At 41.2% G+C, this 71,675-nt stretch overlaps 3 protein-coding genes and 1 long non-coding RNA gene across 8 annotated transcripts in view; 1 reads left to right on the forward strand and 3 right to left on the reverse strand.

The window, feature by feature from the left end:
- The window catches only part of LOC126925667 (uncharacterized), a 2,351-nt gene extending 554 nt beyond the window's left edge, over positions 1–1,797 (forward strand). The window contains exons 2-3 of the long non-coding RNA XR_007714052.1: positions 451–603; positions 1,535–1,797. This is a non-coding gene — a long non-coding RNA (uncharacterized LOC126925667). The remainder of the gene's footprint in view (positions 1–450; positions 604–1,534) is intronic.
- A 3,243-nt stretch (positions 1,798–5,040) lies between these two features.
- On the reverse strand, positions 5,041–8,035 carry LOC126925909 (uncharacterized). The gene is made up of 2 exons (XM_050741915.1): positions 5,932–8,035; positions 5,041–5,792 (listed from the first exon to the last, which is right to left on the reverse strand). The coding sequence occupies exons 1-2, from the start codon at positions 8,033–8,035 to the stop codon at positions 5,041–5,043; spliced, it is 2,856 nt and encodes a 951-aa protein (XP_050597872.1).
- Positions 8,036–15,073: 7,038 nt separating this feature from the next.
- LOC126925659 (uncharacterized) lies at positions 15,074–45,138 on the reverse strand. 2 transcript variants are annotated; one of them, XM_050741454.1, is made up of 3 exons: positions 45,047–45,138; positions 38,524–38,700; positions 15,074–16,483 (listed from the first exon to the last, which is right to left on the reverse strand). In XM_050741454.1, the coding sequence occupies exons 2-3, from the start codon at positions 38,626–38,628 to the stop codon at positions 15,641–15,643; spliced, it is 948 nt and encodes a 315-aa protein (XP_050597411.1). In that variant the 5' UTR covers positions 38,629–38,700; positions 45,047–45,138; the 3' UTR covers positions 15,074–15,640. The 2 variants fall into 2 exon arrangements, with proteins under 2 accessions (XP_050597411.1, XP_050597410.1); XM_050741453.1 differs by lacking the exon at positions 45,047–45,138 and having other exon boundaries at positions 38,524–38,718.
- Positions 30,617–35,609, reverse strand: LOC126925654 (uncharacterized). Of its 4 annotated transcripts, none has more exons than XM_050741437.1 (4): positions 35,549–35,609; positions 34,784–34,854; positions 31,479–34,666; positions 30,617–31,276 (listed from the first exon to the last, which is right to left on the reverse strand). In XM_050741437.1, exons 1-3 carry the CDS (start codon positions 35,604–35,606, stop codon positions 33,308–33,310), a joined length of 1,488 nt encoding a protein of 495 aa, XP_050597394.1. In that variant the 5' UTR covers positions 35,607–35,609; the 3' UTR covers positions 30,617–31,276; positions 31,479–33,307. The 4 variants fall into 4 exon arrangements, with proteins under 4 accessions (XP_050597394.1, XP_050597392.1, XP_050597391.1 ...); XM_050741435.1 differs by having other exon boundaries at positions 31,479–31,753; positions 31,825–34,854; XM_050741434.1 differs by having other exon boundaries at positions 31,479–34,854.
- Positions 45,139–71,675: the final 26,537 nt, after the last annotated feature.

Genomic DNA, 71,675 nt, shown 5'->3' on the forward strand with positions numbered 1-71,675 from the left:
GGTAGGTTCGTACTTTTCTATCTAATATTAATACACGACTACCTAGGAATATGTACAGAATCGAAGAAAATTAAGGAATAAAATACCTATTTGCGATTATTGGTATGAGCCTACATGACGATCGATAACGATTAACTTTCCAATTTTCATAGTTGAGTTTGCGATGTGATATACGAAATTTGTTTAATTTCTATATTATTTCATCATATTATATAACAACAATAAAATTTCTTGTCTATAAAAAAATGAAAAGACATCCCAATGTAAATATATTAGCATGAAATATGTTCAAACAATGCTCAAAGCCATAAAGCGGTATGGACTAGATTTCAGGAGTACATGAAAATTGTATATATTTGCAAATATGTACATATATGTTTATATGATCTTATATCATGGTCTTGTAAAGTTTTGCAATAAAATTACAATATCAATTTGTTTATGTTGCAGAATAAATAAAGGTAGCACCCATGTATAGATGTATATATAGATTCTTATGGAATCGAAAGATTGAACTGCCACGATTGTTTCAAATGTATTCCAGCAAGAGTTAATTATATCCATATTGCTCATATGTCACTGTTACATTTCATAAATTAAATTGTAAGTATAGATATAAAATTGTATTAGATATGAAGTAACAGGCAGAAAACCACTAATATTGATATATAGATTTTAAAGCTTATAGTTACTTATATATACAAATGATAGTTTTTCAATGCATTAATATATGTTAAAACTTATCTTTCTTTGTATTGACATTAATATATGATAAGCAAGTATTGAAGTATTGAACCTCTGTGTGCTTTTTTACTTTTGGTCATAACTCATATGTATACTTATTGTTATTATTAAATGTACAATAATGTACACTTTCATTAATTTTAAAAACTTTTGACCCGCCAAGAATTGTATCAAGTGAAATTATATTTTAATAATCCAAAATATGTGAAGCGTTGATGGTTTATTCTGTTTAAACATGTCAACATTTTTTTTATAAATGTAAAAATATCACAACATTGCAATGTTAAACTCGAGAATGTTCTTTCTTTATATAGATCAGATCGCTTTAAAATTATTTTTTTCTACATATTGTGAGACATTGATTATGGAATTCGTTAAGATTCTCAAAACAGGACCAATTTGATTGATCAATGATTAACTGAAGAGTTTGCTTTAATCATGTATGTTAGATAACAATCCATTAAAAAGTTTTAGCAAGTGAAAGAAGATATATCCTGAGAATATTTTGCGAAAGTCTGAATATTATAGCTATAGATTCATTTATAACTTATCAATAAATTACGCTATAAAGATAATACAATTTTTTACTTTAACGCTGTAAGTTACTTGTTTTTATCAAAATTTTCTTATTTAAAAGCATTTGATGAAATTTAAACAAATAATGACAAAATATTGTAACATTTTAACTTAATTGTGTGCATTAAATATATAATTCAATACGATACTCTTATAACATAATCATGTTTCAATTTTAGTTTTTGCATTTATCTAACTTGCTTTAATTTTTTAGGGTGCTCAAAGTCTTTGGATCTCCAGAACCTTGTGCATGGATTTCGTGTTATTCAACTAAAACTATTCTCCTGTAAGGTACATCGTTATAAATCTTCTCTTATCTTGGTATGGTGAGTCTTTTTATTTTCTTTATTACGAAATGTATGCAATCATGCGTTCTCCTTTTTATTATGACGGATTTAAATGATGTACTGCATGCCTTTACCAATAAATGTTTATAAATATAATTAAAAATGTAATTAAAAACATCGGACCAGCGGAGTGAGATCTCTATTTATAACGCGCTGCCTGCGTATAGAGAAGAGTAAAAATTACTGTGGCCTTGTCGCAGCTGGCGGTCAAACTCAGATTTGAAATTGTTTGTGTCGTGCATCCCAATTGTTAACGCCAATCGTCGCAATCTTGGGTTCGCAGGTTGATCGCGCCATTTCGTTTAGCGAATGTTTTCCTTTTTTTCCTTCGGGTAACTAATTAGTTACGCGATTTTATTTATTTGTTTTTTTAATTCTTTTTTTTAATTCTTCTTCTTTATATAGTTTACATAAACATAACGTATTCCTAAAAAACGTTCTCTTTGTTCAACGAACTCTCGATTCCTATACAATCTCTCCTGGTTATCTGGCGCACGCGTAACATTCACGTACCGTTACATGCGTTGCCATTCCACACTATTCGTATCCTTCTTTTTATACCATTACTTGAGTATAGAATTATAGAAAACGTTTAAAAATATAAAAATACAGAAATATAAAAAATAAAAAATATAAAAATAAAAAAATACAAAACTATCTAAATTATAGAAACTCTGATTAAACATTAGTACTTATATTCTACACTTGTTTTGTATTACATATACATTTTTCATATTATATACATGAACCAAAATAGAATGTATAAAGTATATTTTATATAACATGTTTCATATCTCACTCTTTTCTTAATCATCACATTTGATCACAGACATTTTCTTTTCACAATTTCTACAGACCTTTCTTCCGAACCTTTACACAGCTGCATATCATTTTTTATTTTCCTCTTTTTCTTTTCTTCCCCTCATACGAGGCGTGATCAAAAATATCGTTGAATTTTTTCATTCTGGAGAATAACAAATAATCGCAAGGGAACGATCAGGTGAATATGGTGACTGTAAATGTTATTTTTTGCGAGAAACTCCCGAGTCAGAAGTGACGCATGAGCTGATGTGGTATAGTAGTGCAATTTCTACAAGTTATCGTTTCACAAATCCTTCGAATTGCTTCGCGCAATTGAAACGCTCAAATAGTATTCTCTGTGGATCGTAACATATTGTGATAAAAATTTATGAAACACAATACCACGGTAATAGAAAAAAAAGCTATGAGGAGGACTTGAACGTTTGATCTCACTGCCATGCTTCTCTCGGTCGTGGTTAACTTGAAAATTTCCATTGTGATATTTATGATTTTCATACAATAATGATAAGAGAATGCAATAGAAATAAAAAGAATTCGAAATGCTTACAAAAATATATTTACTTATTTCTTATACTAATATTATAATAAACTGTTGCATCCTATGTTGGATTAATAGAAAAATTAACATTGAAAAGTATGAATATTCATATTATTTAATAAAATAATAAAAAATTAACAGTAACATTTTTTTAATTCACGTCTTTCGGAAATTCAGTTGATATTTATAAATTGCGAATTTTATAATCTGAGCCAAGTGAGTGCTTGGTGGTCGGTTCGAATAATGAATCGTCTTCCTAACAGGTATTGCCTGAGTCTTTCAACTGCCCATACGAAAACTAATAATTCCTTTTCTATGTTAGAATAATTTTTCTCTGGGGGATTGAGTGTCCGTGATATGTAACAGCAAGGATGTCCGTCTTGTGATAAGATTGCGCCTATTCCTTCATTGGAAGCGTCTGTGGTGAGTATGAATGTTTTCGTGTAGTCTGGATATGCTAAAGCTGAGGCTGAGCATAGCTTTTCTTTTAGTGTGTCAAAGCTTGTCTGTTGCGTTTCTGTCCATCTAAAAGGATTGTCTTTCTTTGTGTGTTACGACCGTTCGCAGAGAGACGCGGTCGCTAAGAAAACGTGTCAGCGAGAGGCGTAACTTCTCGCTACGATTCTGTTAATCGACGCCGCGAAATAGTCGTTCCCCTGTTTCGGTTGAGATAACAGAGGTGGTCCAACTGAATGTAACACTGTATTAACAGGTTAATGTAAAATAGTATATTTAACAATAATGTGGTGAATATAGTACAGAAAATTGACTCAATGCTTTACGAGATTATTCGATGTAATCGGTTTGAATTTGATCGTCAGACCTTTCGATGCGTAACGTTCGATTCGTCAGAAGGAACTGTTCGTCTTTCGATGATTCATTTGTCTCATTTTAAAGACGTCCCGCACTATGCTCGGGTCACGCCACCGTTCGCGCCTATGATCACGTATTTCCTTTCTTGCGTGGGAAACGTAACGGACAAAATTCGACGTTTCGAGAGCTCGCTGCTTGGCGACAACTATGCGCTCGTCGATACATTGTATATGATCCGGCGGTCAGATAAGACGATCTGCCTGCGACACTGTAGGGCCGCGAGCGACGGTTAGAAAATACAGCCTGTGGTAAGCCTCGTGGCGTAACAAAATTCTTCAGGACAAAGGGATTGACTGAAGACGCATGTTAATACAATACAGTGAAAGTGAAAGGCTATATTGGGTCCTTAGGTTTATTGAGGGTCGGAATGACGTTACGCAAGCCGTTGGCTGTCCGGTCGCGAGGGCTGGAATGCAGATGTTTTAGGCGACGTAACATCCTCCCCCCGTTGAAAGGGCACCGATCAAAATTCTGGCTGCGTCGTTGGCGAATCTCCTTCGCTCCGTGTGGATAGTCGGAATCGTCTGGATCTGGGTGAATGGGTAAGGGGACCAGTCTTTTGATGCCACGATCCAGGGTATTTGTTGCCGTCTGCACGGTAGCGGTCCGTATGATTCCGTCGACTCCTGGATGGACCTTGATCACGCGACCCAAAGGCCATTGCATGGATGGTACGTTATCCTCCCTGAGGATTACTACGGTGCCTTCTCGGATGTCGTGTTTGCCCTTATCCCATTCGTTGCGGCGGATCAGCTCGTTGAGGTACTCTCGATACCATCTGCTCCACAAATACTGTTTAATTTGGTGGATGCGCTGCCAATTTGATAACCGGCCTGATGGAACTATCCTGAAATCACGCTCCCGTAAACTTGTTAGTGTGTCACCGATTAGAAAATGACCGGGAGTGAGGACAGGGGGATCTTTCGGATCGGATAATATGGGAGTCAGTGGGCGTGAATTACGAATGGCTTCAATTTCAACCACAAAAGTATGAAGGTGCTCAAAGATCAAGAACTCCGTGCCGACGACGCGGATGAGATGGCGTTTGAAAGATTTCACTGCGGCTTCCCATAAACCGCTAAAGTGTGGTGAGTTTGGAGGATTGAAACGCCATTGTATCTGTCGGTCGGCAAGAAAATTCTATACCCTCTCCTTGTGGTCGTCAGACTGCAATAGGGTCCGGAGTTCTTGCAGCTCCCGGTTGGCCCCGACGAAATTGGTGCCATTGTCGGTAAGGATGGTTGCGCAGTGTCCTCGCCGCGAGATGAGTCGGCGCAGAGCGGCTAGGAAAGCGTCGGTGGTTAGATCGCTGACTAGCTCTATGTGGACAGCCTTTGTTGCTAGACAGACGAATATGGCAGCGTATATTTTGATTTTACGTCGGTTGCGATCCCTCCTCTCCTTGATGTAGAATAGGCCACAGTAGTCGATTCCGACGTTCGTGAACGGACGCCATTCGGGAATACGCGCCTCTGGCAAATCACCCATCAAGTATTCTACTGGTGGCGGGTTGGCTCTGCAGCAGCGGACGCACCTTTTGATGGTGCGCCACACTTGGCTACGACCGTCGATCGGCCAATAGCGCAGTCTTACCGCGTACAGGATAGCTTGTGTTCCTGTGTGATGGTTATTCCGGTGTTCCTGGTTTATAATGAGCTCTATAACAGGTGCTTTCGGTAAAATAATTGGGTGTTTTTGACTGAAGGGTATAGTTGAGTTGGTTAGTCGTCCTCCGACTCGTAATATCCCGTCTTCGTCGAGGAAGGGATTTAATGGCTGTAGTTTTCCTCCAACGTCCCTGCTTCGATTTTTCTGTAGTGTCCGAATTTCCGTCGCGAAATGACTGGATTGTATGATCTTGATTACCTTGTTGTTGGCCCTAGTTAATTCGTCTGTTGTTAGATGGGCAGATGGGTTTTGTTTGTGTCTTCATCGAAGACACCAAGCGACGACTCTGATTAGTCTTGATTAGTCTTGTTCAGGACGAGTATCGGTGGAGGAGGGGGTTATCGCTGTTATTCATCGTTAGACAGATCTTTTTTTGTTCCGGGATTTCCCCCAATGGTGTAGGGATCCAGATCGGCCAGTTCTCCTGTTGTTGCTTGACCCATTCGGGTCCGTGTTTCCAGATGGTCGGAAGCAGGAATTCCTTGGGAGTCTGCCCTCGGAAGATTAAATCCGCTGGATTGTCGTCAGTGGGCACATGCCGCCAATCGGCGATGTTGGTTTTCATTTGGATCTCGGCCACGCGGTTCGCTACGAAGGTTTTTAACGTATGTGGCGAGAACTTGATCCACTGGAACACTATAGTAGAATCTGTCCAATATACGATCCGAGAAATGTCTATAGTGAGTGAATTCTTTACCACGGACATTAGCGAGGTGAGGAGCAATGCTCCGCTTAATTCGAGTCTTGGGATTGTCAGAGACTTTAGCGGCGCGACTTTTGATCGCGCGGAGAGTAACTGGGTTTCGATATGTCCATCCGAGCTGATACTGCGCAGATATATACATGCCCCGTATGCCTTTTCACTGGCGTCGCAAAAACCGTGTAATTCTATCTGATTAGCTGCTTTGACTACCGTTTTGCGAGGGAACCGAATATCATTAAGCAAGGGTAGTTGGATATAGTATCGGTCCCATTCTGTATGCAACTCGGATGGCAGGGATACATCCCAATCTAGTTTTAATGCCCAGACGCGTTGAAGTAATATTTTTGCTCTGACAATCACTGGCGCGAGCAATCCTAGTGGATCATAAATTCGGGCTATCACCGAACTCATTGATCGCTTTGTGACACGGGCGATGGTCGCTGTGGGTTCAACTGAGTAGAGGATTGCGTCGTCCTGGGAATCCCAATAGATATCTAGAGTTTTCAATGTTTGTGACTTATCCAATTGTAGTCTTCGATTTGTATCTCTCTCGGATAATCTACGCAGTATGTCCTTATCGTTAGATGCCCATTCACGGATGTTTAAGCCGGCCGATCTGAGAAGGTCCGTGATTTCGTGTCGTACCGATATTAATTCTTCCTTTATATCGGCCCCGGTGAGGGCGTCGTCGACATAGAAATCACGCTGTACAACCGATGACGCTCGCGGGAATCGATGTCCTTCGTCTTCTGCTAACTGTTTCAGGCATCGAAGTGCTAAGTATGGGGCAGTTGATAGTCCGAATGTCACGGTGTTGAGCTGATAAGTTTCGACTTCCCCGTTGGAATTACGCCATAGAATCAGTTGATATTTACGATCTTCTGGGCGTACGAGTATTTGTCGATACATCTTCTCAATGTCATCCGTTAGGACATATTGATGTGATCGGAATCTCAATAGAATTTCAACCAGATTTTTTTGGAGTTTGGGTCCTGTATGTAGAGTATCGTTGAGGGAAACTCCGGTGGTGCTGATTGCTGATCCATCGAACACTACCTGGAGTTTAATGGTGTTGCTCGATTCCTTTATCACGCCGTGATGCGGCAAATAATAACAATTGTTTGAGGGACGGTTGTCGGTAATGTTCGTCATGCGACCCAAGTCTAAATACTCTTGGATCACCGTGCTATACGCGGCTTCGAATTGCTTATCGCGTTGAAACCGGCGAGGAAGAGAGGCGAGTCTACTCATTGCAACGGACTTTGACGTCCCAAGCGTGGGAAGCTTCTCGTTGAAGGACAGGGTGACGATATATCGCCCTTCCTTGTTGCGTTGGACATGGTTACGGAAATGCTCTTCACACTGCAATTCCGATTCCGATAAATGTATGGTGGATGGCCCCTCATCGAGTTCCCAAAATCGTGCGAGATCCGTTTGTAGATCGGCTGTGGTAGTGTGAAACGAATGTTTACCCGATTGAGCGGGTGGGCTCCCCCCGATAACCCAACCGAATCGAGTTTTTTGCAAACATAACTCGGTATCGATGGATTGTGGTATTTTAATCTGCCCAACACATAATGATGCTAAAGTTGGTCCCGAACTTAATAATATTTCGATCGGGCTGGGTATGTGTAATGTTGGGTCGGCTAATTTTAAATTTTTGGGTATCTGGAGGGCGGACCGATCGATTGGGTGGTCTGGGACTACCGACGATATTGTTGGGATTACTAATAACGTTGCTGTGCGTTCATATTTGCCATCCATAGAAACAATGGTTGCCGTTAGCTGGCTCCTTGCGATTGTGGTCAAGTCGTCGAGGGACCGAACATCTCCTTCGTTTCATACCGAGGGAGTTTTCGAATTTCTTAGTCATGAAATTCATACTAGAGCCAGTGTCTAGCAAAGCTCTGGCTCGGATTGGTGATGCCCTTTTGTCTAGCACATCGATCTGTGCTGTAACCAGCAGATCATGATGCAGTGTAACGTCTGGAGATATATGTGTCACTTCAGTCCCTCCTTTTGCGGTCCGTTTGTTTAGTCAGTTTTGCTCTGGTTGGGATTTGGGCGAGGAATTTTGGACGGTACCCTTGGTCCGTGATGCGCGTGACTCATATGAAGCATGAACTTTCGTATCTCTTGGAGCCAAAGGTGTATGTTTCTGTGAAGATTTGGAGGTTTGTCTCGAATTGTGGACCGAACGCGACTTCGATGATCCAGATGGCGATTGTCCATAAGAGGATCGTTTGTGCGATGAACGACTTCCCGACGACCGACCGCTCGATGAACGACTGCCCGACGACCGAGAATTTTCCTGTGTTTGTTCTCGGTGTAGGTACGTATGATGTCGTTGCTCGCAGATATGACACGAACGCGCGGTGCACTGTGTTATCGAATGTCCGCTGCCTAGACAGTTTGTACACAGCGATGCCATTTTTACGAGTTGAAAGCGTTCTATGGCTGATTTGGCTTTGAAAACCTTACAATATCTGACTTCGTGGGGTCCGTCGCAGGTCGGACACACCAGCGTCCTGCTGGTTGTGGTATAGTTTCGTCCGTGCGGTAGGTTTTGTCGGTGACGATGATGTTTGGGGGTTGACCCTTTTGTTTCCTTTGCTTTAGAGAGGAGCTGATTCGCGTTGGCCCGTGTTTTTAGGAATTCCATCAGCCGATGATAAGAAGGTACTTCCTGATTTAGCAACATACGTTGCCGTTTACGCATACTGGACGAAGGTAATTTCGACACGAGCAACTCGATAAGTACTACATCTGATGTTACAGGCTATCCTAATTTTTCGAGCGCTTTGAGATTTACGCTGGTGGTTTCCAGCAAATCCTCAATGGCTTCTAGAGTTTCCCTTTTAATTTCGGGATAACTGCGCATCAATTCCCAATGACGCATACAGATCCTGAGAGGGCAATTAAATTTCTCCTTCAATGTGGTGAGCGCGATGGGGTAATTGGCCTGTGTGAGTTCCAATGATTGGATGCTCCGTGCTCCCCATCGAGTGATAGATGAGCGTAGATATTGGAATTTCTGGACCTGTGTTAAATTTTCATTGCGATCCACAGTGGATGAGAACGTGTCATAGAAATAGGTCCAATTCTCGAGGGACCGTCGAACTGAGGCGCGCGGTCCTCTGGTAAGGTGATTTGTGTCGGCTCTGGTTTCACGCATGAATCGCGTGTTTTCGTTGGCGAGGGGGTTGTTGCGGGTAGTTTATCAAAGAGATCTAGGAGCCGTATGTCAATCTGCAGCTTATGCAATAAAGAGGCGGCATGAGCAACTTCCCCTTCATCTAACACTTCTAACTCGTCTTTAACGGCGCTTAACTTCTTCCAACCCTCGTCGAACGATTGATGGCAAGCTACTAAGTAGCTTTTGTTTACTTGCCCAGACTCTTCATATTCATCGAGTTGACGCTTCGTGATTGCAAATCGGCTGGCTAGGGCGCTTCGTTTCTGCCGCAATGTGCTGATCGAGTCAGCTTGAGCCATATTTGATTTTAATAGTAGGAACGATCTTACCTTAATCAAATGGGCGTTGATCTGAGAATCGGTTGCTATTCGCTACAGTGCGGCGTGGGCTCGTGTAGAATATGAACGAAGGAGGTGTCCCTCTGGTGGTGGTTCCTTTGGTCAGTTGACTAAGGTGTTGGAATGTGGATTTCACGTGACACTGTATAATCACTGATCAGTATACTCTTTTAATGGCACGTCATCCGGCTCGAAGGACCATATATTTTCGAGCTATCGCGGGGAGACGCGATCGCGAGAATACGCGTCAACGGGAGTCATAAATTCCCGTTACGATTGCAATAATCGACACCACGAATAGTTCGATCCCCTGATTTCGGTTAGGATAATAGGAGTGATTCAGTTGGTATAACACTGTGGTTCACAGAGTTAAAGTATATATTTGCAACACTTAGTCTACACGATTAAATAGATATAAATAATTAACAACTTATCGCACGAAAATAATATAGATGTGTACAATATAGAGCAAGGCTCTTACAATTAAATTTAGTCTATTAGTGGACGTAGCACTGTAGGATACTTAGTAGAATAAGTGAATGTTCGACAATGTCGCGGACCGACTTGGATTACGTTCCGTTGGCGTTATATTTAGAGTTAGAAGTTAGGCGTTAGATTTTTGACTCAATGCTTTACGATATCTCTCGATGTAATCGATTTGAATTTGCTCCTCAGACCTCTCGATGTGTAACGTTTGACTCGTCAGAAGGAACTGCTCGTCTTTCGATGATTCCTTTGTCTCATTTTGAAGACGATCCCCACTATGCTCGGGTTACGCCACCGTTCGCGCCTATGATCACGTGTGTCCTTTCTTGTGTGGAAAACGTAACGGACAAAATTCGACGTTTCGAGAGCTCGCTGCTTGGCGACAACTATGCGCTCGTCGATACATTGTATATGATCCGGCGGTCAGATAAGACGATCTGCTTGCGACACTGTAGGGCCGCGAGCGACGGTTAGAAAATACAGCCTGTGGTAAGCCTCATGGCGTAACAAAATTCTTCAGGACAAAGGGATTGACTGAAGACGCATGTTAATACAATATAGTGAAAGTAAAAGGCTATATTGGGTCCTTAGGTTTATTGAAGGTCGGAATGATGTTACGCAGGCCGTTGGCTGTCCGGTCGCGAGGGCTGGAATGCAGATGTTTTAGGCGACGTAACAATGGACTTTGGGAGGTCGGTACGATTTGGTATTGACGATTTTGTTTTCGCGTAGGGTGATAGTGTGTTTTGTTAGGTTGGTACAAGGTAGGGTATCGGATTCTAGATCAAATACGTCTATATAATGTAGGAGGATCTTTTCGATAGGAATACGAAGTTTGTCTTCAATATGGTCTAGTCTAATTATTTGTTTCATTTTAGCAATTTTATCGAGATCGTGTTCATAAGAAAGATCATTAGTGATTATAGTTGGTTGCTCACCAGTATTGCAGAAATATACTCTCGTCGGAACTTTATCCAGATAAATTGTTTCGATTTTGGTTTGCCCTGGGAGAATGGTTTTCGGCGCCTGGAAAAATATTTCGTTCCCGTTTAATTGTATTGATTCGTTGTTAATTCGATATGAGTAGTTAGAGAGCATAGGTAAACCAATTATTCCGTCTTCTATTAAAGGAAAATCGTCTGGCACAACGTGAAATGTGTTCATGATGTTAAAGAATTGAAAGTCTACTGTTTCGTCAGTTTGGTATTTGTCATTGCCCATGTAAAATGTTTTAGCTACTGTCATTTTAGGTTTAAATATGGCACTTGATCTTTTAACTAAATTTATTCCTGCACCGGTATCGATTAAATATCGTTTGATTTCTGTTCCCGATCGAACTCCAATGGATAGAAGTTTTCCTGTTGTTGCGTGTACTCGTACGACGTCTCTCGAGGTTCTGGTAATGCTGTTTCCTCTTCTCGTCCCGCATTCTCCATTTTTATATTGTAGCTGCGCGGTGGCGGAAGATTTCGCTGGCTGGCCGGTTGAAAATTTCGGCAGTAATTTGCGGTATGTCCTGTTTGGTTGCACTTAAAACACTTCATTCTCCCTCCGTTGTTTATTTGAGTGCTTGTCGGCAGGCGATTGAGCGTAGTCATCGGACCGCTCCTAAGTGGGGGTTTGCGTTGTGACGATACATTCCCTTGTCACGTAAAATAAAAAGCAGGAGGCTCGAACGAAAAGAAAAAATTAAGATAACAAAAAAAACGAGAGAATTTATTTCTGAATTTACACTGACTGCGATTTTGTTCTGAGCTCCAGCCGTGACTTTCCAAGACTGCCGCTCTTACAATTTTACTCTTGGTGGCATCTGTTTCTTCTTTGTTTGTCATCCCTCAATATCCCCACTACCCTGTAGGCGTACGTGACCGTTGTCACACTTCTAGGACATTCGGTGGAAGGACCGTTGGGATACAGATGACACATTAGGCACTTCGGCGATATACATTGTCGCCAAGGCCGCCACATCTCTATTTCCATCATCGGTCCATCGGATTTGAAGTATGCCGGTCGTGACATACCCCCCAGTTTAGATTGACCTTGGTCCTCTAAGATCGTAGTAGAATTGGTTGGATTTGTTTATAAATCGTAATTCCTATCCTGTGAATTTAAGACAACTAACCAAGGGTATTGTTACTAGTGCTAGGGTCAGCATTATTCTGGAAAAAATACGTTTTCAATCGGTTACCATGTATCTTTTTCTTAATATTGTCGATAGATATAATGTAGTAAGGAGTTTTCACATCATTGATTCTATAGGGTCCTAACCATTCAATGTCCAACTTATCTCTTTTATGGTCATTGTGAATTAAAACAAAGTCTCCTTTCCTAAACACGGTCTGAGTTTTAACAATCTTTCTTTCTTGGTCTCGCTTGTAGCGTTGCTTATTTTGAATAAGTGTTTTGTGAGCTGTTTCCCAATATTTATTTAACTGTTTTTGCCAAAGTGAGTACATATCGTCATAGGTAAATGTGGGGAATTTGGATATTGCGGAAGGTAGGTTCGCTTTTCGCCCAAAAGTCAATTCGAAGGGGGAGAATTCTGTTCCTTCGTGTTTTGCAGTGTTGTATCCTAAACAAATGAAATTAAGTACTTCGTCCCATTCTTTGTCATTGTCGTGTAACGCAGTACGAATTAAATCTTTAACCGAGGCATGTGTTCTTTCGAGGGATCCGTTACTCTGTGGGTGAAATGAAGTTGTTTTGACGTGTTTAATTTTAAAGGCCTCTTCAAATTTCGTCATTAAATCGCTAACAAAATTTTGTCCTTGATCTGTCAGAATCGTCTTTGGTGCCGAAAATATGTAAATATAGTGCTCAATGAGCGCGTTAATTATAGATTCAGTTCGTTGCGTTTTAAGGGGAACAAGGATCAGATATTTCGTAAGTTCGTCGTGAATTGAAAGTATATATTGATTTCCGCGTTTGGTTTTCGTCATCGGTCCTATGATGTCCATAGCGATTTTGTCGTTCGGGTGAAGTGGTGTGTCTGAGATCTGTGGGGACTCTTTGGGTCTGATACGTGTTAGTTTCTCCTTTTGACATGTGTCGCATGTCTTCACGAAGTTTTCTACTCTTTCAAAAAGGCCGGGGATTTTGAACTTATCCTTAATCCGTTGATACGTTTTCTGTATCCCTAAATGTCCTACGGTGTCGTTATGGTTTTCCTTTATTGCTTGTAGTATTTCGCTTTCGTCTAGTTTTAAGATGGGGTTGGGCGCATAAGTAATTTCCTTGTATGTGTCGTTGAAATATATTAGCATGAGTTTAATCTGTGTTTTCTCTAATTCAGTGAAATCGTTATTTCCTATGCCGATTTTTGTTGTATTTTTAAGAATTTTGTAAAGTTTTCTGATCCAAAGTGTCTCGTCGTATTCTCCTAAATCGTTTCGAGTTAATTGGTAAAATGTTTGATCATTCGGTTTAATTTCTAAGAGTTTCGGGTTTTCGTTGTTGTTTTTCCATTCGTTGAATGAATTAGTGTGGTCAATTAATAGGTCGAGATTAACTATTTCGTCGCGAGTTACCGCGTGAACCCTAGATAAGGCGTCTGCAGCTGTATTATCCTTACCCTTTGTGTATTCGATTTCATAGTTGTATTCTTCGAGTCTAAGTCTCCAACGAATCAGTCGACTAGAGGGGTCTTTGCAATTGTGTAGCCACTTAAGGGCTTGGTGGTCGGTTCGAATAATGAAGCGTCGTCCTAACAAGTATTGCCTAAGTCTTTTCACGGCCCATACGATGGCCAAGAGTTCCTTTTCTGTCGTGGTATAGTTTCGTTCGGGTGGGTTTAGTGTCCTTGAAATGTAACAGCAAGGATGACCGTCTTGTGACAGTATTGCTCCTAGTCCTTCGTTACTTGCGTCGGTGGTTAGGGTAAAGGTTTTGTTAAAGTCCGGATAAGCTAGTATTGGGGAATTACAAAGTTTGTCCTTTAAAGTATCAAAGCTAGTCTGGTGTTTGTCAGTCCAATGGAATGGTGTGTCCTTTTTTGTTAAGTCTGTAAGGCTTTTCGCGATTTTAGAAAAATTCCGAATAAATTTGCGGTAATAACCTGCTAAACCTAAGAATGATTTAACGTCCGTGGCATTGCGGGGTAATCGAAAGTTTTTTACAGCGTCTAATTTCTTGGAGTTTGGTTTAACTCCTTCGGCTGAAACTACGTGACCTAAGTATTCTAGTTCCGGTTTTACGAATTCGCACTTATCCGGTTGCAATTTAAGTCCTAATTCTCTGAGTCTCTGAAATACTATCGCGAGGTTTTCATTATGTTCTTGAATCGTTTTTCCGAATATCACTATGTCGTCCAAATAAACAAGGCAATATTTTCCTACAAGTCCAGTTAAGGCTCTGTCCATTAATCTTTGAAAAGTAGCGGGTGCGTTTTTAAGACCGAATGGCATTCGATTGAAATGAAAGTGGCCTTGCGGTGTCGAAAAAGCGGTATATTTTTTGGATTTCTCGTTCATTGGAATTTGATGAAATCCTGAGGATAAATCAAGCGCCGAAAAGAATTTCGCGTTTCCTAGTTGTGTCAAAATGTCGTCTATGTCAGGTAAAGGATAAGCGTCTTGTTCCGTGAGTTCATTTAGTTTCCTAAAATCAACGACTATCCTCCATTTCTGTTTTCCTGAGGCGTCTAATTTTTTCGGAACTACCCAACCGGAGAGTTATAAGGGGAATCTGATTCTTTTATAATATTTTTCTTTAACATGTCTCCTATTTGTCGCGAAATTTCGTCTCGATGACATTCCGGTGGTCTATACGATCATGTATTAATGATTTTATCTTTGGTTAATGAAATTGTGTGCTGGGTTAAATTAGTACAGGGCAAAAGGTCGGTTTCTAAATTAAAGATGTCAACGTAGTGGAGAATAATCTTTTCTATGGATTCGCGGATTGGCTTTTCAATGTGATCTGTTCTCACTAGGCTTTTTAGTTTTGATACGTTGGAAACATCATGGAAATTTTGAATATTATTAGAAATTTCAATGTTTTGCTCACCAGTGTTGATAAAACATACTTTAGTTGGTTTGCCTTCCAGATAGATTGTTTGAACTCTGTTTTCTCCAGGAGTTAATTGTATTGGTTTCTGAAATAAAATGGTTTTGTCATTTAGTCGGATTCTGTCATTGGATATTGAATAGTTATACTTCTCTAAACATGGTAGCCCAATGATTCCGTCTTCGATGATTGGGAAGTTGTCCGGTACTATGTGAAAGATGTGGTCTTGTCCAAAAATTCGTTTCGTTACGTATTCGTTCGTTTCGTATTTGTCACGTCCCATAGAAAATTTTTGTCTAGGCCCTATTTGTATCGCGTTGACAGTTTTGTTACGTTTCACTAGGTTTATCCCTGCTCCTGTGTCGACCAGAAATACTCGCTCTGTGGTTCGGGTTGACAAAGGTATTGTGAGTAATCTTCCTGTGGTGATGTTGACTCGTATGTTTCGCGCGGTTCGTCTATACTCTGGTTCGATGTTACTTCTCGTGTTTCGTCCCTTTCTTGGACTGCTTGAATTCTTGCGGGTGGTCGGTCGTATTGGCTCGGTTGTAGAAAATTTTGGCATTTGTTGGCCATGTGTCCCAGCTTTCCGCATTTGAAACACTTCATTTGCGCGCGTTCAGCGGGTGGCCTATTCTCTACTCGGTCAAATGTGGTAGGTTTCTGAGCTACTAGTGCGTTAGGCGATCTAGATAGTGTATTAGATCGTCTTACCTGCATTGATTGATTGTTGAGGCGATTACTAGCGGAAGGCAAGCGACTACTTGACCAATTGGCTTGCCGTTCTTCTCGTGAATAGCGTTCTAAGTCGGCTGCTTTCTTTTCAGCTTCTTCAAGATTCACGGGTTCAATGATTAATAATGTTCGGCCTATGTCGCACCTGAGTCCCTTTAGGTACACACGGACAATCTTCTTTGTAGTTTCTTCGATCATTAGCTTGCGTAGAAGTGGTTGTGGGTACTCGTTGGTTACTGCGTACAGTAAACGGTTGAGTATTCTTCTGAACCGAATATTAAAACTCTGCACTGATTCTTCTCGTCCCTGTCTCAACTCTTTTAATTGTTCCCGATATTCTTCCGAAGTCACTTGAGCTGCCACATTGTTCCTCAGTGCGTTGTACAGATCACTGTAGCACTCAATGGGGATGTTGCGGATACTTTGAGCTGCTTTTCCTACTATTTTTTCTACCTTTATTGCTTTTAGCAATAAATCTTGCTCCATGCAACGATCTTTCATACTGCTCACTTCTTTGATAAATTCTTCCACACCTACATCATCGTCTCCGTTGAGCATTGGAATACAACGTATTGCATCCTTAACTCGCAGAGTGGAAGGAGCGGGTGGAAAATAGCCTCTTTCTTCAACCTCGGGTTGTTCGGTGTCAATGTGCGCAGGTGGGATGCCTGGAATCGTTAACCCGGTCGGTTCGCGTGCCCTAACCGTACTCCCGGTGCGATTAATCGCCGTCGATTTACTTTCGTTGCTTTCGGTAATGATGGAACCAGAATCATCGGTCGCAAGGGATCCGAACCCAGTCCGTAGCTCTGCGACGGTTCTCCCAAGACTTCCGAATTCTGTTACCCAGTATCTATTTGTTTCGTCACTTTGCATAGAGAAACGTAATATATCCTCTTGTAAACGGGCAATACTCTCTTGCTGTTTTTGAATGCTATCCAATATTGTTCGCAACGTTGGATCCGTTGAGGTAGAAGTTTGAGATTCGTTTGTCTTAGACATCTTCCTGCTTTCGGGCGAAGATGAGTCTTGGCTACTGAAGCTAGATTTTCTTTCACGGTAACGTACGAAGGAATCCAGTTTACCTTCCTTTGTCACTTCACTCGGTTCGTGATAGTTACTTCGTTGTTGCGGATGACCGTAGTCCCAAATAATTCTATCTTCCGTAGATGATGAATGTCTTTTGGTTTCCGAACAAACACTTTTCACTATCCTGGCAGGATCGCCAAAAATGTCACGTAAAATAAAAAGCAGGAGGCTCGAACGAAAAGAAAAAATTAAGATAACAAAAAAAACGAGAGAATTTATTTCTGAATTTACACTGACTGCGATTTTGTTCTGAGCTCCAGCCGTGACTTTCCAAGACTGCCGCTCTTACAATTTGACTTTCGGTAACATCTGTTTCTTCTTTGTTTGTCATCCCTTAATATCCCCACTACCCTGTAGGCGTACGTGACCGTTGTCACACTTCTAGGACGTTCGGTGGAAGGACCGTTAGGATACAGATGACTCATTAGGCACTTCGGCGATATACATTGTCGCCAAGGCCGCCACATCTCTATCTCCATCATCGGTCCATCGGATTTGAAGTATGCCGGTCGTGACACCCTCGTGCGAATGAGTGAGCTCTTATTTGCTGCCTGCACTGATTTTCGCGGTTTCGCTCAATTTCTCCGATTAATAGTTCTGCTTCGAACGCGGCATCTTGTGCTTCTTGTAAGGTGCGCGGTTTCATGCTTGATGTTCTGATTTCTATCTCGGGTTTTAAATTTAGTATGAACGTTTTGGTTGCGCGTTCGTTCTCTAGGTCTATCGCGACTGCTCGTCGAATAGGATCGCGAATTTCGTGTTGCAATGCGTATATAAGTTCATTAAGACCTTGTCGAAATCTTTTGACGTATCCGTGTACTGATTCGTTAAAACTTTGCCGAGTTCTTTGTAATTCATCGCGTGCACCGTTTGAAGTTACGCTAATCGATACGAACTTAATCAGATTTTCGAATAAGGCGCCGTACGTCTCGATAACCGAATGTCTAATGCCACTTTCGGCTTCGCCGACAATGCGTTTGGTTAGAATTAATTTCAATAAAGCACGCTTTTCCTTACATTTCGATCTAGCTTCGCTTACCCGCTTGATGAATCCCTCCACTCCAATGTCATCTTGACCGTTGAGGACTGGGATGAACTCGATGCTGGTTTTCGCGTCGAACATATGTCGTTCGTACGAGGCTGATTCTTCTTCCTCGTCCTCGGAGTTCGCTGGGTCGGAGGTTTCTGGAGTTTCTTTGATCCGAACGCGTTCTTCCGGAGATTTCACTATGCGGGTGTCCCGAGTAGTGCTTCTGCTGGCAGAACTAGTATCGTCTGTCATAATTGAGTTGAACTCAGACGTATCTACGGAGGATTGTACTCCTAGCTTGAGTTTGGCCACAGTCTTCCCTATTAGTTCTATTTCCTTGATCCGTTGAGTGCTTTCATCGCGGATTAGTTTATACAAATCATTTATAGCTGCCTTATGTTCTTCGTGCTGGCGCTGCATCATATCCAAAATTGCCCGCAGGTTTCTTATCGTCCTTTTTGTCCATTTCAGAGTAATAGATCGTCGGAGTCTGACGTTATCGAATGCAATCGATCGATCCTTTTAGAGGAAATGGTTCTACTTACTAATAAAACCGTTTTTCGTAGTCCAGGTTGCTTGATACACCTTTGGTCGGATGTCCCGTAGGCCAAAACCGTAATCTTGTTTTATCCAACGTTGATGTATCCTGGCAGGATCGCCAAAATGTCTTCTTCTTTGTATAGATGAAATAACGGACCGAAATCGATGTTTATGGAACTCGCTGCTTGATGACAACTATGCTCTCGTCGATACATTGTATATATTCCGTCGGGCAGATAAGGCGATCTGTCTGCGACACTATAGGACCGCGAGCGACGGTTAGAAATACGACCTATACTAAGCCTCGTGGCGAAACAGTTTGGAAGTGCTAGTTTGGTACGCGAACCTTTCTTAAATATTTCTGACTAATAGCATGTTTCAATAACTATAAAACTAAAAATGTAACTAAAATAACTGTAATCCAACAACAATAACTAAAGAGAAACTAAAAAAGAAAAGTATATTGGATCATCATGACGTGCGAGAAACTATTCTTGTATATAGAGAATGGCCCATTTTAATCTATAAAGCCAATTATATTCTCGAATTATTTATTGACTCAAAAATGTTTCAAATAGGATTTGTTTGGTTGAGAGTAATGCTGGATATTATGGAATAAAGTTTCGGAGAGTTGTAATAAAAAGCAGGAACGAATTATTTGTTATTTGGACAAGTCTAAAGACAATATTTAATATAATGAGATTAATTGTTATTTACAAATACAATTTTATTTTTTGTTTATTACCTTTATTTGTTATTTATCGATGGTTGAGGGAATTTATTTTTACATAAATATAACGTTTCAATTAGAAAGATCGTTGTAAATTACAACTTGTAATTTTTAATAATATTAGCTAAGAATAATATGAACTGTGATCTGTCTATTGAAAAATAACCATATTAATTATACGATTTTTTCATTGTACAAAATGAAACAGATAAAACAAAAACAAAACATATTTATATATTACATTTGTTGTCGGATTTAATCCATATAGAAAATAAAATTTCATTTACAACTAAGAAATAATAAATAAATTATTTTCAGTATCGTCTAAACGATTATTATTTAAATAAGAAATTTAATTCTTATTCAGAATTAAAATGCTATTTTAATTTGTTATTTGTTAATTAATAGACAAATCAAATTTTGGTCAACTGTGTTTGTAAGAAAATATAAACTTAATATATGTAATTAACCATAACAAACCATCTTTTTTACATTGTTATTTTTTTACATATGGTGATGTAGTTCCGTTTTTATCTGGAATTATGTATTTTTTTGGCATCATTTGGTATCAATTCTCATTAACCTTTTTTTCAATTAATTTTCGAGATATTGTGTGATAAATTCATTGATTTTTGCGGGAAAGCATTCCTCCAGTGGGTCAAAAGCGTGGCTGGTGGTCTTGTTCGCGTCTGAAGTGCCACGTATCAAATATTGCATCTTGTGAAATAGGCATTATCGAATTATACGAAGAAAAATATATAGATCCATTGAATTTTATCTTGAACTTTACATTGAATTTGAACTTTACCTCCATATCTTGGGGAATAATGATGTAAATAAGTTAGTCTTTGTTAAAAGTGTGCCCTAATTGTACCATACAATCGCCATGTAACAATTTTTGGTATCTGCAATACGTCAGGCAATAAAGTTACCGAGGATAACCCATGTATTAAAAAGGTATCTTTGGTATATGTTGAAATAATTTGATATATGTATATAAAAAAAGATTCCATGTATATATTAAAAAGATAAGATATTTATCTCTAAGGTAATATTATCTATTATTCTTTCATAATGTATGTATACAGTAGTACACACACACACACACATATACTACTGCCATACGTAATATACTGGTGGAAATCCTAACACTATGTACTTATATTATAAATTAATATTAATACATAGTAATAGACATTAATACCGATACTAATACTATACGATATTTAACATCGTTCTAATAATTTTACTTTTGACAAATAAATAATTAGTTTCGAGGTCAGGGATTTCCACCTTTTGCACTCTGCGCAGGCGTTCCTGCTTAGTTACTTTTGAAAGATTCAATGTTTGTCCAGGCAAGCCATTGACGAAACGTTTCAATGAAAGCCCAAGAATATGGATATAGTAAGCGGCATTAATATTCGGTAATGTATTATGGCAGATATCATATTAGTGTATCTACAGATACAATTTTGATGGGACAAATTGAGATTATATTACTGTATCTACAGATACTTGTTCTACCAAAGTTGTCCACTTGGAACATCATTGTTATTCCAAATAATAAAGGAAATTATTACTTGCGGAAGTTGTAAGATATAACGAATTTACAACTCGATTTATGTAACAGACGAAATTGCAATATATACTATCCAGTACCGCTACTCACCGATGAATCAAGAGAAGATACGGTATCAATTTGAAGCTCTGTTGTTTGAAGAAATAATTAGACCGTCCGTTTCACCGTATAACTCCGCTTTATGGATCGTATCGAAAATATCGGAAGCCGATGACACTGAATATTTCGTGCACTGAACGAAAAAAACAAAGCGACAAGAATCCACTATCTCAAATTACCGAAACTCTGGACCAACTGAGAGGTGAAAAGTATTTCTTTATCTTCGATCTGACAAATAAATTTCAACATTTAATATACCAAGTATTAATTCAATGAATATGAATTCAAAATTATTTGAATGATATAGTAGTCTACTCTTCATCTTTATAGGAAGTCAAAATTTATATATTGTTGAATCATCTCAAAAATCGCGGATTTACTCTCCCAACCAACATAAGTGAATTGATGCGTAAAGAAATTACATACTTAAGGCATAATTTCTGCCGACAGTCTCAAACCAGGTCCAAGGAAACTTCATGCGGTAGAAAATTTTCTTACTCCAAAGTCAGAATCCAACAATCCAGAATCCAAGGACATCTAATAATTCTTACGATTGACAAGGATCACATATTATCGTAGTTATCAGAGACTATTTTGTTAACGCAAAAGAAATCCGTTTGAAGTGGACCGATGAACAATAGAAGCACTTTGAAAATCTGCAATATGGAGCCTGCATAAAACTAATACCACATTATCCAGATTTCAACCATGCAATCATTATCATTAAAGATGCTTTAGATCATACAAATATTGAGTGCAGTATCGACCCAAGATGAAATTGGTCCCGATTTACCGGTTCCATATGGTTCTCGCAAGTTATACCCAGTCGGAAAGAATTACTCAGCAACTGGGAAGAAATGCCTGGCTATGATGTATGCTACGCAATATTTCCGACCTTTTGTGTTCGTGAATTTGCATTCATCACCCACTATCGACCCTTAGTCTAACTATACTCAGTCAAAGATCCCATTTCAAGATTGGTTAAATGGAAATTAATGTTGCTAGAGTACAAATGCAATATCGTACTCAAACCTCGAAAACGAAACAAGAACGCAATCGTGCTGTCTCGTAATTCAGTGGTCTTCTTTTAATGGCTCGCAAAGATAAGGAATTTGAATCGCACTTATCCAAGATAAACCGGTTATTGTATTTAAGGAATGAAACGAAATCAAGGAAGGTTTACATAGAGCGTACCTCCTAGTAATTCGAATGCAGGACCAATTACAGCGCCATATCTATCCGTAGAAAGAGGAAAAGTTCACCAGGAAGCAACCAATACAACAACGAAAGACGTTGGCGCATCGTTCCTCAAAACCACATGGAAGGCGATATAAATTCATGCGATTCATTTACTCTAATAGCACACTCAACACTAACCAACAATTATATCACGTTAAGTCTGAACAATAAATGAAATACTAATAATTCACAAAGGGATCTAATAACGTTGGTCGAAGGAGAAACCGAAGAACCTACTTCACTTGAAAATCCCAACCCATTGAGTGAAATAGAGAAATCACGTGATCAAAGCCTGCAATCTCGTCTATCTCCTCAGCCTGTAGGAATATAGACCCCACACATTCTGGAAAGCGCTTGAACGCAGTTAAGAAATATTATTCCCGATTATTAAGAATATGACACAGATACATCACTCTCCGAAGATTCACAACCCGAGGAAGAAGATGGCAATCACGAGCCCTGTATAATAAAAATATCCGAAGAAATATTAAATGTACATATTAAATGTAAACAGTTTCCCTTTATAGCGATAAATATTTCTCTGGAGTCACCTACCAAGGAGAATCTTTAGGAAGGACAAATAATCATCACTACCATTCAGCCGTTCAGAATTTTTTCTATAAATCTAAAATAAATTTGTCATAAAATATATCTTTGAAGAACTGAAGGACGAAAATATCGTCACAGTACTATGAGACTTGACAACTATATTCAAGGAAACGAGAACAACAACCGTTATATTGTCATTGGGAAAGAACCAGAATCAATCCATCATCCAGAAATACTAAACTCTCATTTGAAAAATACTCGAAAACATCAATGTCGAAATTACTATTATATGGAAACAAGTATAGCGCCTACACAGGATACTTGAAAAGAGTTCATAAAAGAAACACATAGGAGCATACAAACGAATGACCAAAACTTACAGACATTTCAGGGTAAGATATTCATGGCGAGGAATGAAAAACGATATAAAAGTATTCATTAGAAAATGCAAAAGCTGCGAGAAACAAAAATTGGAAAGAGCGAAAATTCCACAACTGATGTTTATTACAGACAATTTATAGTGGAACCTGCTACATACCGACAATACAAGACAACTTAGTCAAAAACTACATAGCTGTTGCGATAGTGAACACCGGAGCCACAACAATAGCAGATGCCTCTGCAACGATTTTAATCTTTGGAACGATCTTTGGAACATCACGCGCAATCTTCATAGACAAAGGAACAAACTTTTCAGTTCAATTCAGAATCAGTCTTTTATTCGATTCAGTAACAGTTATATTTTGTGGGAAGTCAAATATTTTATTACGGTGAAGTTTTGAATGGTACTGTGGCGGCACTCGACAACAAACACCGCCACTTGACACTAGCAACGGACAACACATACCACCTTAAATTGGTGACCCCTACGTGATCGACAGCGAAAAGAGGTGTGGCCGTGATAGCGCTACGAACTATCCATCATCGCGAATCTAAGACTGTGGCAATCTGGACCTGCCGCTGCGACGAACACGGACGGTCCTTACTTCTTCAGCAAAACTCGACGCCTCACCGCCGACTCACTCATGCAGGTGACTGGATATGAGTAGACTAAAAGGAGGAACAGAGGCCTACGACTGTACGCGGAATGCGCCCGCACCGTACCGACAAGTATCCATGGCCATATCGAAGACTTCGCGCAATATCGGCACGGGCTTAACAACAATCGGCTGACGCTTTACCACACTAAGATTATAACGTTATCTCTGGCAAGGGGGTACTGTGGCAGCACTCGACAACAAATACCGCCATTCGACACTAACTAGTAACGGACACGGTAGCGCAGTTGTTAGCGCCTTACGTTTCGAACGTTCGGGACCCGGGTTCGATTCCCGGCGCCCGTAATTTGATTTTTCTTCCACGCATCAAAAATAGAAGAATAATTAGCAGTACCTCAGCAGCGACATCTACAGCTGACAACGGCAATTATCACGGACAACACATATCATCACAGTACAAAATCAAAACTGGTAATGGCGGTAATATATCACGGTTCCACGGCGGCAAATGGGACATAATAAATTTTGGTATCGATCAAGCGGAAAGGGCGCGTGGATCTCGCGATTGACGCACACCAACGCAGAATATTATTCCACGTGAGAATCGCAGGACCGTGTTTTCAAATTATGAACAAATCACGGAATTGACTTTTATGAGTTAGACGTGATCAACAGTCGCGCAAGATGCGGCGAGTATCCAACGACGAAACGTTACCATGAATTGAAACAAACTTTACATAATGTGCCGGTATTAGTTTCTAGTGCGTTTTAATTAAATGTATTGCGCCCGTAAAAATACACACAACAATACGACACAAATAATAGTAAATTCCAGACTAAATTTGAAAAGTAGTATTTGCAACGTCGTTACTATTTCGCACTTTTCCATGTATGGAATTGACCGATATGTCTTTTAGCGAATTCGTATCATTGTCTTATATTATTATTATTATGTACATAACGTGTGACTATATTTACCCTTTTACTATTAGTTTACTATTATCCTATTAGATTGCGTTAGAAGAAGAGGATGGTAACCAGAATCCTGGTAATCTGTCGAATAATCAATAAAGAACTAATTATAATATTATTTTTGAAAACAGATCTGAATTAATGTCAAGTCTCATGGATATTTCTCATCGAGTCATGAATATTTGAAACACTTGCATTCTCGGTTCTCACACAGTCTGACAGGACGAAAGAAGGAAATCTAACAGGAAAGAAGGAAATTAGTGTATGAATGCGCGGTTCACGCACGATCGATCAAGGTGACAGTCAGAATAATAGGCTCGGTGAATTGTAAGTGTGCCGCGTTTTCATGTCAAAAACAATACACGTAGTAAAAGGGTAAGTAGAGAAACGACCTTATAAATGATTTTTTGTCGATTACGCTTTTGTCAGGTTTGTTTACGAGCAAGACTATAGTAAGTGCTATTTTAGCAGAATGCAAGAAAATTATGGGCGTCTATGTGGGTGTCACGCTTAACCGCAGTTTCATAAAAAAATCTGAAGTTCAGAGCAGGAACGTTATTGTGGAAGTAATGATAAGTAGAGTGCAGATGTTTGTACAAATTCATATTTCCATAAATTGAAAAAATGAAATCTGAGTAGACGATTGTTTTACTATAAATGTTATAACATTATAACGAGTACTACTATATCTTGTATGTTTCATATTTCGTTCAATCTAATACTTCATATATAAAACCTATAGTACTCATTGGTATGTATATTTATTTAATTAATATTTATAATAAAACAATTGTCTATATACGAAGCATAAAAGATTCAGCATTATGTTAGGCATTATTTTACATTAGTCTTTGATTCTCGCTTTCTCGTTTGCGCGAAGGAGAAGGATCAGACTCTTACTTCGTTGGAGTTGAAACTTAAATAAGTTTGAAATTAACTGAATTGAATGAAACTGAAATTATTAAACTTGTGACTTAGAGAGTACACGTAGATACCCCGACCATCACACTAAACAATTGTACGTCCCTGTTTATAAAATATGTACGTTGTCATTTACTATATAACATTTTGTTCAATCGTAATATCCAGCCGAGCAATCTCACACCCACAATGAGATATACCTTTGCCACTCTAGGTTTACCGATCAATCGAACGTTATCAGTTTGCTAATATTTTCTGCTTTCTGTTCATTAGCCATAAGCCCGCGTCAATTTGTTTCCGCGCCTTGGCCTTTCCTGTAGCTCCCGGCTATACGTCGCATCGATTCGTACACGATAACCAAAATTCTCGAGCTCCCTTCACCGTAAATTGATTCGTCTTCGCATCTATTTCCTCAGCAGTCAGTGCAATTAACAACACTGGATTTGTCTGCTTGGCAACTCCATAACCTAAGAATTAGCCCGGCTACATAGTCGCCTCCTGTAGCTCGTAACCATCTTCTATATTTTGTATTATGTTTAAATTTTTATTTACTTAGTCGTGCATGTAACTGAAACAATAATTATCTTTGCTGGAAAGATATAATAACTATAAAAGGGGAAAAATTAAGTAACAATAGATAGTAGAATGTTCCATAGCATGAAACTTTTTATTTATATATGTCGGGTTCGCGTTAAGATTAGGGTTAGGGTTAGGGACGTGAAACGAATCCCCATTTGGATTAGACTTTATCGTTATGCAATAGAGGAGATATTTGCTAGTGCAAATATGATTATTACAAAATTTGACAAATAATTGCGGTAATTAGATACTCGAGAAGCTAATGACAATGATCCTAGGTTCAATAACGAATTCGCTGTCAACGGGATGATAGATGTACGTTCTCACAAAGTCCCAGTCTGACTCTTTGTTAACAAAACGTGAAATATTCACTGATCGTAAAGACGTTACTCTTTTCGTCGATGAGATCGCACGAGAGAATGACTCTCCGTCCCGATGATGCTGTCACGTAAAATAAAAAGCAGGAGGCTCGAACGAAAAGAAAAAAATTAAGGTAACAAAAAAAAACAAGAGAATTTATTTCTTGTATTCTGAATTTACACTGACTGCGATTTTGTTCTGAGCTCCAGCCGTGACTTTCCAAGACTGAAGCTCTTACAATTTTACTCTTGGTGGCATCTGTTTCTTCTTTGTTTGTCATCCCTCAATATCCCCACTACCCTGTAGGCGTACGTGACCGTTGTCACACTTCTAGGACATTCGGTGGAAGGACCGTTGGGATACAGATGACACATTAGGCACTTCGGCGATATACATTGTCGCCAAGGCCGCCACATCTCTATTTCCATCATCGGTCCATCGGATTTGAAGTATGCCGGTCGTGACATACCCCCCAGTTTAGATTGACCTTGGTCCTCTAAGATCGTAGTAGAATTGGTTGGATTTGTTTATAAATCGTAATTCCTATCCTGTGAATTTAAGACAACTAACCAAGGGTATTGTTACTAGTGCTAGGGTCAGCATTATTCTGGAAAAAATACGTTTTCAATCGGTTACCATGTATCTTTTTCTTAATATTGTCGATAGATATAATGTAGTAAGGAGTTTTCACATCATTGATTCTATAGGGTCCTAACCATTCAATGTCCAACTTATCTCTTTTATGGTCATTGTGAATTAAAACAAAGTCTCCTTTCCTAAACACGGTCTGAGTTTTAACAATCTTTCTTTCTTGGTCTCGCTTGTAGCGTTGCTTATTTTGAATAAGTGTTTTGTGAGCTGTTTCCCAATATTTATTTAACTGTTTTTGCCAAAGTGAGTACATATCGTCATAGGTAAATGTGGGGAATTTGGATATTGCGGAAGGTAGGTTCGCTTTTCGCCCAAAAGTCAATTCGAAGGGGGAGAATCCTGTTCCTTCGTGTTTTGCAGTGTTGTATCCTAAACAAATGAAATTAAGTACTTCGTCCCATTCTTTGTCATTGTCGTGTAACGCAGTACGAATTAAATCTTTAACCGAGGCATGTGTTCTTTCGAGGGATCCGTTACTCTGTGGGTGAAATGAAGTTGTTTTGACGTGTTTAATTTTAAAGGCCTCTTCGAATTTCGTCATTAAATCGCTAACAAAATTTTGTCCTTGGTCTGTCAGAATCGTCTTTGGTGCCGAAAATATGTAAATATAGTGCTCAATGAGCGCGTTAATTATAGATTCAGTTCGTTGCGTTTTGAGGGGAACAAGGATCAGATATTTCGTAAGTTCGTCGTGAATTGAAAGTATATATTGATTTCCGCGTTTGGTTTTCGTCATCGGTCCTATGATGTCCATAGCGATTTTGTCGTTCGGGTGAAGTGGTGTGTCTGAGATCTGTGGGGACTCTTTGGGTCTGATACGTGTTAGTTTCTCCTTTTGACATGTGTCGCATGTCTTCACGAAATTTTCTACTCTTTCAAAAAGGCCGGGGATTTTGAACTTATCCTTAATCCGTTGATACGTTTTCTGTATCCCTAAATGTCCTACGGTGTCGTTATGGTTTTCCTTTATTGCTTGTAGTATTTCGCTTTCGTCTAGTTTTAAGATGGGGTTGGGCGCATAAGTAATTTCCTTGTATGTGTCGTTAAAATATATTAGCACGAGTTTAATCTGTGTTTTCTCTAATTCAGTGAAATCGTTATTTCCTATGCCGATTTTTGTTGTATTTTTAAGAATTTTGTAAAGTTTTCTGATCCAAAGTGTCTCGTCGTATTCCCCTAAATCGTTTCGAGTTAATTGGTAGAATGTTTGATCATTTGGTTTAATTTCTAAGAGTTTCGGGTTTTCGTTGTTGTTTTTCCATTCGTTGAATGAATTAGCGTGGTCAATTAATAGGTCGAGATTAACTATTTCGTTGCGAGTTACCGCGTGAACCCTAGATAAGGCGTCTGCAGCTGTATTATCTTTACCCTTTGTGTATTCGATTTCATAGTTGTATTCTTCGAGTCTAAGTCTCCAACGAATCAGTCGACTAGAGGGGTCTTTGCAATTGTGTAGCCACTTAAGGGCTTGGTGGTCGGTTCGAATAATGAAGCGTCGTCCTAACAAGTATTGCCTAAGTCTTTTCACGGCCCATACGATGGCCAAGAGTTCCTTTTCTGTCGTGGTATAGTTTCGTTCGGGTGGGTTTATTGTCCGTGAAATGTAACAGCAAGGATGACCGTCTTGTGACAGTATTGCTCCTAGTCCTTCGTTACTTGCGTCGGTGGTTAGGGTAAAGGTTTTGTTAAAGTCCGGATAAGCTAGTATTGGGGAATTACAAAGTTTGTCCTTTAAAGTATCAAAGCTAGTCTGGTGTTTGTCAGTCCAATGGAATGGTGTGTCCTTTTTTGTTAAATCTGTAAGGCTTTTCGCGATTTTAGAAAAATTCCGAATAAATTTGCGGTAATAACCTGCTAAACCTAAGAATGATTTAACGTCCGTGGAATTGCGGGGTAATCGAAAGTTTTTTACAGCGTCTAATTTCTTGGAGTTTGGTTTAACTCCTTCGGCTGAAACTACGTGGCCTAAGTATTCTAGTTCCGGTTTTACGAACTCGCACTTATCCGGTTGCAATTTAAGTCCTAATTCTCTGAGTATCTGAAATACTATCGCGAGGTTTTCATTATGTTCTTGAATCGTTTTTCCGAATATCACTATGTCGTCCAAATAAACAAGGCAATATTTTCCTACAAGTCCAGTTAAGGCTCTGTCCATTAATCTTTGAAAAGTAGCGGGTGCGTTTTTAAGACCGAATGGCATTCGATTGAACTGAAAGTGGCCTTGCGGTGTCGAAAAAACGGTATATTTTTTGGATTTCTCGTTCATTGGAATTTGATGAAATCCTGAGGATAAATCAAGCGCCGAAAAGAACTTCGCGTTTCCTAGTTGTGTCAAAATGTCGTCTATGTCAGGTAAAGGATAAGCGTCTTGTTCCGTGAGTTCATTTAGTTTCCTAAAATCAATGACTATCCTCCATTTCTGTTTTCCTGAGGCGTCTAATTTTTTCGGAACTACCTATACCGGAGAGTTATAAGGGGAATCTGATTCTTCTATAATATTTTTCTTTAACATGTCTCCTATTTGTCGCGAAATTTCGTCTCGATGACATTCCGGTGGTCTATACGATCGTGTGTTAATGATTTTATCTTTGGTTAATGAAATTGTGTGCTGGGTTAAATTAGTACAGGGCAAAAGGTCGGTTTCTAAATTAAAGATGTCAACGTAGTGGAGAATAATATTTTCTATGGATTCGCGGATTGGCTTTTCAATGTGATCTGTTCTCACTAGGCTTTTTAGTTTTGATACGTTGGAAACATCATGGGAATTTTGAATATTATTAGAAATTTCAATGTTTTGCTCACCAGTGTTGATAAAACATATGTAAGATTCGAGCTATCGCGGGGAGACGCGGTCGTTAGAATACGCGTCAACGAGAGTCGTAAATTCCCGTTACGATTAGAATAATCGACACCACGAATAGTTCGATCCCCGTATTTCGGTTAGGATAATCGGAGTGGTTGATGCGGTATAACACTGAGAGTCACAGAATTATAATAATGTATATTTCCAACAATTAGTCTACACGATTGAAAAGATATCAACAATTAACAACTTTATCGCACGCAGATAATATAGATGTATACAATATAGAGCAAGGCTCTTACAATTGAGCTTAGTCTCTTGGTGGACGTAGCACGATATGATACTTAATAGAATAAGCGAATGTTTTGCAATGTCGCGGATCGACTTGAATTTTGACTCAATGTGTAACGTTCGACGCGTCACAAGGAACTCTTCGACTTTAGATAATTTCTTTGTCTCATCTTTAAGACGACCCCCACTATACTTAGGTCACGCCACCGTTCGCGCCTATGATCACGTATGTCTGTTCTTGCGTGGAAAACGTAACGGACCAAATTCGACGTTTCGAGAACTCGCTGCTTGGCGACAGCTATGCGCTCGTCGATACATTGTATATGATCCGGCGGTCAGATAAGACGATCTGACTGAGACATTGTAGGGCCGCGAGTGACGGTTAAAAAATACAGCCTGCGTTAAGCTTCGTGGCGTAACATCCTCCCCCCGTTGAGAGGGTACCGATCAAATGATATGATGTGGAGTCAGGTGCGTCGCTGGCGAATCTCCTTCGCTCCGTGTGGGTGGTCGGACTCGTCTGGATCTGGGTGAATGGGTAAGGGGACCAGTCTTTTGACGCCACGATCCAGGGTAGTTGTTGCCGTCTGCACGGTGGCGGTCCGTATGATTCCGTCGACTCCTGGATGGACCTTGATCACGCGGCCCAAAGGCCATTGCATGGATGGTACGTTATCCTCCCTGAGGACTACTACGGTGCCTACTCGGATGTCGTGACTGCCCTTGCTCCATTTATTTCGGATGTTCAGCTCGTTCAGGTATTCTCGATGCCAGCGGCGCTAGAAATGTTGTTTGACCCTTTGAATGTGTTGCCAGCTGGAGAGACGATTGGATGGAGTGTCCCGGAAATCTCGTTCTCGAAAGCTTGTTAGTGCATCTCCGATGAGGAAGTGACCGGGAGTAAGGACAAGAAGATCGTTTGGGTCAGATGATATTGGAGTCAGAGGACGGGAGTTGAGGATAAACTCGATTTCAATGATCAGTGTGTTCAAATTTTCGTAAGTTAAGAGCTCGTTACCTGCGACACGTCTGAGATGTCGTTTGAAGGACTTCACCGCAGCCTCCCACAGCCCGCCGAAGTGAGGTGAGTTGGGAGGAATGTAGTGCCATTCGATTCGTCGATCGGCTAAAAAGGACTGAATCTTTACCTTATGATCGTCGGACTGCAGGAGGTTTCGGAGCTCTCGTAATTCATTGTTGGCGCCAACGAAGTTGGTGCCGTTGTCAGAATAAATTGTTACACAGAATCCTCGGCGAGCGATGAATCTTCGCAGAGCAGCAATGAAGGCCTCGCTGGTGAGATCGGTGACCAGCTCGAGGTGGACTGCTTTAACTGCAAGGCATACGAAGATTGCTACATATACCTTGATTTTTCGTCGGTTGCGATCCTTTCGTTCCTTGATCTAGAACGGTCCGCAATAATCGATTCCGACGTTAGTAAATGGACGAGATTCCGTTATCCGTGCAACTGGAAGGTCGCCCATTACGTACTCTACTGGAGGTGGATTGGCTCGGCAGCAACGTACGCACTTCTTCAGCGTGCTCCAAACTTGACTACGGCCGTCGATAGGCCAGTAAGATCTCCTTAGGGCATGAGCCTTAGGTAGCTTGAGTTCCGGAGTGGAGATTTAGGAGGTGTTCATGCTCGATTATGAGTGCTGTAACTGAGGATTTGGGTAGAATGATTGAGTGTTTTTGAGTGAAGGGCATTGGTGAATGACTGAGTCGGCCTCCGACTCGCAATATCTCGTCCTTGTCCAGAAATGGATTGAGTCGTTGCAGCTTCCCCTTCACTGCAGCATTTCGATCTGTGCGGAGAGTACGTATTTCATCTGGAAAATAACAGAGTTGTAACAATTTGACCAATTTGTTATGCGCATCGGTTAAATTATGTGTGGTTAGAGGTCCCCCCCGATCTTGTTTTTGCCTCCATCTGAGGCAACGAGCGGCAATTCTTATCAGCTTGGGCCAAGAAGAATATCTCTCCAGTAGACTGTGGTCAGGCGGAGTCACGGACAGACATGTTGCCTTCTTTTGCTCTGGTATTTCAACTAATGGTACTGGGTTCCACGACGGCCAGTATTTTTCAGGTTGTTGGAGCCATTCTGGTCCATGTTGCCAAATGGTAGATCGCAGGAAGTCTTGGGGTGATTGGCCTCGAGATATGAGATCGGCAGGGTTATCGGTAGTGGGAATGTGGCGCCAATCTGAGGTGTGAGTCTTTTGTTGAATCTCTGTCACACGATTGGCGATGAAAGTTTTCAGCGTGTGAGGTGATGTATTAATCCAGTGTAGAACGATTGTAGAATCAGTCCAGTAAACGGTCCGAGAAATGTTGCTTGGTAACGCTTGAAGGACTGTAGTGGCCAATGATGCGAGAAGAAGTGCTCCACTCAGTTCCAGCCTTGGAATGGTTTGTGATTTGAGTGGAGCCACCTTTGACCTTGCAGTGAGGAGTCGTGTCCAAACATGACCATCCGGAGCGATGGTGCGAAGGTAGACGCATGCCCCATACGCCCTTTCGCTGGCGTCGCAGAATCCGTGTAATTCGATTTCCGCTGCAGTCTTGATTATAGTTTTACGTGGAAACTTCACGTTATTTAACAAAGGTAGCTGTGAATAATATTTGCTCCATTCTGTGTGTACGTCAGCCGAAAGAGATTCGTCCCAGTCAAGTTTTAAAGTCCAAAGTCGTTGGAGCAACATCTTAGCGCGAACGATCACTGGTGCCAGTAATCTAAGAGGGTCGTAGATCTTGGCAATTTCGGAGCTGATTGTTCTCTTCGTAATTCGAGAGGCGGTAGGATTGATTTTGACGGAATATAGGATCGAATCGTCAAAGGAATATCAAACAACACCCAGAGTTTTGAAAGTTTGCGATTCGCCTAGTAGCAGCTTATCGTTTATGTCCTGCTCGGAAAGTCCTCGTAGCAGTTCCCGGTCGTTCCCTGCCCATTTTCGGATGTTTAAGCCGGCTAGTTTAAGCAATTCTATGAGCTCCGTTCTCAGTAGTTGTGCCTCGTTCTTTGTATCAGCTCCTGTGAGAACATCGTCGACGTAGAAGTCTCGCTGTAAGACCATCGCTGCTCGTGGGTATCGATGTCCCTCGTCGTCTGCCAGTTGTTTGAGGCACCGAATGGCTAGATAGGGGGCCGCTGACAGCCCGAATGTCACTGTGTTAAGTTGATAGGTGTCAACTTCTCCGTCAGAGTTGCGCCACAAGATTTGTTGGAATTTCCGATCCTCTGGACGCACAAGAAATTGTCGATACATCTTATCGACATCGCCTGTAATGACATACTGATGAAAACGAAATCTTAAAAGGATAAGAAATATGTCGTCTTGTAGTTTCGGTCCCGTATGAAGTACGTCGTTTAATGAAACTCCGGTGGTGGTTGGTGCAGATCCGTCAAACACAACTCGGAGTTTTGTAGTCCGGCTGGATTCTTTGATCACGCCGTGATGTGGCAGAAAATATCCGTCGTCCGTGCAGTGGTCCGTGGTGATCTTCGTCATATGTCCTAATTCCAAGTATTCTTGTATTACGGCGTGATAGTCGGCTTCGAATTGTTTGTCTCGTTGGAATCGATGGCAGAGGGAAGTGAGTCGCTTCATTGCCATGGCTTTCGAAGATCCAAGCGGAGGAGTTGTTTCGTTGAATGGGAGAGCGACAACGTATCGCCCTTCGTTGTTGCGTTGAACGTGATTTCGAAAGTGCTCCTCGCACTGTCGTTCCGATTCTGAAATTCGTGCGGTGGGCGGTCCCTCGTCGATTTCCCAAAAACGGGCGAGGTCCGCCTGTAAAGCCGTCGTGGAGGTGTGAAATGCGTATGCTAATGATTGTGAGGTTGGGCTCCCCCCGATGACCCATCCGAATCTCGTCTTTTGCAGACGCAAGTCGGGCCCGTTTGCTTGACTGATATCAAGTTGGCCGACACAGAGTGATGCTAGTGTTGGTCCGGCGCTCAACAATATTTCGATCGGAGCAGGTCTATAGAATCTTGGATCGGCTAATTGGAGATTCCTAGGTATCTGTATCGTTGAGCGATCTACGGGTTGGTTTGGGACCCAAGACGCGATAGTCGGTATGATCAGAAACGTCAAGTTGCGTTCGTATGTGCCGTCAATAGAGGTGATCGTGGCCGTGATGTAGCGTTTCGAGGTCGTCGATAACGTATTGAGTGCTCCGATTGGGACCGAACATTTCTGTTGATTGAGTTTTAATGAGTTAGCGTGCCTTTCGGTGATAAAGTTCATGCTAGAGCCGGTATCTAGCAGAGCTCTACAACGCACTGGTTGAATTTCATTATTCAAGATGTTGACCTGCGCTGTGACTAACAAGTCGTGTTGCAATGGTTCAAAAGGGAGCGGGGTCGATGAGTCCGTTTTCTGTGGTTCGGTCCCTAACAGGCTCGTCTGATGACGTCATTGTTTTCCGTGTCGTTTAGGACTGGACGATATGGTCGATCCCGATACCGCCGATCGCGGTAACCGAGATTCGCGTGTCGGGGATGTTCGCGGAGACGTTCGGGGAGACGTTCGGGGAGACGTTCGGGGAGACGTTCGGGGAGACGTTCGGGGAGACGCTCGGGGAGAATCTCGGGGAGACTCTCGGCGAGAATACCGGCGAGACGCTCGGGGAGACGAAGATGAGCGTCTCGAACGATGTGACGAACGCGGGGACGGTGAACTGGGCGAAGATCGACCGCTGGATGATCGGTCGCTTGACGATCGACCGCTCGATGTTCGGCCGACACGTGTTCGTGTTTTGCTATGCCCCTGGCCTTGATGCAGATACGTGTGATGTCGCTGTCTACAGATGCGTAGTCTACAGTTGCCTAAACAATTGGTACAGAGCGACGCCCTTTTGGCGATTTCCAGGCGTTCTTTGGGCGTCTTCGTTTTGAAGACATGGCAATTCCATAATTCGTGTTGTCCGTGGCAGTTCGGACACAACAACGTATTATGTGTAGTTACGAATGTATAGCTTCGCGGCGCGTCCTGTCGCCGACGGTCGTGTTGATCGGACGCCCCTTTTTTGACGGTTAATGATGAACACGCTCTGTCGCTATTCGTCCGTGTTTTCAGAAAATCTACTAAATGCGTATATGGCGGCAATTTCTTGTCCGGTAGGGTATGTTGCCATTCGCGAACAATGGCTGAGGGTAACTTCGACGTGACAAGCTTTATGAGAATGGCGTTTGACGTGACTGGGTCCCCGAGTCTTTCTAACGCTTGGAGATGTACTTTGACTGTCTCGATAAGATCATCTATAGCTTCGGGTGTTTCTTTAGTTATTTTGGGATAGTCGAAAAGCAAATCCCAGTGACGCATGCAGATCTGACGGTGGCAGTCGAATTTTTCCCTAAGAGCGTCCATGGCGATTGCGTAATTTGCGTCGGTGATGGGTAATGACTGTATGCTTCGCGCGGCCCAGCCAGTCAGGGCTGTTCGGAGATGATGAAATTTCTGAACCGGTGCTAAATTTTCATTTCTATCTATCGCTGATGAGAAGGCATCGTGAAACGACTGCCAATCTTCGAGGGCGCCATCAAATGTAGGTATGCGAACCTCCGGTAGTTTGAGCGACGCGGACTCGCGGCCGACGGCTGATTCGCCGCTTGTCGACTGTGACGGCGTACTTCGTCGTGTATTGATTAATTGTTTGGCTACTCGGCATTGCAGCCTTTCGTATTCTTCCGCTAGCTCACTGCCGCGCGCGATCTCTCCCTCGTCTAAAGTTACGATCTGGTGTTGTAATGCACGGATTTCCTTCTCGAAGGTTTCTAGACGTTCTTTAATTTGAAGCAAGTCGATCTCGTCCGGACAGCCTGATTGTTCGATGTCTTCCAGTTTTTTTGCGAGGCGTGTAAACTGGGCGCTACAGTAGCCCCGGCGACGACGCAAGTTGGCGAGCTCGTCTCCGGTTGCCATTATTTTTTATGTGATTGATAGTGAAATCGTTTGGACTTACTTCTGTTGGCGATTGTCCACCTTGCGGTAGGAGGATGTGTGGTTGCGTTTCAACCACCGAATTATACCTCTTCAAATGTGCCGACCCTTAACGTTACTGACCTCGCTGGGGTGGTAACGTTTCCGCTGCTGGTTGTGTTGGATTCACGTGGCACTGTATTGTAGTGGGTGTCACTGGCGTGCACTCTTCACTTGACACTGAATCCGGCTCGAAGGACCATGTAAGATTCGAGCTATCGCGGGGAGATGCGGTCGTTAGAATACGCGTCAACGAGAGTCGTAAATTCCCGTTACGATTAGAATAATCGAGACCACGAATAGTTCGATTCCCGTATTTCGGTTAGGATAATCGGGGTGGTTGATGCGGTATAACACTGAGAGTCACAGAATTATAATAATGTATATTTCCAACAATTAGTCTACACGATTGAAAAGATATCAACAATTAACAACTTTATCGCACGCAGATAATATAGATGTATACAATATAGAGCAAGGCTCTTACAATTGAGCTTAGTCTCTTGGTGGACGTAGCACGATATGATACTTAATAGAATAAGCGAATGTTTTGCAATGTCGCGGATCGACTTGAATTTTGACTCAATGTGTAACGTTCGACGCGTCACAAGGAACTCTTCGACTTTAGATGATTTCTTTGTCTCGTCTTTAAGACGACCCCCACTATACTTAGGTTACGCCACCGTTCGCGCCTATGATCACGTATGTCTGTTCTTGCGTGGAAAACGTAACGGACCAAATTCGACGTTTCGAGAATTCGCTGCTTGGCGACAGCTATGCGCTCGTCGATACATTGTATATGATCCGGCGGTCAGATAAGACGATCTGACTGAGACATTGTAGGGCCGCGAGTGACGGTTAGAAAATACAGCCTGCGTTAAGCCTCGTGGCGGAACAACATACTTTAGTTGGTTTGCCTTCCAGATAGATTGTTTGAACTCTGTTTTCTCCAGGAGTTAATTGTATTGGTCTCTGAAATAAAATGGTTTTGTCATTTAGTCGTAATCTGTCATTGGATATTGAATAGTTATACTTCTCTAAACATGGTAGCCCAATGATTCCGTCTTCAATGATTGGGAAGTTGTCCGGTACTATGTGAAAGATGTGGTCTTGTCCAAAAATTCGTTTCGTTACGCATTCGTTCGTTTCGTATTTGTCTCGTCCCATAGAAAATTTTTGTCTAGGCCCTATTTGTATCGCGTTGACAGTTTTGTTACGTTTCACTAGGTTTATCCCTGCTCCTGTGTCGACCAGAAATACTCGCTCTGTGGTTCGGGTTGATAAAGGTATTGTGAGTAATCTTCCTGTGGTGATGTTGACTCGTATGTTTCGCGCGGTTCGTCTATACTCTGGTTTGATGTTACTTCTCGTGTTTCGTCCCTTTCCTGGTCTGCTTGAATTCTTGCGGGTGGTCGGTCGTACTGGCTCGGTTGTAGAAAATTTTGGCATTTGTTGGCCATGTGTCCCAGCTTTCCGCATTTGAAACACTTCATTTGCGCGCGTTCAGCGTGTGGCCTATTCTCTACTCGGTCAAATGTGGTAGGTTTCTGAGCTACTAGTGCGTTAGGCGATCTAGATAGTGTATTGGATCGTCTTACCTGTATTGATTGATTGTTGAGGCGATTACTAGCGGAAGGCAAGCGACTACTTGACCAATTGGCTTGCCGTTCTTCTCGTGAGTAGCGTTCTAAGTCGGCTGCTTTCTTTTCAGCTTCTTCAAGATTCACGGGTTCAATGATTAATAATGTTCGGCCTATGTCGCGCCTGAGTCCCTTTAGGTACACACGGACAATCTTCTTTGTAGTTTCTTCGATCATTAGCTTGCGTAGAAGTGGTTGTGGGTACTCGTTGGTTACTGCGTACAGTAAACGGTTGAGTATTCTTCTGAACCGAATATTAAAACTCTGCACTGATTCTTCCCGTCCCTGTCTCAACTCTTTTAATTGTTCCCGATATTCTTCCGAAGTCACTTGAGCTGCCACATTGTTCCTCAGTGCGTTGTACAGATCACTGTAGCACTCAATGAGGATGTTGCGGATACTTTGAGCTGCTATTCCTACGATTTTTTCTACCTTTATTGCTTTTAGCAATAAATCTTGCTCCATGCAACGGTCTTTCATACTGCTCACTTCTTTGATGAATTCTTCCACACCTACGTCATCGTCTCCGTTGAGCATTGGAATACAACGTATTGCATCCTTAACTCGTAGAGTGGAAAGAGCGGGTGGAAAATAGCCTCTTTCTTCAACCTCGGGTTGTTCGGTGTCGATGTGCGCAGGTGGAATGCCTGGAACCGTTAACCCGGTCGGTTCGCGTGCCCTAACCGTACTCCCGGTGCGATTAATCGCCGTCGATTCACTTTCGTTGCCTTCGGTAATGATGGAACCAGAGTCATCGGTCGCAAGGGATCCGAACCCAGTCCGTAGCTCTGCGACGGTTCTCCCAAGACTTCCGAATTCTGTTATCCAGTATCTATTTGTTTCGTCACTTTGCATAGACAAACGTAATATATCCTCTTGTAAACGGGCAATACTCTCTTGCTGTTTTTGAATACTATTCAATATTGTTCGCAACGTTGGATCCGTTGAGGTAGAAGTTTGAGGTTCGTTTGTCTTAGACATCTTCCTGCTTTCGGACGAAGATGAGTCTTGGCTACTGAAGCTAGATTTTCTTTCACGGTAACGTACGAAGGAATCCAGTTTACCTTCCTTTGTCACTTCACTCGGTTCGTGATAGTTACTTCGTTGTTGCGGATGACCGTAGTCCCAAATAATTCTATCTTCCGTAGATGATGAATGTCTTTTGGTTTCCGAACAAACACTTTTCACTATCCTGGCAGTAATCGCCAAAAATGTCACGTAAAATAAAAAGCAGGAGGCTCGAACGAAAAGAAAAAAATTAAGGTAACAAAAAAAACAAGAGAATTTATTTCTTGTATTCTGAATTTACACTGACTGCGATTTTGTTCTGAGCTCCAGCCGTGACTTTCCAAGACTGAAGCTCTTACAATTTGACTTTCGGTAGGACCTGTTTCTTCTTTGTTTGTCAGCCCTCAATATCCCCACTACCCTGTAGGCGTACGTGACCGTTGTCACACTTCTAGGACATTCGGTGGAAGGACCGTTGGGATACAGATGACTCATTAGGCACTTCGGCGATATACATTGTCGCCAAGGCCGCCACATTTTTATCTCCATCATCGGTCCATCGGATTGGAATCGTGACACCATCCTGCCCGCGGTGTGTGTGTGTCCTGGTCTCTGACGTGATTTACGTTACATACCCCCTCCTTAGATTGATTTTGATCCTCCAAAATCTTAATGTTTCTTCAGGATTGTTTTATGGACGCTAATTGGTTAAAAGTGTGTTTTCTTCTTTGTCTTAATCAGCAAAACAAAAACAAAAAAAATGCATAACAGCTACTTATGAAGAAGGTGAAGACCGTCCTGGTAAATAAGGTTTAATACGATTACCATGTATTTTCCTAATCGAGTCATTCACCATTATTTCGTAATAAGGGGTTTTTACTTTTTCAATGGCATATGGTCCTAGCCAATCAGTATCCAACTTGTGTTCTTTATGATCATTATGAACTAATACTAAATCTCCTTCTCTAAAAATGGATTGAGGTTTAATAATTTTTTTTCTTTGATCTCTTTGGTATCTTTGTTTACTCTTCATTAGAGTTTCTCTGGCCTTAAGTAGCTTGACATCCTATTCTCGTTTCCTGAAGCTAACCTCATCAGCGTATGTTCTTTGGGGATTTTGGGATATGGTAGAGGGGAGATTGGCCTTATGTCGAAATGTTAGTTCGAAAGGGGTATATCCAGTGGCATCATGAACCATAGTGTTATATGCTAGACACACAAAATTTAGGTTTTGATCCCATTCTGTTTCAGTGTCGTTTTGTATAGCTTTTAACATGTCGGATATTACAGCATGTGTTCGTTCTAGGCTTCCGTTGGATTGTGGGTGGAATGAGTTTTTATGTGTTTGATTCTAAATGCTTCTTCGTATCGTTGCATTAGTTCGCTAATTAAACTTTGTCCTCTGTTAGTTAATATACTTTTCGGTGCGGAGAATATATAAATGTAATGATTCAGTAAAGCATTCCAGATTGATTGAATCTGTTGTGTTTTTAGGGGCACAAGTATTAAATATTTAGTTAGTTCATCGTGTATAGAGAGAATGTATTAGTTTCCTATCTTGGTCTTTTTCAACGGACCTATCACATCCATAGCGATTTTGTCGTTAGGTTCTAACGGGGTGTCGGTTATCTGTGGTTCCTCCTGTCCTCTTATCCGAGTAATCTTTGATGTTTGACAAGTCGCGCAAGTTCCTATTCTGCTTTTTATTCTGTCCATTAGGTGTGGGATATTATATTTGTCTCTGATTCTGTCGTACGTCTTTTGTATTCCGGGATGTCCTACCAAGTCATGATTTTCTTTTAGTACTTGTTCTATTTCCTCTTCACTGAAACTCTGTATTGGTTCGTAAGCAAATTCTATGTCGTCGCGTTGATCATTGAAAAATAAAACAAATAGAAAGATAGGAATAGGAAGCAACAACTTAAACGCACAAGACAAAGCACACATAAAAAGATTTCTTTTAAGTATGTTTGATATTTTCTGTAACCATACGATTTCGTCATATGGGCCCAGATATGTTTTTGTTAACTGGAAAAAGTTGTCTTTGTTAGATGTTAGTTTCAATAATTTTGTTATTTCTTCTGATTTTTCCCAGTCTCTGAATTGTCTTAATAAAACGTCAGTTTGTGTTATCGCGTGTACTCTGGATAGGGTGTCAGCGGCTACGTTTTCCTTTCCCTTTACGTACTCTATATCGTATTCGTATTCCTCTAATCTCAATCTCCATCGAATCAATCGGCTAGAGGGGTCCTTGCAGTTGTGTAGCCATTTAAGGGCTTGGTGGTCTGTTTGAATTTTGAATTTGCGGCCTAATAAATATTGCCTAAATCTTTTAACTGCCCAAACGATGGCTAATAATTCCTTTTCCGTCGTGGTATAATTTCGTTCAGGGGGGTTTAATGTCCTTGAAATGAAGTAACAAGGGTGTCCGTCTTGTGAAAGGATGGCTCCTAAACCTTCATTACTGGCGTCCGTTGTTAATGTTGAGGTTATTCGGTGTATAAAGAGAGAAAAACGCGTGGATAAAGTGTAAAGTACAAAATATATATTTGATTTAATAGTGAAGTGTGATAATAAGTAGGAATACAATTTGAGCTGGTCCAGATCCGCACGCCTGCAGTGTTACTTTATGACTGAAAACCCCGAAGCCAACGTCGCCTGTCTACTGTTTATGGTCTGCCTCCCTGCTATTCTTTTGTCTATATGCTGTCGATGGCTTCAGCGCTTGAGAAAGCTAAAAAGACCAGATGTGGAGTTTTCCTAGAAGTGGTGACCACTTCAACAAGTTTTAAGATGGGGTTGGGCGCATAAGTAATTTCCTTGTACGTGTCGTTAAAATATATTAGCATGAGTTTAATCTGTGTTTTCTCTAATTCAGTGAAATCGTTATTTCCTATGCCGATTTTTGTTGCATTTTTAAAAATTTTGTAAAGTTTTCTGATCCAAAGTGTCTCGTCGTATTCTCCTAAATCGTTTCGAGTTAATTGGTAAAATGTTTGATCATTCGGTTTAATTTCTAAGAGTTTCAGGTTCTCGTTGTTGTTCTTCCATTCGTTGAATGAATTAGTGTGGTCAATTAATAGGTCGAGATTAACTATTTCATTGCGAGTTACCGCGTGAACCCTAGATAAGGCGTCTGCAGCTGTATTATCTTTACCCTTTGTGTATTCGATTTCATAGTTGTATTCTTCGAGTCTAAGTCTCCAACGAATCAGTCGACTAGAGGGGTCTTTGCAATTGTGTAGCCACTTAAGGGCTTGGTGGTCGATTCGAATAATGAAGCGTCGTCCTAACAAGTATTGCCTAAGTCTTTTCACGGCCCATACGATGGCCAAGAGTTTCTTTTCTGTCGTGGTATAGTTTCGTTCGGGTGGGTTTAGTGTCCTTGAAATGTAACAGCAAGGACGACCGTCTTGTGACAGTATTGCTCCTAGTCCTTCGTTACTTGCGTCGGTGGTTAGGGTAAAGTTAAAGTCTGGATAAGCTAGTATTGGGGAATTACAGAGTTTGTCCTTTAAAGTATCAAAGCTAGTCTGGTGTTTGTCAGTCCAATGGAATGGTGTGTCCTTTTTTGTTAAGTCTGTAAGGCTTTTCGCGATTTTAGAAAAATTCCGAATAAATTTGCGGTAATAACCTGCTAAACCTAAGAATGATTTAACGTCCGTGGCATTGCGGGGTAATCGAAAGTTTTTTACAGCGTCTAATTTCTTGGAGTTTGGTTCAACTCCTTCGGCTGAAACTACGTGGCCTAAGTATTCTAGTTCCGGTTTTACGAATTCGCACTTATCCGGTTGCAATTTAAGTCCTAATTCTCTGAGTTTCTGAAATACTATCGCGAGGTTTTCATTATGGTCTTGAATCGTTTTTTCGAATATCACTATGTCGTCCAAATAAACCAGGCAATATTTTCCTACAAGTCCAGTTAAGGCTCTGTCCATTAATCTTTGAAAAGTAGCGGGTGCGTTTTTAAGACCGAATGGCATTCGATTGAACTGAAAGTGGCCTTGCGGTGTCGAAAAAGCGGTGTATTTTTTGGATTTCTCGTTCATTGGAATTTGGTGGAATCCTGAGGATAAATCAAGCGCCGAAAAGAATTTCGCGTTTCCTAGTTGTGTCAAAATGTCGTCTATGTCAGGTAAAGGATAAGCGTCTTGTTCCGTGAGTTCATTTAGTTTCCTAAAATCAATGACTATCCTCCATTTCTGTTTTCCTGAGGCGTCTAATTTTTTCGGAACTACCCAACCGGAGAGTTATAAGGGGAATCTGATTCTTTTATAATATTTTTCTTTAACATGTCTCCTATTTGTCGCGAAATTTCGTCTCGATGACATTCCGGTGGTCTATACGATCATGTATTAATGATTTTATCTTTGGTTAATGAAATTGTGTGCTGGGTTAAATTAGTACAGGGCAAAAGGTCGGCTTCTAAATTAAAAATGTCAACGTAGTGGAGAATAATCTTTTCTATGGATTCGCGGATTGGCTTTTCAATGTGATCTGTTCTCACTAGGCTTTTTAGTTTTGATACGTTGGAAACATCATGAGAATTTTGAATATTATTAGAAATTTCAATGTTTTGCTCACCAGTGTTGATAAAACATACTTTAGTTGGTTTGCCTTCCAGATAGATTGTTTGAACTCTGTTTTCTCCAGGAGTTAATTGTATTGGTTTCTGAAATAAAATGGTTTTGTCATTTAGTCGGATTCTGTCATTGGATATTGAATAGTTATACTTCTCTAAACATGGTAGCCCAATGATTCCGTCTTCGATGATTGGGAAGTTGTCCGGTACTATGTGAAAGATGTGGTCTTGTCCAAAAATTCGTTTCGTTACGTATTCGTTCGTTTCGTATTTGTCTCGTCCCATAGAAAATTTTTGTCCAGGCCCTATTTGTATCGCGTTGACAGTTTTGTTACGTTTCACTAGGTTTATCGCTGCTCCTGTGTCGACCAGAAATACGCGCTCTGTGGTTCGGGTTGATAAAGGTTTTGTGAGTAATCTTCCTGTGGTGATGTTGACTCGTATGTTTCGCGCGGTTCGTCTATACTCTGGTTCGATGTTACTTCTCGTGTTTCGTCCCTATCCTGGACTGCTTGAATTCTTGCGGGTGGTCGGTCGTACTGGCTCGGTTGCAGAAAATTTTGCCATTTGTTGGCCACGTGTCCCAACTTTCCGCATTTGAAACACTTCATTTGCGCGCGTTCAGCGGGTGGCCTATTCTCTACTCGGTCAAATGTGGTAGGTTTCTGAGCTACTGGTGCGTTAGGCGATCTAGATAGTGTATTAGATCGTCTTACCTGCATTGATTGATTGTTGAGGCGATTACTAGCGGAAGGTAAGCGACTACTTGACCAATTGGCTTGCCGTTCTTCTCGTGAGTAGCGTTCTAAGTCGGCTGCTTTCTTTTCAGCTTCTTCAAGATTCACGGGTTCAATGATTAATAATGTTCGGCCTATGTCGCGCCTGAGTCCCTTTAGGTACACACGGACAATCTTCTTTGTAGTTTCTTCGATCATTAGCTTGCGTAGAAGTGGTTGCGGGTACTCGTTGGTTACTGCGTACAGTAAACGGTTGAATATTCTTCTGAACCGAATATAAAACTCTGCACTGATTCTTCCCGTCCCTGTCTCAACTCTTTTAATTGTTCCCGATATTCTTCCGAAGTCACTTGAGCTGCCAGATTGTTCCTCAGTGCGTTGTACAGATCGCTATAGCACTCAATGGCGATGTTGCGGATACTTTGAGCCGCCTTTCCTACGATTTTTCTACCTTTATTGCTTTTAGCAATAAATCTTGCTCCATGCAACGGTCTTTCATACTTCTCACTTCTTTGATGAATTCTTCGACACCTACGTCATCGTTTCCGTTGAGCATTGGAATGCAACGTATTGCATCCTTAACTCGTAGAGTGGAAAGAGCGGGTGGAAAATAGCCTCTTTCTTCAACCTCGGGTTGTTCGGTGTCGATGTGCGCAGGTGGGATGCCTGGAATCGTTTACCCGGTCGGTTCGCGTGCCCTAACCGTACTCCCGGTGCGATTAATCGCCGTCGATTCACTTTCCTTGCCTTCGATAATGATAGAACCAGAATCGTCGGTCGCAAGGGATCCGAACCCAGTCCGTAGCTCTGCGACGGTTCTCCCAAGGCTTCCGAATTCTGTTACCCAGTATCTATTTGTTTCGTCACTTTGCATAGACAAACGTAACATATCCTCTTGTAAACGGGCAAGACTCTCTTGCTGTTTTTGAATGCTATCCAATATTGTTCGCAACGTTGGATCCGTTGAGGTAGAGGTTTGAGATTCGTTTGTCTTAGACATCTTGCTGCTTTCGAACGAAGATGAGTCTTGGCTACTGAAGCTAGATTTTCTTTCACGGTAACGTATGAAGGAATCCAGTTTACCTTCCTTTGTCATTTCACTCGGTTCGTGATAGTTACTTCGTTGCTGCGGATGACCGTAGTCCCAAATAATTCTATCTTCCGTAGATGATGAATGTCTTTTGGTTTCCGAACAAACACTTTTCACTATCCTGGCAGGATCGCCAAAAATGTCACGTAAAATAAAAAACAGGGGGCTCGAACGAAAAGAAAAAATTACGGTAACAAAAAAAAACAAGAGAATTTATTTCTTGTATTCTGAATTTACATTGACTGCGATTTTGTTCTGAGCTCCAGCCGTGACTTTCCAAGACTGAAGCTCTTACAATTTGACTTTTGGTAGCATCTGTTTCTTCTTTGTTTTTCATCCCTCAATATCCCCACTACCCTGTAGGCGTGCGTGACCGTTGTCACGCTTCTAGAACATTCGGTGGAAGGACATTAGGATACAGATGACTCATTTGGCACTTGGCGATATACATTGTCGCCAGGGCCGCCACATCTCTATCTCCATCATCGGTCCATCGGATTTGAAGTATGCCGGTCGTGACATACCCCCCAGTTTAGATTGATCTTGGTCCTCTAAGATCGTAGTAGAATTGGTTGGATTTGTTTATAAATCGTAATTCCTATCCTGTGAATTTAAGACAACTAACCAAGGGTATTGTTACTAATGCTAGGGTCAGCATTATCCTGGAAAAAGTACGTTTTCAATCGGTTACCATGTATCTTTTCCGTAATATTGTCGATAGATATAATGTAGTAAGGAGTTTTCACATCATTGATTCTATAAGGTCCTAACCATTCAATGTGCAACTTATCTCTTTTATGGTCATTGTGAATTAAAACAAAGTCTCCTTTCCTAAACACGGTCTGAGTTTTAACAATCTTTCTTTCTTGGTCTCGCTTGTAGCGTTGCTTATTTTGAATAAGTGTTTTGTGAGCTGTTTCCCAATATTTATTTAACTGTTTTTGCCAAAGTGAGTACATATCGTCATAGGTAAATGTGGGGAATTTGGATATTGCGGAAGGTAAGTTCGCTTTTCGCCCAAAAGTCAATTCGAAGGGGGAGAATCCTGTTCCTTCGTGTTTTGCAGTGTTGTATCCTAAACAAATGAAATTAAGTACTTCGTCCCATTCTTTGTCATTGTCGTGTAACGCAGTACGAATTAAATCTTTAACCGAGGCATGTGTTCTTTCGAGGGATCCGTTACTCTGTGGGTGAAATGAAGTTGTTTTGACGTGTTTGATTTTAAAGGCCTCTTCCAATTTCGTCATTAAATCGCTAACAAAATTTTGTCCTTGGTCTGTCAGAATCGTCTTTGGTGCCGAAAATATGTAAATATAGTGCTCAATGAGCGCGTTAATTATAGATTCAGTTCGTTGCGTTTTAAGGGGAACAAGGATCAGATATTTCGTAAGTTCGTCGTGAATTGAAAGTATATATTGATTTCCGCGTTTGGTTTTCGTCATCGGTCCTATGATGTTCATAGCGATTTTGTCGTTAGGGTGAAGTGGTGTGTCTGAGATCTGTGGGGACTCTTTGGGTCTGATACGTGTTAGTTTCTCCTTTTGACATGTGTCGCATGTCTTCACGAAGTTTTCTACTCTTTCAAAAAGGCCGGGGATTTTGAACTTATCCTTAATCCGTTGATACGTTTTCTGTATCCCTAAATGTCCTACGGTGTCGTTATGGTTTTCCTTTATTGCTTGTAGTATTTCGCTTTCGTCTAGTTTTGTTGAGGTTATTCTGTGTATAAAGAGAGAAAAACGCGTGGATAAAGTGTAAGATACAAAGTATATATTTGACTTAATAATGAAATACAGGAATACAATTTGAGCTGGTCCAGATCCGCACGCTAGCAGTGTTACTTTATGACTGAAAACCCCGAAGCCAACGTCGCCTGTCTACTGTTTATGGTCTGCCTTCCTGCTATTCTTTTGTCTATATGCTGTCGATGGCTTCAGCGCTTGAGAAAATTAAAAGGACCAGATGTGGAGTTTTCGTAGAAGTGGTGACCACTTCAACAGTTAACGTAAATGTTTTCGTATAGTCGGGATATTTTAGTACTGGCGCTTGGCATAGTCTTTCTTTTCATGTATCGAAGCTAAGTTGTGTTTTGTCAGTCCAGTGGAATTGTATGTCTTTCTTAGTTAGTTCTGTTAACGGTTTGGCAATTTTTGAGAAATTTCTAATAAATTTCCTATATTATCCGGCTAGCCCAAGGAACGATTTTACATCCGTAGGATTTTTCGGTAGTTTGAAGTTCTTTACTGCTTCTATCTTTTTAGGGTTAGGTTTTACTCCGTCTGCTGTCACTACGTGTCCTAAATATTCCAATTCGGGTTTTAAGAATTCACATTTATCCGGTAGTATTTTTAGACCTACTTCCCTGAGTCTTTGGAGTATAATGGCTAAGTTTTTATTATGTTCCTCTATCGATTGCCCGAATATGATGATATCATCGAGATAGACGAAACAATGATTGTTAATTAAACCTCTTAACGCGGTATCCATCATTCTTTGAAAGGTAGCGGGTGCGTTCTTGAGCCCGAATGGCATTCTGTTATAGTGGAAGTGTCCTTGTGGTGTGCTAAATGCAGTGTATTTCCTCGAATTCTCATCCATGGGTATTTGATGGAATCCCGAGGATAAGTCTAAAGCGGAGAAATATTTTGCGTTCCCTAGTTGTGATAGTATATTGTCAATGTCGGGTAATGGATATGCGTCTTGGTCCGTTAATTCGTTTAACTTCCTAAAGTCAATCACTATTCGCCACTTTTGTTTCCCCGACGCGTCGATTTCCTTTGGAACGACCCAGACGGGAGAGTTATAGGGAGAGTCGGAGGGTTCTATAATCTTTTTGTCTAACATTTCCGTCATTTGTTTGTTTATTTCAATTTTATGGTGTTCAGGAGGACGGTAGGATTTTATGTTGATGATTTTACTTTCTTTCAACGTAATGGAATGTTTAGCAAGAGATGTACACGGTAATGTTTCGCTGTCTAAATTAAATACATCCATGTAACAGAGAAGAATCTTTTCCATAGGTTCTCTGAGAGGTTTTTCTATGTGCGATAGTCGAATCGAAGATTTGAATTTTTGGATTTGATCTATAGTATTTGTATTTTCGATAATGTTAGAAACTTGAACCGAGGACTTACCACCATTGATAAAGCACACTGGCGTTGGCTTCTCTTCGAAGTATACAATTTTTTGAACGGTTTCTCCTGGTGCAAGGGTTGGTTCTTGCTGCAGCGGAAGGATGTTATTATCTAATTTCAGTGTTTCATTGGAGAGTTCGAATCGATATTGATCCAAACCGGGTAAGCCTAATAGGCCATCTTCTATAATTGGGAAATCATCATCTATTAAAAAGAAGTCTATCTTTGTGTCTGGTATTAGTATGGTAGTAGCATCTTTGTTTAAGCAAGTTGATTCCTGCTCCGAAGTCAACGAGAAATCGCAATCCTGGTCGTCCTGGTAATTGTAGTCGTATTGTGAGTAATCTTCCTGAGGTAGCATTGTTAATTCTGATTGTTCTTGAATGTGGTTTATTCCTGGAGGGGCTTTTCGTTGAGGCCGTATTCGAAAATTTTGGCATTGATTGGGAAGGTGTCCCAATTGATCGCATTTGGGACATTTCGTTTGCGTCCTTTTGCTTAATGGTCTGTTCTCAAACTTCGTAAAATTGTTCATTCTTGGTCGAATGTTTTGTGTGCGTGGAGTTTTATTATTCGTATTACCTGTAATAGCGAGGCGATTGTCTACTGGATGAGACGCCTGGTTACGATAAAATGGCGGGGCGGTTGTTTGTCGTGTCACCTGTCTGCGAGAGCTGTGCTCGCGAAAGTATCTTTCCATATTCATTGCTTTCCTTTCTGCTTCGATCAGATTTGGGGGGAGATTAACCATTAGCGTCTGCCCTATTTCTGGACGAAGTCATCTTACATAGTCGGTCACAGAATCCATGTATAGTTGCTCGTTCATCACTCGTCGAGTTAGTTCGTCTCTATATTCGTTGGTAATGCTGTGTTGGAGTTTGCTAAAAACACTTCGAAATCTGATATTATAGTTTTGCACGCTTTCGGTTAATCCTTGCCTCATTCTTCCTAATTCGTCCTGTTGTTCTCTCACTGATACTTGCGTAGCTACATTACGTCTCAACGCTTCGTACAGAGATTCGAATTTGGTAATACGAATATTGCGGATTGCCATTGCGGCTTTTCTTACAATTTTCTCTATTTTAATCATTTTTAGTAATAGCGTTTGTTCGCTACACATTATTCTTACTTCTTGTATTTCACGAATAAAATCCTCCACACTTATATCATCGGAATGCATTTTAATGCACTCTCAGCTTTTAGCTCTGGTTGCGTAAATTGTTCAGGAAAAGTCCTTTCCCAGGATGGTTGAGGTGGTGTCTGATGTAATGGGCGAGGTTCTCGAAGGACCGATTGATCTTTAGCGGTGTGGGTTACTTCGTCTACGGTTATTAGGGAACTGGCCTCTGATACATTTCCCGTTTGTGTTTTTGTTAGAACTTCATCCATACGTAGTGTAAGCATACTCGTTTGTTGAGTCAGTCTCTCATTCTGCTTCTGCATTGCATCAGACAAAGCCTTAACTGTTGGGTCTATCCCGCTATTAGTTGAAGCGGCCCTAACAGTTTCGGTTTTATCTTCTCGTGGCGTTGCCATTATTATACTAATTGTGCTGTCTCTCCTCGTTCTGTATTTGCCAAAAGAATCCAGAGCTCGCTCACCTTGATCGTTTACCCCGTATGAAAGATTCCGTTGCGATGTTCCTTTGTCGAAACGTCAAAAGTGTCTGCTCTGTTGCAGTGGTCCGCTGATCTTCAATCTTCAAAGTTGACCGTAGCCCGAAATACGTAATTTCGTTTTCTTGAAGTTGATGAATCCTGGCACGGATCGCCAAAATGTCGCGTAAAATAAAAAAAAGAAATTTAAAAAAAAAGAAACTATTTTTTTCTCGTTTATACACTTAATAATACACTTATAATACACTTCTGAGCTCTAGGCGTGACTGTTCAAGACTGAAACTCTTACAACTTGACTTTCGGGGGATCTGCTTTTTCTTTGTTTATCACCCCTCAATATCCCCACTACCCTGTAGGCGTACGTGACTGTTGTCACGCTTCTAGAACATTCGGTGGAAGGACCGTTAGGATACAGATGACTCATTAGGCACTTCGGCGATATACATTGTCGCCAAGGCCGCCACATCTCTATCTCCATCATCGGTCCATCGGATTTGAAGTATGCCGGTCGTGACAATTGCATGGCGGTAATGTCCACGTGTATGTGCTCGAACCGGCTTGCTAAGGTTCCGAACGTTCCGACAGGTGAGGATACGTGCCTGGTGACTTTGCATCGTTGACAAGGGATGCATTGCCGTGTCCATGTTCGGCAATCTTGGTTCATGGACGGCCAGACGAAACGCGTTGTCACCAGCTTTTGGGTGGCGCGTATCCCGGGGTGGGAAAGTCCGTGGTGCGAGTTAAATATGTCACGCCGCAAGGATTTCGGCACGTACGGTCGTACAATGTCTCCCGATACATCGCAATATAATTCTACGTTGTGATCAGGGAAGCGCACTCTCTTTAATCGCAACGCGCATGTGCCGGTGTTAACGATGTCGCGTAGTTCGTCGTCGCTTTCTTGCGCGGCGGCGAGAGTTCGGTGATCCACAGATATTCCTATCGCTTCGATGCGTGATAAAGCGTCGGCTACGTTATCGTCGGGCCCCTTTATGTATCGGATGTCGGTCGTGAATTGCTCGATGTAATCCAAGTGTCGGAATTGTCGCGGCGAGCATTTGTCGAGGTTTTGTTTGAAGGCATACGTAATGGGTTTGTGATCTGTGTAAATTATAAAATGCCTCCCTTCTAAAGCGTGTCGGAAACGCTTGACCGCCGTGTATATCGCCAGTAGTTCGCGGTCATACGCGCTATACTTTCGCTGGGCGGAACTCAACGGTTTAGTGAGGAACCCTAACGGCTGCCAAGAGTCGTTGACGCGTTGCTGGAATACCGCTCCTACTGCGTAGTCGGATGCGTCTACCGCGAGGCTAACGGGCGCGCCAGGTATCGGGTGCGCTAACATCATGGCGTTAGCTAGGGCGCGTTTCGATTCGCGGAAACTAGCTTCGGATTGCTTCGACCATTCGATGGGCGCGTTGTCCTTTTTTCCTCCTTTTAACAGGTCGTTTAGCGGCTGGAAAATTTTTGCTGCCCCCGGTATGAAACGACGGTAGAAGTTAATCATACCGAGGTACCTGCGTAGTGCTTTAACGGTCTCGGGGAGCGGTACTTCTACAATGGCATCAACACGTTCTGCCAGCGGCTTTATTCCGAATGCGTTTACGGTGTGTCCCAGGAATGTGATCTCGTTCACACCGAATTCGCACTTTCCGGGGTTGATGACTACCCCGTAATGATTCAGGCGTTGGAAGAGCATTCGGAGGTGTTCGCGGTGTTGCTCTTCGGTTTCGGAGGCAATTAGAAAGTCGTCGATGTACGCGAACACGAAATCTAAACCTCGGGTGATTTCATCGACAAACCTTTGACACGTTTGCGTGGCGTTTCGAAGCCCAAACATCATGTTGGTTGCTTCGAAAAGTCCGAAGGGTGTCGTGATCGCGGTTTTCTTGATGTCTTCCGGCGCGATCGGGATTTGATAGTAAGCGCGGATGAGATCGATTTTTGAAAAAAAACGCTTACCGTGGAGGTGTTTCGCGAAATCCTCCATATGTGGGGGGGGGGGGAATACTTGTCGGGCACAGTGCGGGCGTTCAACGCACGATAATCGCCGCATGGTCGTAGATTTCCGTCCTTCTTGGGTACGACGTGTAGGGGTGATGCCCACGGGCTTTTCGATGGCCGCATCACTCCTTGCTCGATCATGGTCGCAAACTCTGCCTTGACTTGCTTGAGTCGATCTGGTGCGAGGCGGCGAGGCTTGCAGGAGTCGGGGGGCCGGTTGTGGTTTTGATATGGTGTACCACCGCGTGTTGAATTTCCTCCCGTTCGAAGGCCGGTGGACGGGTTAGATCCAGAAACTCCGCCAAAAGTTGATGGTAGACCGTTTCGCCGTATACGGTTTTGATGGACATCTCCTCGGTCGAGGCAGGATATCCCCTTTGATGCCAGTTGGGTTGTCGTGTCGAGGAGTCGTCTGTTTCGCGGGTCCACGATCAACCCATAGTGGCTCAGTAAGTCCACGCCGATGACAGGCGTCTGGACGTCGGCTATCACGAAACGCCACTCGAAGAGCCGACGTAACGATAAGTCGAGGGACACCATAATAGTACCGTAGGTCGCCATTCGCGTTCCGTTGGCTGCGAACAACTCGTAATCGGTTTTGTTCACCTGTTCGCGTATCCTGCTGCGCGGATACACACACGTGTCGGCGCCGGTGTCTACGAGGAACGATATTCTCGTCTTCCTATCCTTGACGAAGATGCGGCGGGTACCCAAGCCGTCGTCGTTGGCCGCGTCTACGGACGGCTGGTCGCGTTTCCCGAATTCCACGTGCATGGGGAACGACAGCCCCTCGCGCGATCTCTGAACGTCGCATGGTAATAACAAAGGCCGTCTTTCCGCGGTGGGTCTCGGGACCGCGAACGGCGGCCGGTAACGCGTACGCTGCCGTGGTCGTGATTGTCACGTAAAATAAGAAAGAAATTTAAAGGAAAGAAGAAAACTTTATTTTTTCCTCGTTTATACACTTCTGAACTCTAGCCGTGGCCGTTCGAGACTGAGGTTCTTACAATATCTTCTTACTTTCGATGACATCTGTTTCTTCTTTTGTTTTTCATCCTTCATCATCCCCACTACCCTGTAGGCGTACGTGACTGTTGCTACGCTTCTAGAACATTCGGTGGAAGGACCGTTAGGACATAGATGAACCCTCAGGTACTCCGGCAATATACATTGTCGCCAAGGTCGCCATGTGTAATGTTCAAGTATCGGCTGTCTGGAGAATGTTTAGAAGTGGTCGCCTAAGGTGACGTCAGGGCAAAAGAGTTTGGGGTTACACTCCCCCCTCCTTAGAATGAACTTAGTCCTCGAAGTTCCTTTTCCTCTTTAAGATGGATGGGTGAAATTTTGCCTTGGGTGTTTCCAGGTCGAAGGTTACTTGTGAATCGTTGCTGGTGCTGGGCACAGGTAGAATCGGGGTGAATATGTTGATAGGTGCCGGGTTGATTGGCATCGGAGCGCTGGCTGGTGGATTGTTATTTGTCGTGTTTCGCTTGATTTTACAACAGAATAAATGAAAACACAATTTCGGCATTCCTATTTTGTTGAGAAAATATAAGCATATGAGAGCAATGGATAAATATCCTATAATTTGTAATATAGATATTCCCCGTGATTCAACTTGATCGATTCTATGAGCAAAAGTTAGTTGATTCGTTTGATCTTCGATTCCATCCAGAGTGTCTTTGTATCCGTAATTATCGTTAATAAGTTTTGGAGTTTTCTCTAGTTTATTTAGTAAAACAATCCAGTCTGAATCATTAGTTACATTGACTGTTTTGATTTTAATCTCGTAAGAAATTTCCTTGCTACTACCATTGATTCTCATATGGTTATTCTTGTACAATATGTCTACGGTTTTATTAGTTTGTAACAAAGATGGTTTCTCTAGTCTAACAATTCGATGTGTCTTTTCTTCGAAAATGCTCAGATCTATTGGTTTTTCTGGTATAGCTATAAAATGATTCTCAGCATTTAATGGGATAAAAGTTATATCTTCAATGTTATAAACTACCACCTTACAGAATTTGACAGTGTTTTCTGCGCTTAAGATTTCAGAGTTACAATCGTGCTTCACTCGACGGTCGTGAATCGGCTGAGTTTGTTTGCAAATGTAAAAGTCAGATATAGAACGGCATTGCTTATCCAAGTAGTTTTGATCGACATTGATGTAATTTAGTCCTGACGTTAAAAATATCGGATGAACTACTAAAGGTGCTAAAAACACTTTGTTCGTGAGAGATGGTATGGGATATATTTGCTCTATATCCCATTCCATGTCCATAACTGTTGGTACAGAAATTACAAAGAAAACTTTGTTTTGTCGAGTAAACAATGTGAGTTCTGAGATATCTAAAATATTTTGGAAATTCTCTTCCTTTGGTATAAAAGCGTTTCCTACTGTTTTGCTACCTAGTACTTGGGCGTAATTGTTAATAAAAGTTCCGGGATCAATAATCTGTGGGCTTATTATTCCTTGTTTTCCTAAGATGATTAAATTGAATATTTCGTCGATTTGGAAATGTAAGTCAGAGAGTGAGCTTTCTAGAGCTATGACTTTTATTAAGGTGATCTCGTTTTTGTTAAGCCTTTTAAGTTCGTTTGTTACACCTGTGTCTACTTGTTTCAATCGCTGGATGACGTCGTTATTTAAAATTCGTTTAATCAAAGCTGCCTGGTTGGCTACTATGGTTTTTAGGCTGTTACCTTCTTCAAAGAGTTTGTCTATATTTTTGTTGATTATATCTAGATCGTTCGCGGCTAGGGTTCCAAAAAGAGTTTTACTAATAGATCCGATAGCGTCTACTAGTCCTCGTCTACTTCTGAGATGAATGTGAGCTAAGGATCGTAATTCGATGCTAAGTGTTCTGACGTTATTTAGTTTTGCTTGTAAAGAGCGTATTTCTGGTAATATGTTACAGTCTTTTCGTGTCTCGCAATGATTCCTAACTTCGGCTACTCCCTTTTCAATATATCTTACTTGTTCCAATACAGCACTAATATCTAGTCCTATAATAACATTTATGTGTTCGCTATAAAGATATGCATTGGATATTTTCTCATGAAATATTCCATTATTGTCAATAGGGGTTATTTTTAATCCGTTAAGGGTGGTAAAGCCGACGGCAAGGGTGATCGTCCTGAAAAATAAGGTTTTATTCTGTTACCGTGGATTTTCTTAACTCGATCTCTAATGAGAATCTCATAATACGGTGTCTTGACTGATTTAATAACGTAGGGTCCTAACCATTCGTCGTCCAATTTATCCGACTTATGATCGTTGTGAAGGAGTATACGATCTCCTTCCTTAAATAAGGTTTGAGTTCTAATGATTTTTCTTGTCTGATCTCTCATGTACCTCTTTCTACTTTGTTCAAGAGTGTTCTTCACTATCATTCTATATTTTTGCAATTGTTTTTGCCATAGTGGAAACATTTCTTCGTAGGTGTAATTGGAAGTTCGGGATACGGAAGACGGGAGGTTGGCTTTTCTTCCAAATGTTAGTTCGAAGGGTGAAAATCCAGTTGCATCGTGTATCGCGGTATTATACCCTAGGCAAATAAAGTCTAATACCTGATCCCATTCTTTATTAGAATCGTCTAGGCTCGTGCGAATCATGTCTTTTACTGTGGCGTGTGTTCGTTCTAAGGATCCGTTAGATTGAGGATGAAAACTAGAGGTCTTTATATGTTTGATTTTAAATGCTTCCTCGAATTTTTCCATTAGTTCGCTAATAAAGTTTTGTCCCTGGTCTGTTAGTATCGTTTTGGGTGCTGAGAAGATGTAAATGTAGTGGTGTAGTAGTGCATCGATAATCGATTCGGTTCGTTGTGTTTTCAGTGGTACTAAAACGAGATATTTCGTTAGGTCATCGTGAATCGAAAGAATGTATTGATTTCCACGTGTGGTTTTAGGCATCGGACCAATTAGATTCATGGCTATCTTTTCGTTTGGCTCTACTGGTGTCTGAGGAATTACGGGTTGTTCCTTGGGTCTGATTCTAACTAGCTTTTGTCGTTGACAAGCTTCGCAATTTTTTATAAAATCTTCTATCCTTTCCATGAGGCGTGGGATTTTGAATTGGTCTTTGATTTTACTATATGTCTTTTGAATACCCAAGTGTCCACTAATGTCGTTATGGTTTTCGCGTATAATATCTAGAGCTTGTTCGTCAGTTATGGTTTGTATTGGTTCGTATGCAAAAGTTATTTCTTCAATTTGGTCATTAATAAACATGAGTGTTACTTTGATCCTAGCTTTTTCGGTTTCGGTAAAACTATTGTCTCCTATCCCAATTTTCTTGTGTTTCTTGGTTAGTTCAAAAATTTTTCGAATCCAAGTATCTTTGTCGAATGGACCTAATGTTTCTCTATTCAATTGATAGAAGGTGTGATCGTTTGGCGTGATTTTAAGTCGTTTCGGGGGTGTCGCGTCTTCTGACCATGCGTTAAAGTGTTCTACAATATTTTCGGAGTTTGCAGGTGTGTCTGGGACTGATTTGTCGGTAATTTGGTAAATTTTTCTGGAAAGTGCGTCGGCTGCTGTGTTCTCTTTACCTTTGCAATACTGAATATCGTACTCGTATTCTTCGAGTTTAAGTCTCCATCTAATCAAACACGAGGAAGGGTCTTTGCAATTTTTGAGCCAAGTGAGTGCTTGGTGATCGGTTCGAATAACGAATCGTCTTCCTAACAGGTATTGCCTGAGTCTCTTAACTGCCCATACGATAACTAATAATTCCTTTTCTGTGGTAGAATAATTTTTCTCTGGGGGGTTGAGTGTCCGTGATATGTAACAACAAGGATGTCCGTCTTGTGATAAGATTGCGCCTATTCCTTCATTGGAAGCGTCTGTGGTGAGTGTGAATGTTTTCGTGTAGTCTGGGTATGCTAAGACTGGGGCTGAGCATAGCTTTTCTTTTAGTGTGTCAAAGCTTGTCTGTTGCGTTTCTGTCCATCTAAAAGGATTGTCTTTCTTTGTGAGATCTGTTAATGGTTTGGCGAGTTTGGAAAAGTTTTTAATGAATTTTCTGTAGTATCCAGCTAATCCGAGAAATGACTTTACGTCTGTTGGTGTTTTGGGAATCTTAAAGTCTTTAACTGCGGAGATCTTTTTAGGATTTGGCTTTATGCCCTCGTGTGTTATGACATGTCCTAAGTATTCTAATTCAGGTTTTAGAAACTCGCATTTGTCGGGTTGGATTTTTAGTCCTAACTCTTTTAATCTTTGCAATACTATAGTAAGGTTTTCATTGTGTTGTTGAATTGTACTACCGAATATTATTATGTCGTCAAGGTATACAAAGCAGTATTTGTTCAATAATCCTCGTAACGCGGTATCCATCATGCGTTGGAAGGTGGCTGGGGCGTTTTTTAAACCGAATGGCATGCGATTATAGTGAAAGTGTCCCTGAGGTGTGCTAAAGGCTGTATATTTCTTTAAGTCGGGGTCCATAGGTATTTGATGGAATCCCGAAGATAAATCTAGAGCAGAGAAGAATTTGGCGTTGCCTAATTGTGATAGAATGTCGTCGATTGTCGGTAGTGGGTAGGCGTCTTGATCGGTAAGTTCATTTAATTTTCGAAAGTCGATAACTATACGCCATTTCTGTTTGCCTGATGCGTCTGATTTCTTGGGTACTACCCATACTGGACTGTTGTAAGGAGAATCTGATTCTTCAATGATATTTTTATCTAACATTTTTTTCATTTGTTTTTCAATTTCTGCTTTATGGGCTTCGGGAGGTCGGTACGATTTGGTATTGACGATTTTGTTTTCGCGTAGGGTAATAGTGTGTTTTGTTAGGTTAGTACAAGGTAGGGTATCGGATTCTAGGTCAAACACGTCTATGTAATGTAGGAGGATCTTTTCGATAGGAATACGAAGTTTGTCTTCAATATGGTCTAGTCTAATTATTTGTTTCATTTTAGCAATTTTATCGAGATCGTGTTCATAAGAAAGATCATTAGTGATTATAGTTGGTTGCTCACCAGTATTGCAGAAACATACTCTCGTCGGAACTGTATCCAGATAAATTGTTTCGATTCTGGTTTGCCCTGGGAGAATGGTTTTCGGCGCCTGGAAAAATATTTCGTTCCCGTTTAATTGTATTGATTCGTTGTTAATTCGATATGAGTAGTTAGAGAGCATAGGTAAACCAATTATTCCGTCTTCTATTAAAGGAAAATCGTCTGGCACAACGTGAAATGTGTTCATGATGTTAAAGAATTGAAAGTCTACTGTTTCGTCAGTTTGGTATTTGTCATTGCCCATGTAAAATGTTTTAGCTACTGTCATTTTAGGTTTAAATATGGCACTTGATCTTTTAACTAAATTTATTCCTGCACCGGTATCAATTAAATATCGTTTGATTTCTGTTCCCGATCGAACTCCAATGGATAGAAGTTTTCCTGTTGTTGCGTGTACTCGTACGACGTCTCTCGAGGTTCTGGTAATGCTGTTTCCTCTTCTCGTCCCGCATTCTCCATTTTTATATTGTAGCTGCGCGGTGGCGGAAGATTTCGCTGGCTGGCCGGTTGAAAATTTCGGCAGTAATTTGCGGTATGTCCTATTTGGTTGCACTTAAAACACTTCATTCTCCCTCCGTTGTTTATTTGAGTGCTTGTCGGCAGGCGATTGAGCGTAGTCATCGGACCGCTCCTAAGTGGGGGTTTGCGTTGTGACGATACATTCCCTCGGGCGAATGAGTGAGCTCTTATTTGCTGGCTGCACTGATTTCCGCGGTTTCGCTCAATTTCTCCGATTAATAGTTCTGCTTCGAACGCGGCATCTTGTGCTTCTTGTAAGGTGCGCGGTTTCATGCTTGATGTTCTGATTTCTATCTCGGGTTTTAAATTTAGTATGAACGTTTTGGTTGCGCGTTCGTTCTCTAGGTCTATCGCGACTGCTCGTCAAATAGGATCGCGGATTTCGTGTTGCAATGCGTATATAAGTTCATTAAGACCGTGTCGAAATCTTTTGACGTATCCGTGTACTGATTCGTTAAAACTTTGCCGAGTTCTTTGTAATTTATCGCGCGCACCGTTTGAAGTTACGTTAATCGATACGAACTTCCTCAGATTTGCGAATAAGGCGCCGTACGTCTCGATAACCGAATGTCTAATGCCACTTTCGGCTTCGCCGACAATGCGTTTGGTTAGAATTAATTTCAATAAAGCACGCTTTTCCTTACATTTCGATCTAGCTTCGCTTACCCGCTTGATGAATCCCTCCACTCCAATGTCATCTTGACCGTTGAGGACTGGGATGAACTCGATGCTGGTTTTCGCGTCGAACATATGTCGTTCGTACGAGGCTGATTCTTCTTCCTCGTCCTCGGAGTTCGCTGGGTCGGAGGTTTCTGGAGTTTCTTTGATCCGAACGCGTTCTTCCGGAGATTTCACTATGCGGGTGTCCCGAGTAGTGCTTCTGCTGGCAGAACTAGTATCGTCTGTCATAATTGAGTTGAACTCAGACGTATCTACGGAGGATTGTACTCCTAGCTTGAGTTTGGCCACAGTCTTCCCTATTAGTTCTATTTCCTTGATCCGTTGAGTGCTTTCATCGCGGATTAGTTTATACAAATCATTTATAGCTGCCTTATGTTCTTCGTGCTGGCGCTGCATCATATCCAAAATTGCCCGCAGGTTTCTTATCGTCCCTTTTGTCCATTTCAGAGTAATAGATCGTCGGAGTCTGACGTTATCGAATGCAATCGATCGATCCTTTTAGAGGAAATGGTTCTACTTACTAATAAAACCGTTTTTCGTAGTCCAGGTTGCTTGATACACCTTTGGTCGGATGTCCCGTAGGCCAAAACCGTAATCTTGTTTTATCCAACGTTGATGTATCCTGGCAGGATCGCCAAAATGTCACGTAAAATAAGAAAGAAATTTAAAGGAAAGAAGAAAACTTTATTTTTTCCTCGTTTATACACTTCTGAACTCTAGCCGTGGCCGTTCGAGACTGAGGCTCTTACAATATCTTCTTACTTTCGATGACATCTGTTTCTTCTTTTGTTTTTCATCCTTCATCATCCCCACTACCCTGTAGGCGTACGTGACTGTTGCTACGCTTCTAGAACATTCGGTGGAAGGACCGTTAGGACATAGATGAACCCTCAGGTACTCCGGCAATATACATTGTCGCCAAGGTCGCCATGTGTAATGTTCAAGTATCGGCTGTCTGGAGAATGTTTAGAAGTGGTCGCCTAAGGTGACGTCAGGGCAAAAGAGTTTGGGGTTACATGATCGTGGACGGCGTTGATTACTAACGCTTAACACCTGCACCTGAACTCGCATCTGTGTAATCTGCTCGCTCAATGTGATGAATGCGGCGACCCACGGTTCGTTTGTTCCGGCGTCTGATGGTATTACCGCTGCTATTCGGGAGGTACGCTGGTGATCATCTTGAAACTCCCCAGCGATGAGGTCCGCCTGGTACAATAGCCGTTCCGAGTCTGAGTCGTCCACGGCTGCGTATATTATCGGGTAATCGGGTCCTCCATAGCGAGAGGACGAAATCGTCTGGGGTGGAGGGGCTCGCGAGTTTTCTCAAATGTTGATAAAATTCAGATGGCTTTCGGTCGCCCATCTCCTCGATCTCCACAAGTTTTTTCACCCGTGTGTTGTCTGTGTCGGTTAGTGCGAGAATAAGCGCACGTTTTAATTTCTCATAACTACCTGCGGCTGGTGGGGTGTCCAGTAAATATTCAACATGCTGCACGTAACGGCCCTCGAGGCATTTAACTAGAGTCACGAATTTAGTTTCGTCATCCGTGATCTGCGCTAGACGGAATTGCCTCTCCAAGAAGGCGAACCATCCTTTGGTGTTCGATGGCAGCAGAGGAAACATAGTGATCGTCGGGTTGGCGCCCTTTCCCGAATTGTCGTTTTCCATCGCGCTGACACACTTCACTTCGCGTTGCAGGAATAACTTAGTGGCACTATCCCGTCACCCACCTCTTTCTGAATATATCACGTCGGGGTCACCAATTTGAAGTGGTATGTCGTGATAGGTGTAGAAGGAATGCTCAGATGTTTCAACAAAAAACGTTTATTAACTTAACAACTGACGTCCAATAACAACAAGCAACAAACACAATTAACACAAGTAACAATTAACAATTAACAGTTAGCACGCTTGGTAACGATCAGTACTTAACGCAGGTTATAGGAAGTAGAACGCTCGTATCACGTAATCCGTCGCACTTCGCAGCTCGGGGCAGACTGAATCTCTTTGATTCAAAAGCCACGCCGATTCTTTTCTTTGTTGGCCATCGATATCGCGCGCGTTTGTTTAGAAGTCCGCGACGACTGCCAGGTGTGCGGTCTCTCGAAAATTCGGCGAAGGAGCCGTAGGGATATCGATGACACCTAAGGCTCGTCGGCATAGCGCTTTTAAGATAAAGCGCTTTGTACCGCGAAACTGTTGGAAATTTCCGAAGTCGAGTGTCGCCACAGGAGGTTAGCTTTCCTTCCAAATGTTAGTTGGAAGGGTGAAAATCCAGTTGCATCGTGTATCGCGGTATTATACCCTAAGCAAATAAAGTCTAATACATGATCCCATTCTTTATTAGAATCGTGTAGGCTTGTGCGAATCATGTTTTTTACTGTGGCGTCTGTTCGTTCTAAGGATCCGTTAGATTGAGGATGAAAACTAGAGGTCTTTATATGTTTGATTTTAAATGCTTCCTCGAATTTTTCCATTAGTTCGCTAATAAAGTTTTGTCCCTGGTCTGTTAGTATCGTTTTGGGTGCTGAGAAGATGTAAATGTAGTGGTGTAGTAGTGCATCGATAATCGATTCGGTTCGTTGTGTTTTCAGTGGTACTAAAACGAGATATTTCGTTAGGTCATCGTGAATCGAAAGAATGTATTGATTTCCACGTGTGGTTTTAGGCATCGGACCAATTAGATCCATGGCTATCTTTTCGTTTGGCTCTACTGGTGTCTGAGGAATTACGGGTTGTTCCTTGGGTCTGATTCTAACTAGCTTTTGTCGTTGACAAGCTTCGCAATTTTTTATAAAATCTTCTATCCTTTCCATGAGGCGTGGGATTTTGAATTGGTCTTTGATTTTTTACTATATGTCTTTTGAATACCCAAGTGTCCACTAATGTCGTTATGGTTTTCGCGTATAATATCTAGAGCTTGTTCGTCAGTTATGACTTGTATCGGTTCGTATGCAAAAGTTATTTCTTCAATTTGATCGTTGATAAACATGAGTTACTTTGATTCTAGCTTTTTCGGTTTCGGTAAAACTATTCTTCTACTCCGATTTTCTTGTGTTTCTTCGTTAGTTCAACAATTTTCCGAATCCAACTATCTTTGTCGAATGGACCTAATGTTTCTCTACTCAATTGATAGAAGGTGTGATCGTTTGGCGTGATTTTAAGTCGTCTCGGTGGTGTCGCGTCTTCTGACCATGCGTTAAAGTGTTCTACAATGGTTTCGGAGTTTGCAGGTGTGTCTGGGACTGGTTTGTCGGCAATTTGGTAAATTTTTCTGGAAAGTGCGTCGGCTGCTGTGTTCTCTTTATCTTTGCAATACTGAATATCGTATTCGTGTTCTTCGAGTTTAAGTCTCCATCTAATCAAACGCGAGAAAGGGTCTTTGCAATTTTTGAGCCAAGTGAGTGCTTGGTGGTCGGTTCGAATAACGAATCGTCTTCCTAACAGGTATTGCCTGAGTCTCTTAACTGCCCATACGATAACTAATAATTCCTTTTCTGTGGTAGAATAATTTTTCTCTGGGGGGTTGAGTGTCCGTGATATGTAACAACAAGGATGTCCGTCTTGTGATAAGATTGCGCCTATTCCTTCATTGGAAGCGTCTGTGGTGAGTGTGAATGTTTTCGTGTAGTCTGGGTATGCTAAGACTGGGGCTGAGCATAGCTTTTCTTTTAGTGTGTCAAAGCTTGTCTGTTGCGTTTCTGTCCATCTAAAAGGATTGTCTTTCTTTGTGAGATCTGTTAATGGTTTGGCGAGTTTGGAAAAGTTTTTAATGAATTTTCTGTAGTATCCAGCTAATCCGAGAAATGACTTTACGTCTGTTGGTGTTTTGGGAATCTTAAAGTCTTTAACTGCGGAGATCTTTTTAGGATTTGGCTTTATGCCCTCGTGTGTTATGACATGTCCTAAGTATTCTAATTCAGGTTTTAGAAACTCGCATTTGTCGGGTTGGATTTTTAGTCCTAACTCTTTTAATCTTTGCAATACTATAGTAAGGTTTTCATTGTGTTGTTGAATTGTACTACCGAATATTATTATGTCGTCAAGGTATACAAAGCAGTATTTGTTCAATAATCCTCGTAACGCGGTATCCATCATGCGTTGGAAGGTGGCTGGGGCGTTTTTTAAACCGAATGGCATGCGATTATAGTGAAAGTGTCCCTGAGGTGTGCTAAAGGCTGTATATTTCTTTAAGTCGGGGTCCATAGGTATTTGATGGAATCCCGAAGATAAATCTAGAGCAGAGAAGAATTTGGCGTTGCCTAATTGTGATAGAATGTCGTCGATTGTCGGTAGTGGGTAGGCGTCTTGATCGGTAAGTTCATTTAATTTTCGAAAGTCGATAACTATACGCCATTTCTGTTTGCCTGATGCGTCTGATTTCTTGGGTACTACCCATACTGGACTGTTGTAAGGAGAATCTGATTCTTCAATGATATTTTTATCTAACATTTTTTTCATTTGTTTTTCAATTTCTGCTTTATGGGCTTCGGGAGGTCGGTACGATTTGGTATTGACGATTTTGTTTTCGCGTAGGGTAATAGTGTGTTTTGTTAGGTTAGTACAAGGTAGGGTATCGGATTCTAGGTCAAACACGTCTATGTAATGTAGGAGGATCTTTTCGATAGGAATACGAAGTTTGTCTTCAATATGGTCTAGTCTAATTATTTGTTTCATTTTAGCAATTTTATCGAGATCGTGTTCATAAGAAAGATCATTAGTGATTATAGTTGGTTGCTCACCAGTATTGCAGAAACATACTCTCGTCGGAACTGTATCCAGATAAATTGTTTCGATTCTGGTTTGCCCTGGGAGAATGGTTTTCGGCGCCTGGAAAAATATTTCGTTCCCGTTTAATTGTATTGATTCGTTGTTAATTCGATATGAGTAGTTAGAGAGCATAGGTAAACCAATTATTCCGTCTTCTATTAAAGGAAAATCGTCTGGCACAACGTGAAATGTGTTCATGATGTTAAAGAATTGAAAGTCTACTGTTTCGTCAGTTTGGTATTTGTCATTGCCCATGTAAAATGTTTTAGCTACTGTCATTTTAGGTTTAAATATGGCACTTGATCTTTTAACTAAATTTATTCCTGCACCGGTATCAATTAAATATCGTTTGATTTCTGTTCCCGATCGAACTCCAATGGATAGAAGTTTTCCTGTTGTTGCGTGTACTCGTACGACGTCTCTCGAGGTTCTGGTAATGCTGTTTCCTCTTCTCGTCCCGCATTCTCCATTTTTATATTGTAGCTGCGCGGTGGCGGAAGATTTCGCTGGCTGGCCGGTTGAAAATTTCGGCAGTAATTTGCGGTATGTCCTATTTGGTTGCACTTAAAACACTTCATTCTCCCTCCGTTGTTTATTTGAGTGCTTGTCGGCAGGCGATTGAGCGTAGTCATCGGACCGCTCCTAAGTGGGGGTTTGCGTTGTGACGATACATTCCCTCGGGCGAATGAGTGAGCTCTTATTTGCTGGCTGCACTGATTTCCGCGGTTTCGCTCAATTTCTCCGATTAATAGTTCTGCTTCGAACGCGGCATCTTGTGCTTCTTGTAAGGTGCGCGGTTTCATGCTTGATGTTCTGATTTCTATCTCGGGTTTTAAATTTAGTATGAACGTTTTGGTTGCGCGTTCGTTCTCTAGGTCTATCGCGACTGCTCGTCAAATAGGATCGCGGATTTCGTGTTGCAATGCGTATATAAGTTCATTAAGACCGTGTCGAAATCTTTTGACGTATCCGTGTACTGATTCGTTAAAACTTTGCCGAGTTCTTTGTAATTTATCGCGCGCACCGTTTGAAGTTACGTTAATCGATACGAACTTCCTCAGATTTGCGAATAAGGCGCCGTACGTCTCGATAACCGAATGTCTAATGCCACTTTCGGCTTCGCCGACAATGCGTTTGGTTAGAATTAATTTCAATAAAGCACGCTTTTCCTTACATTTCGATCTAGCTTCGCTTACCCGCTTGATGAATCCCTCCACTCCAATGTCATCTTGACCGTTGAGGACTGGGATGAACTCGATGCTGGTTTTCGCGTCGAACATATGTCGTTCGTACGAGGCTGATTCTTCTTCCTCGTCCTCGGAGTTCGCTGGGTCGGAGGTTTCTGGAGTTTCTTTGATCCGAACGCGTTCTTCCGGAGATTTCACTATGCGGGTGTCCCGAGTAGTGCTTCTGCTGGCAGAACTAGTATCGTCTGTCATAATTGAGTTGAACTCAGACGTATCTACGGAGGATTGTACTCCTAGCTTGAGTTTGGCCACAGTCTTCCCTATTAGTTCTATTTCCTTGATCCGTTGAGTGCTTTCATCGCGGATTAGTTTATACAAATCATTTATAGCTGCCTTATGTTCTTCGTGCTGGCGCTGCATCATATCCAAAATTGCCCGCAGGTTTCTTATCGTCCCTTTTGTCCATTTCAGAGTAATAGATCGTCGGAGTCTGACGTTATCGAATGCAATCGATCGATCCTTTTAGAGGAAATGGTTCTACTTACTAATAAAACCGTTTTTCGTAGTCCAGGTTGCTTGATACACCTTTGGTCGGATGTCCCGTAGGCCAAAACCGTAATCTTGTTTTATCCAACGTTGATGTATCCTGGCAGGATCGCCAAAATGTCACGTAAAATAAGAAAGAAATTTAAAGGAAAGAAGAAAACTTTATTTTTTCCTCGTTTATACACTTCTGAACTCTAGCCGTGGCCGTTCGAGACTGAGGCTCTTACAATATCTTCTTACTTTCGATGACATCTGTTTCTTCTTTTGTTTTTCATCCTTCATCATCCCCACTACCCTGTAGGCGTACGTGACTGTTGCTACGCTTCTAGAACATTCGGTGGAAGGACCGTTAGGACATAGATGAACCCTCAGGTACTCCGGCAATATACATTGTCGCCAAGGTCGCCATGTGTAATGTTCAAGTATCGGCTGTCTGGAGAATGTTTAGAAGTGGTCGCCTAAGGTGACGTCAGGGCAAAAGAGTTTGGGGTTACATGATCGTGGACGGCGTTGATTACTAACGCTTAACACCTGCACCTGAACTCGCATCTGTGTAATCTGCTCGCTCAATGTGATGAATGCGGCGACCCACGGTTCGTTTGTTCCGGCGTCTGATGGTATTACCGCTGCTATTCGGGAGGTACGCTGGTGATCATCTTGAAACTCCCCAGCGATGAGGTCCGCCTGGTACAATAGCCGTTCCGAGTCTGAGTCGTCCACGGCTGCGTATATTATCGGGTAATCGGGTCCTCCATAGCGAGAGGACGAAATCGTCTGGGGTGGAGGGGCTCGCGAGTTTTCTCAAATGTTGATAAAATTCAGATGGCTTTCGGTCGCCCATCTCCTCGATCTCCACAAGTTTTTTCACCCGTGTGTTGTCTGTGTCGGTTAGTGCGAGAATAAGCGCACGTTTTAATTTCTCATAACTACCTGCGGCTGGTGGGGTGTCCAGTAAATATTCAACATGCTGCACGTAACGGCCCTCGAGGCATTTAACTAGAGTCACGAATTTAGTTTCGTCATCCGTGATCTGCGCTAGACGGAATTGCCTCTCCAAGAAGGCGAACCATCCTTTGGTGTTCGATGGCAGCAGAGGAAACATAGTGATCGTCGGGTTGGCGCCCTTTCCCGAATTGTCGTTTTCCATCGCGCTGACACACTTCACTTCGCGTTGCAGGAATAACTTAGTGGCACTATCCCGTCACCCACCTCTTTCTGAATATATCACGTCGGGGTCACCAATTTGAAGTGGTATGTCGTGATAGGTGTAGAAGGAATGCTCAGATGTTTCAACAAAAAACGTTTATTAACTTAACAACTGACGTCCAATAACAACAAGCAACAAACACAATTAACACAAGTAACAATTAACAATTAACAGTTAGCACGCTTGGTAACGATCAGTACTTAACGCAGGTTATAGGAAGTAGAACGCTCGTATCACGTAATCCGTCGCACTTCGCAGCTCGGGGCAGACTGAATCTCTTTGATTCAAAAGCCACGCCGATTCTTTTCTTTGTTGGCCATCGATATCGCGCGCGTTTGTTTAGAAGTCCGCGACGACTGCCAGGTGTGCGGTCTCTCGAAAATTCGGCGAAGGAGCCGTAGGGATATCGATGACACCTAAGGCTCGTCGGCATAGCGCTTTTAAGATAAAGCGCTTTGTACCGCGAAACTGTTGGAAATTTCCGAAGTCGAGTGTCGCCACAGGAGGTTAGCTTTCCTTCCAAATGTTAGTTGGAAGGGTGAAAATCCAGTTGCATCGTGTATCGCGGTATTATACCCTAAGCAAATAAAGTCTAATACATGATCCCATTCTTTATTAGAATCGTGTAGGCTTGTGCGAATCATGTTTTTTACTGTGGCGTCTGTTCGTTCTAAGGATCCGTTAGATTGAGGATGAAAACTAGAGGTCTTTATATGTTTGATTTTAAATGCTTCCTCGAATTTTTCCATTAGTTCGCTAATAAAGTTTTGTCCCTGGTCTGTTAGTATCGTTTTGGGTGCTGAGAAGATGTAAATGTAGTGGTGTAGTAGTGCATCGATAATCGATTCGGTTCGTTGTGTTTTCAGTGGTACTAAAACGAGATATTTCGTTAGGTCATCGTGAATCGAAAGAATGTATTGATTTCCACGTGTGGTTTTAGGCATCGGACCAATTAGATCCATGGCTATCTTTTCGTTTGGCTCTACTGGTGTCTGAGGAATTACGGGTTGTTCCTTGGGTCTGATTCTAACTAGCTTTTGTCGTTGACAAGCTTCGCAATTTTTTATAAAATCTTCTATCCTTTCCATGAGGCGTGGGATTTTGAATTGGTCTTTGATTTTTTACTATATGTCTTTTGAATACCCAAGTGTCCACTAATGTCGTTATGGTTTTCGCGTATAATATCTAGAGCTTGTTCGTCAGTTATGACTTGTATCGGTTCGTATGCAAAAGTTATTTCTTCAATTTGATCGTTGATAAACATGAGTTACTTTGATTCTAGCTTTTTCGGTTTCGGTAAAACTATTCTTCTACTCCGATTTTCTTGTGTTTCTTCGTTAGTTCAACAATTTTCCGAATCCAACTATCTTTGTCGAATGGACCTAATGTTTCTCTACTCAATTGATAGAAGGTGTGATCGTTTGGCGTGATTTTAAGTCGTCTCGGTGGTGTCGCGTCTTCTGACCATGCGTTAAAGTGTTCTACAATGGTTTCGGAGTTTGCAGGTGTGTCTGGGACTGGTTTGTCGGCAATTTGGTAAATTTTTCTGGAAAGTGCGTCGGCTGCTGTGTTCTCTTTATCTTTGCAATACTGAATATCGTATTCGTGTTCTTCGAGTTTAAGTCTCCATCTAATCAAACGCGAGAAAGGGTCTTTGCAATTTTTGAGCCAAGTGAGTGCTTGGTGGTCGGTTCGAATAATGAATCGTCTTCCTAAAAAATTGTAAAGATATAGAAGGGATTCAGAAATACAAATAATTCTCTTTATTTAGCACACAACAGTTATAAATATATCTTATATTCTAAAGACCTCGAAATCCTACTCGCATTCACGGTTGTTGTCAACCGACTGTTCCAGATACTTCTAACGACTGACTCTTGTCTTTTGTCTCTACTAAGGCCTGGATGTCCTCTGGCGCTTACACACACATTCACATGTACAGTGTAAATGTATCATGTTCCCAACACGTCTCCTTACATTTATACTGTACACTTAATCGTATTTACATGCTTTGACGAATTACGTAACAGAAACTTTAACACTTATTGCTTTATTTACATTTCTTTTAGTTTATATTCATCCATGAACTAAACCTTTCGACTTTCTCCCTACACAGTGCCTTCGTAAAAATATCCGCAGTATTTTCCTCTGTACTTACTTTAAATATGTTTATCTTGTTCTCCTTTAAGCACTCGTGAACGTAGTGGTAGTGAACTTCAATGCGTTTAGAATTTTTTGTAAAATTTTCGTGTTTTGCTATACTTATCACTCCAGAGTTATCCTCATAAATTTTTACAGGGTTATCGTCTAGATTTACATTGAAGATTTTCATAATTTCCCTAATAGACAGTAATTCACTCACCGCTTCCGATAGAGCTACATACTCTGCATACGTCGAGGCTTTTGTCACACACCTTTGTTTTTTACACTTCCAACCAATTACATTTCCATACCATCTAATTACATATCCAGAAGTCGATTTCCTATCTAAATGATCTCCTGCCCAATCAGCGTCCACATAACAATCTATCGTTTCACATTTTTCATTCCTTTTATAATCTAATCTTAAATCTCTAGTCCGGTACAAATATTTCAATATTCGCAAAGCATATTTAAAATGTGTCTCATTACAACAATCTTGAAATCTACTCAAATAATTCACACTATAACTTATATCGGGTCTGGTATTTACACTAATATACAACAATGCGCCAATTAAAATTTTGTATCCAATATCCTCTCTATTTATCTCAGCTTTTTCAATTTTTAAGTTGGTCTCCATAGGTGTACAGTACAATTTGCTATTTTGTAACTTATATTTGTTTGCTAATAATTCAATGTATTTCTTTTGGCTTAATCTCATTTCATTTTTGAAATAATCATACTCTATATTTATTCCAAGATATTCTTTGACTTCACCTAAATCTTTCATTTCAAATCTATTAGTTAATAATTTCTTTACACTTTGTATCTTCCTTTTGTTTTTACTACAAATTAGCAAATCGTCTACATATATTACCAAATAAGCAACATTTTCTCCCTCTCCATGTGTATATAGGCACAACTCTATGTTATTCTTTTTAAAACCTAATCTCGTCACATACTTATCAAAACACTCATACCAGTCCCTTGGACTTTCTTTTAACCCATAAAGCGCTCTCGATAGTTTACAAACTCTATTCGTTCCGTCCGCATATCCCTTTGGTTGATTTACATATACCTCTGAGGTTACTTCACCATTTAAAAAAGCAGTTTCTACATCCATTTGCTCAATAATTAATCCATTTTGACAACAATATGATAGCAATATCTTAAAAGTCTGGGGAATATATGTCATCGGCTACGTTTCTTAGATGGAATCTTCTTAACACTAATTTAACCTTATACCTGTCATCTGATTTTCTCGTGTAAACCCATTTTACATCTAATACTTCTTTGCCTTTTACCCTTTCTACCAATTTCCAAGTTTTATTCTTATAAAGACATTCTATTTCCTTATCTATAGCTTGTTTCCAATCTTCACTATCTTCACAACAAATCGCCTCCTCAAATGTACAAGGTATATCTACTCTACAATAATTTGCAAGGATTTCAATAATGTTTTCCTTTTCTGGATACCTTACTGGAGTTCTCTTATTACGTGTAGATCTTCTAGGGATGTTTAAGTTTTCAGGACTGTTATCATTTTCATCTTCCCTACTTTCTAACTCTTCCTTATTCATGTTTACCAATAAATCATTCCCCTCAATGTCATCGTTGTCTTTATCGAATGAATTCTCCATAAAACCGATACATTTTGTGTCTGTTTCTATGACCTCTACATGTCTCGCTATTGTTATTTTCCCACCTAATAAGACTCTGTAACCTACTTCACTATATCCTAACAAAATTCCCATATCTGCCTTCTTATCCCATTTAGAAACTCTTTTTTGTTCTGGTTTTCTTACAAAAACTTACATATAGATGTAGATTTTCGACACTTGGTTTTCTTCCGAAGAATATTTCAAAAGGTGTCTTTTTCTCTATAGTATTTGCCAGTATTCGATTTTTCAAGTATACCGCTGTACAAACTATTTCCGGCCAGTACCTTTTATGTACTTTCGCTTCCGCTAACAAGCAACGCGCCATGTCCATCACTGTTCTATTATACCCTTCCGCTGTCTCGTTTAATTCATGTACGTAGGTTGGGCAATTATTTATTCTGATACCTTTATCCCTAGCAAATTTATAAATTCGATTATTCAAGTACTCTTTTCCATTATCACATCTCAATATTTTTAATCTCTTGCCCGTTAAATTCTCGGCTTCATTTACAAACTGTACGAAACAATCAAAGACCTCATCTTTTGATTTTATACAATAAATTCTGGCTATTTTGCTATAATCATCGATGAATGAGATGAAATATTTCTCTTCATTGAATCCGGTAGTCTTAAAGGGACCGCACACATCCGTATGAATAATTTCCATTATCTC

Source organism: Bombus affinis, chromosome 16 (genome assembly GCF_024516045.1).
Source record: "Bombus affinis isolate iyBomAffi1 chromosome 16, iyBomAffi1.2, whole genome shotgun sequence".
In the NCBI taxonomy this organism is placed as follows: Eukaryota; Metazoa; Arthropoda; class Insecta; order Hymenoptera; family Apidae; genus Bombus; species Bombus affinis.

What these genes read in the sequence shown, in the direction of transcription:
- LOC126925654 (XM_050741435.1), bottom strand. Translation starts at nt 35,606, where the DNA reads ATGGCAACATACCCTACCGGACAAGAAATTGCCGCCATATACGCATTT. An exon ending in ATACGCATTTAGTAGATTTT is followed by an intron (nt 34,855 to 35,548) that starts CTGAAAACACGG and finishes TAGGGACCGAAC; the next exon opens with CACAGAAAACGGACTCATCG.
- LOC126925909 (XM_050741915.1), bottom strand. Translation starts at nt 8,035, where the DNA reads ATGGATGGCAAATATGAACGCACAGCAACGTTATTAGTAATCCCAACA. An exon ending in CCCGGAACAAAAAAAGATCT is followed by an intron (nt 5,793 to 5,931) that starts GTCTAACGATGA and finishes ATCTAACAACAG; the next exon opens with ACGAATTAACTAGGGCCAAC.
- LOC126925659 (XM_050741454.1), bottom strand. Translation starts at nt 38,628, where the DNA reads ATGCTCAACGGAGACGATGACGTAGGTGTGGAAGAATTCATCAAAGAA. An exon ending in TATTGCTAAAAGCAATAAAG is followed by an intron (nt 16,484 to 38,523) that starts GTAGAAAAAATC and finishes AAAGCAATAAAG; the next exon opens with GTAGAAAAAATAGTAGGAAA.